At 39.5% G+C, this 72,089-nt stretch overlaps 1 protein-coding gene across 4 annotated transcripts; it reads right to left on the bottom strand.

Moving 5' to 3' along the window:
• Positions 1-4,913: 4,913 nt before the first annotated feature.
• LOC131234766 (growth-regulating factor 3) lies at positions 4,914-25,743 on the bottom strand. 4 transcript variants are annotated; one of them, XM_058231716.1, is made up of 5 exons: positions 25,575-25,743; positions 24,719-24,935; positions 24,426-24,629; positions 7,486-7,798; positions 4,914-5,909 (listed from the first exon to the last, which is right to left on the bottom strand). In XM_058231716.1, the coding sequence occupies exons 2-5, from the start codon at positions 24,732-24,734 to the stop codon at positions 5,441-5,443; spliced, it is 1,002 nt and encodes a 333-aa protein (XP_058087699.1). In that variant the 5' UTR covers positions 24,735-24,935; positions 25,575-25,743; the 3' UTR covers positions 4,914-5,440. The 4 variants fall into 4 exon arrangements, with proteins under 4 accessions (XP_058087699.1, XP_058087697.1, XP_058087696.1 ...); XM_058231714.1 differs by having other exon boundaries at positions 24,719-24,932; positions 25,561-25,743; XM_058231713.1 differs by having other exon boundaries at positions 25,561-25,743.
• Between the last annotated feature and the right edge of the window lie 46,346 nt (positions 25,744-72,089).

The raw sequence follows: 72,089 nt of genomic DNA on the forward strand, positions 1-72,089 counted from the left end.
CTCACCGTGTTGATGTTTTGGACGGTTTAGATGGTCAAATCGATCACGATTTTGACCACCGAACGGCCGTGAAGATCCGGCTTTCCTGGACGCTGTTATATGCGTAATGTATGCGGAAATCGGACGTTTGTGTTAACGGTGGGGCCATAATTATATTATTTTTACAGAATCAGTTCCGTCCATCTGATTATTGAGGTCTATTTATCCCATGATCCAAAATATAAATTGGATCCAAGTCTTTAGTGGGCCACACCATCAACCGATGTAGATATGGCTACATGTCGCTGTGAGCTTGTTCTTATGCATGGATAGTTGGTAATGATGATATTTTGACCTAAATTTTCTCCTAATCTCTCTGACCGTATCGGATCATCCGTCCGGATGATCGTGGTGGGCCACCACAACTCCCAGCGTGCGCGTAGACGAAGAAGAGTTCGAATTCGAGCTGGATTTGAAAAAGGTCGGGTCAGCGACCTTTGACAGGATTTTCGGATCCAGTACGGAGTGCGTGGACATGGGCTGTGCACATGCACGTCCCCGGGTGGAGTCTATCACGATGTTCGTGAGAAATCCGCTCCGTTTATCCTCCCTCTCATCCAATTTAAGGGTTTGATACTAAATTTGAAGCATATCCAGAGATCAGGTGGGCCTCAGATTGATGATTTATGGGTTGATCTGTCTATTGGACCACTTTCACAGGGATCTAAGCGCTGAATGTCAACGTATACGGTTAATTTAGGGTCCTCCAGCCAGATATAGAGTTTCGAGCCAAACGGATGATGGGAACCCTAGATCTTACATTCTGGACGATTTTCAAGCCTCTTTAGCATGAATTGCTTGATTTTCTCAGATCTCTGGCACGTAAATTCTTCGATCTCGGTCCCCTGGGGTTCATCCCTTACCTTGGTGACTTCTGAGCATTAAATCCATGCTTTTAGTACCCTTTTTCAGTCCAGGCTCCTAAATTCACCGTACAACACAAACATGATTAAAATAGGGCGTTAAATAGTATCATGTTCGTAAAATCAGGTAATAACTAGGGTCTAATATGCAATATTTAACCCTCAATAGATACATTTGTAAACGAGTTCATGTGCTTCAGGAGATTGTATCATTCCTTCGTCCGTAGCCCAAAAACTTATTTCTTCATAAACAACTTATTTGTGACGGACTTCGTCATGTATAGATCTTATAGTTCCTTCCACATCTTCCAAGGAGATTCCTCATTTAGAACGTTGTATATGAATTCATCTGATAGACAGACGGATGGTGCTCACATCCTTCTTCCTGAGTTTGCTCCAATCATCATCCGATATCTTCTCCGATTTATTCTCCAACAATGTCTTGCTCAACCCTCATAATACTAGAATATCCTTAACTTTTCGTTGCCACAAACTAAAATTACCCTTCCCATCGAGTTTTTGTATATTAAACTTCAATCCTAACATCTTCGTTGAATTCCTAAACGTCCTTAAGCCTAATGTTCTGATACCACTTTATTGAAAGTCGGAGCCCTCAACAAACAGATCAACTCTAGGTATTAGAAATTAGTATTTAATACTTTCATTAATATGTGCACTTTGCAGAAGCACGTTCAAGAATATAGAACAATCGAATAAAGCAGAATAACCAAACAATAAAGCAAGCAACCACAAAATGCAAGATATTACGTGGAAAACCCTTACGGGAAAACCACAACACAAAGTGACAAAAATTGACTATAATCAAAGCCTTAGAGATTACACCACTTACCTTCTTCAATTACAAACGAAACCTGGATCTCTCATTATGATTCACACTTAGAAAAATCCTAGCCCCTTGAGAAAATCCTTTCTTAAGCCCTTAAAAGTGTTTAGAACCATCCCACTTCTTAAAAACCATTGCCCTTAGAGAGAAAACACTCGTATTAACAAGCCATAATTGTGATCGGACTAACATACCCCGATTTGCGCTAATTTACATAATATGTTCGGTTGGACCAGATGTAACCTTGGGTCAGACCTGTTGGGGTGTAAAAGAGAAATAACCAAAGTACCAAAGAAATAAACTTAGGAAGAAAGACAAAAAGAAAAAAAAGGAGAGACGGAGAAGAACCTGCCAACGAAGCAGCAAATAATACCCTCGCGGCCACGTGGCTATGCCAATGCCAAGTGCTACAATAGCTCAACCACATAGAGACCTCACGTGGTGCATAGAGTTGGGCATGGGACGACTCGACCCGTCTGACTCATCCAAACCCGACTCAATCCGAACCGAGTGGGTGAGTCGATCCGAACCAACTAGACTTCATCCAATCCAAACTCAAACCGAGTTGAGATTGGGTCACCCAGTAACTCGACTCGACCCGAAATCCAACTCGGTACTGACTCGACTCGTACACACACACACACACACACACACAACTCAGATCATTTTAGATCTGAGATATTGTGTAGTTGATGGAAAGGTTGCAATTTTGGCAAATGCAAGTTGGTTTTGAGTTGTGATTTCAACCCGTGGATACTCGCTACACCCGACCTGACTTGGTGCCTACTCAACCCGACTCAAAACTTGTGACCGAGTCAAACTCGGTCCGGATTAGTCCATGCCAGACTCAGACTCGGATCTGGTCAGGCATGTTGGAGTCGGTACTGAGTCGAGTCGAGTTCGGGTCAGGTCTATTTCAAAACCGGAGTCAGGTTAGCCCTAACTTGGTTCGACTCGATGCCCAGCTCTAGTGGTGCAGAGATAGGCTCGTCGTCGCCAAAACTGATGTGCATGACACTGCGCCACCTAACGAACAAGGGATGCAAGACTCGCCACGTGGCACTACTCCATTCGCTAACAACACCACCTCTCGGCTATAAATACCTCACTTTGCTACTCAAAAAGGACTCTTGGATTCAACCTTTAGCCAATGGGCAATTAAAAATAATTTTTTTTTCTGAAAATTGACAAGGACTTAACAAATCAGTAGATCAGCCCTCATACATGCTTGATTTCATGTTTGGAGTGCAACATTGCAAGCAATTTGAGAGAAATTGGAGAAATTTTGAAATTTTCCCAAATTTCCCCAAATCGGACCTACGTTCAAATTTCAAGATTAGAATGTATGTGATGATCATTTCATCAAGTATGTCTAAATACTTCGAAATTCGTCTCAATTTACAACTGGTTGAAGGAGATTTTCAAAAAAAAAAATAGAGAACATGAAGAACTAATGGATATCGAAATCAAAGCTCCAACTCCATGATTTTTCACGCAAAACATGAAGAACCAATAGATTTATAACCATTTGGCACTGATTTAACATAAAAAAAATTTTTTTTTAAAGGATCAGAAATTGAAAATGCTCACCGGATCAAACATGTGGGATATATTGGCACTATCTGTGCATTTTGTGTGGCACAGGTGGGATACAAGATATATCATGGGAAATGTCGGCCAATATTGTTGATATCTGAAACATTGGGCCCAGGCAGCCCCTATCTTAAAAGATATAGTTCCCTTACAGACATGGTCTCTTGCCTTTTAATCAAGTGTTATCTACAAAATGTAATTAACGGCTCGGGCTAAACCACAGCCTGGAATGTACAAAACATGGAATCTTTGGAATAAAATGCCTCCCTTACACCATGCCTTTATATATTTGTTCATGTTATTCGTGAATGCTTGTGAATTCCCCTTTTGCCAGATAAATCAAACACACAGAAAACATATGATTTTTACGTTCTACTAAGACTGAACCAAACCGACTACACTTTTCAGTCGAATCGAAAACATACAAATCTTCACAGCATGCAACTGAATTCACCTAATTTTTGGTGGAACCAAAAATGGCCTTAGTCGAAACAGGACTTCTCTGCGTAGCAGATTGGCAGAATCCAAGACATCCTGGAGTATAAGCCCATCTTCTTGAAAAAGCTTTGCTAACATAAACCCATTTATACGATTGAACAGCACGCACGCCTGATGAGGATAGCTGAGAAACAAAAACTCTTTGAACAGTCTCCTCAACCTTGGAATAATCAGAGTTGAAACACTTAGATCTGAGATTTTTTGTTCCTTATCTTTTCTTTCCTTTTTCTGCCTCCCATCTATGGTGAGGCTCGTCGTACCAATGGCTGAAGCCCCAACGCCAACATCTTCGGATACACCCCCACTGGGGGAGAAATATAATCCCCTGCAACCTGTTTGGAGGGGGGTTGAATCCTGACCTTTTTTACACTTCTCATGTAGAAAGGATCAGAGCAAAAATGCATTGAATGGGCACTACTTTCTATTCATTTGGTCTAATATCTGCTCTTATTGAGCTTTGTTGGTTTTGCGACAAGGCTGCCAGTGTAGTTTGGTTGAGGTTAATGAATCCATCACAGTTCATTTTGGTGAGCCTTGTATGGACCATCTATAAAAAGTACACCAAAATGTCAAACCTGTCTGCCGTTTTGAGGACTTCAGTACATGGAACAGGAAGGAAGACATGCTGTCAACAGTAAATGGTTCACATTCAAGGGAGAAAAACCCACAAAAAAACAGATGGCTAGGATTGATTCATCAGCCTTGGGTCCATTCCAGTCTCTCTAAGATGTGGAAAAACCAAAAGCTGTCCAATGCCTAGAGGAAACATACCTCTTCAATAATCATGCATTCATGGGTTAATGGTGATTGGTGATCCAGGGCATCCATAAGACAGCCCCATGGATGGACTATGGCCCAAAAATCTCCTCGATGAGGCAATCCTAACCTTCCGATTAGTAGTGTTAGTAAAATGGTTAAGAAACACAAACCAACATCCACATGCAATTGAAGAACACTGATTGTCCATCCATGATTGGGGCCCATCCGATCAACAGCATCAGTCACTGATCCATGGACCCCACCTGTCCAAACCCACAAAAAGGAAAAGCAGAGAAAGGTGGACCAAAAACACAAAAGATAGAATTCCACGCAGATTAGAATAAAAAACAAATCACCACAAATACAAAAGGTCAGAACCCCATTTTACAAAAGACGAGAGGATGAAAATCAGTAAACTTGCCAAACAAAGCAAGAAAAACCACAACAAACGTTCTCGGGTCAAGACTATTATCAGCCTCTTTCGCCATTCCTTTGATGGTGGCGACTAATCCAACCATACAAGTGGCACAAATGCACATCAACATGGACCATCCATTTCATGGGCCCCCTTTTGGGTGGAACATGTCATGAAATCACACTGATTGAATGATCCTTAACAATGCTATCAGCATGAAACTGACAAGTTAATGTTAGATAGTTAAGCTCATCCGATCAGTGTGAATTTTGGGCTACAATACATCCATGATAGGGCCCGCGATATGGACAGTCTGGATTGATGTACATGCAAGCCACACTTACGGTCGACGAATCACTGTCATTTGAGAAATGGCTGACAACACGAATACTGAGCCAAAGTTCTTGAGACTCGAACACAATCAGCAATTCAGGTGCAAATGCTACTGGTCTCAGATATGGAACCATATGGCTTATGCAAGACGCTCGTCGGAGAAGCAGTAGTTGAAGTTGATGAACGGAGCGCCTCTGCGAGTGGGCCCCCCATCGAGGCCTCCTGGTGGGGCCCCCACCTGGCCCAATTCGTACGTCGGTCCCCAGCATTGCTGCTGGCCACGCCCAACTCATTGTCGCCCGTTGATAGCTTCAAGGAGAAATCCGAGGATGCAGAAGATGGATTTCTTGGCATTGAAATAGAGAGGTGAGTGGAAGACATCGCTGAGCTGGCATTGCTGCTGGCAGTGCTGGGATCTTGCTGTGATCTTGGCCAGTCATCGAAGAAATGCCTGAGGACTCGGCCATCGGATTTGCTGCCCCCACTGGACTCTTCACCAGAAATGTCATGCTGGTTGAATTGTTGGTGGTGGGACCCATTTTCTGCTTTGCTGCCATCCGAGGATCTACAGAAAGAAATGGCAAAGAAACAGCATAGTTTTCTGAGAACTGCACAAGATTCACCATAGAAAACAGCAGCAATTCACCGTCCACAGCACATGTGACAATGTGGTACGTGTATATGAGATCCAGGCCATTCAACAGATAGGGCCTGCCATGGACATCTCCTGGCTTGAAAAAATCAGGCCAGCCAACTCAATAGTGTGGATGACATGACACGCTTACGTAAACATGGACTGTCGATTCTTTTCAACCGTCCAATTTTCACACGTGCGGCCCGATTGATGAGTGGATCAGCCTGATCTTTGGGCAGGATATGCTCCCCCTCGACTACCCATCGTTAGTAACGAACTGCTCATCGCCATCAAAGAGTTACTCATTTCCACAACCTAACCACCAGCATTGCAAGGAGCTTTGCTAAGCTCACATGCTTAATGCAGAACATCTACAGGCCACTGCATATGTTAGCATGTCAAGTGGGCACCAGATCCAAGCCATTCATCAAGTGGATCCCACCTTTTAGATGCTCTAGCCCTAGAATAAGGGTAGTATACTTATCATATGGGCCCCAGTTTACGAAACAAATGGACGGCTACTTGGTTCAAAGGTTTGTTAGCCAACCTGATTAGGATGAGGCAGAATCATGTCTGGCCAATATGCATACCTCTGCAGAAATCCAATGAGACCTTCACGCAGTGTGGCCGACATGATGAGTTGACCACATTGATTCTAGGGCAAGATCATCTATACAGCCAGACCGACCTGATGGGTGGTTTGGGTCTTGCATCCATGTGCCGCACTGGCACATAGGTGGGTGGGCTCACACACCTGTGGGTTTGGCAAACCTCCACTCAATGTAACAAAGGCAGCAAAAACCAATGTTGATATAATGAAAAAGGAAAACAGTAAGACCACGTTACTTAAAAAATAAAAATAATTTTGTTTTTAGAAGGCAAAATGTAAAACCACGTTTGGGTGGACAACTGAATGGAATTGAGAACATTAAAGCTTACCTGAGGAAAGGAAAAAAACAAGCATAAACCGATCATCTACAACCAATAGAGCACCAGAACTCAAGATGCCATGCCATCTTTCCCACCAACATGCTACACGTGTAGGACATCCAATACCATGAAAACAGCGGGCCCTACCATGACTATTATCTGACAAAAATCAGGCTGGAGTGCTCATTGGAAGGGCCACACCATTGGAATCAATGGACAACCAACATACATGTGTGGCTCACCTAGTGAATGGATCAGCCTGATTATCAAGAAGGGAAATCATCGTGGTGGGGCCTACCATTTCCATCGTATGGATGCCCTACAAAAGTGGCTATGCTAGTAGCAAAGATGGTACAGCACCACAAACGGTGATGATCGGCTCTCAAAACAATAACAAAGTTTCCTAGCATTTGTAACAAGTAACCCTCAAATTTCAATTGCATTTCAGCTTTTATTTAGGTGAAAGAGATCATTGTAGGGCATCATATATTCGTAAGTAATCAATGAGCAAGCGAGCGAGAGAGAGAGAGAGAGAGAGAGAGAGAGAGAGAGAGAGAGATTTGGATGGGATCAAGACCTTTGGTTGAGATATAGGAGATCATTTGAAGAAGGCGATGGGCCTGAAAGAGTGAAATGGGCCTCTTTAGCTGCTTCCATTGATGGTGCAGACGGGATGGTGTTGTCTTTTAAGCCACTGCTTGCAGCAGTGTGCAGAGTGGGGATTTCCACAGGCTTTCTTGAACGGTTCCGGCCTCGGTGCATGTGGCGCTCGCAGTACTTCTGTCCACTCACCACATCCCTTGAGCACCTCCATTTCTTCCCGTCGGTTCTCCTACATCTCCCTGGCTCTGAGTCCACGACGGTTCTCCCCCAATACCCTGTCTGCAACACTGAGAAGACACATCGGAGATCATAAAGAGAGACCAAACTATAAGATGCATGTATGCAACACTGTCAGCAAGCCAGGCTACATACTACTGTACATGTCACATACACGTATGTCAAAACAGACTGCACAGATCATGAACCCTGTCACGGATTGAGGCTTATCCCAAAATCAGATCAATTGGACAATCTGATTTAGCCCATATCATTTGGACCATTAACTTTTTGTAGACAACCATCTGATGGTCAGCAATGGATGGTTAGGATCATTTGATCATTGTAATCTTCAGGCTATGTTCTGTCCATGATGGGCTCCAAAGCTTGCAATCAGAATTGACATATAGACCACCCATACATAACGGTGGCCAATGGATATTACTGAGAAGAAAACAACATACACCAAGACAAATAGAGCAGGAGAAAAGACATGGGTGGCAGACACATGTACATGATTCATACATTAATCTGGCAGCCCTAAGCTACCATGTATACCCCAAAAAACATTCCGATGGGACAATCCCAACCAGCAAATTGGTGGACTTCTAAATATATCAAATGGGCAGTTAAAAGAGAAGTCTGGCCAGTGGTCTATATTCAATACACAAAAGTCCCCCATTTTGATAACCAAGACCATCCAATCAGTGTGGTTTTCTGAGTTGCCCCATCCATGGCAGGATCAACCAGATAACGGTCCAGATCCCCTACTTGGGAGCCATATTCCGGTGAGCGAACAACTCTTTTCAGCAAGAGCATTGGGTACACGAGAACCACCTACGATTGGGAAAAAAGATACCGAAAGGCAAAAAAGGAAAATAAAGAAGTAAATGAATATGCAAAGCAAATAGATGCACTTATCTACAACTCAATTTAGAAATAATGCCTTCTCACATCACATTCAATGAAAAATTAAAACAAGAACAAAACACTAATCTTCCAAAAACAAAAGAACAAAACACTAATAAAGCTTATGCAAATTCAGTCTTGATTTTCTTTGGGAAAATATTTGAATCGCAACACCAAAATTTCCACAATTTTCTATTTATTTGTGGAGACTATTACATCCTTAATTGTGACATACTGATAACGCCTAAATATTGCATATTTATCCTATCAATTGCATTAGCTTTTCTGGCATTTTAAGTGTTAAATTGATTTAATTATATATGTTTTCTTCATATAAGATGATTTTGGACCTAAAGATGAATATACGCTTAAAAGAATGAATTAAAGCTCAAAAGAATGATTGATGAAGAATTGGAGATTTGAAGGATATTAATAAAGAATTCAAGTGCTAAAGATCCAAGAAAAACAAGGACAAAGGATGGAGAAAAAACTGAAAAATCACAAAATCTATCAACAGAAATAACAAACTGTTCGGTCCTACTTGAGGTTGGTTGGGTCTGACCGAATATGCACAAAGCAGTCCAGCAAGAAATTTTGATTTTCAGAAATAATTCGGCTCAACACTTAGGTCCGACCGAAGCCATGTTCGTTCCGACCGAAGGAGAGTTCGGTCCAACCGAAGGGAGACAGAGACTTTAGATCTATTTTGGTGAAATTCAGTTGCAACTGAAAGAAATTAGGTGCAACTGAAGGAATGTTCGGCTGCAACCGAAGGCTGTCATTGGTGCGACTGAAGCGTAACATAATTGCGTAAAATTGAAGTCGGTTTTAAGTCAGTGTGGACTTTCCCTATTTAAGGGGATGTTCTTAGCTATTTTAAACACGAATTAGGGATTGGGAGAAAGACCTGGGGGTAGTGGAGCTTACATAGAGTCTTCATTCTTCTTCAATCCCTCAAATCTAGTTTTTCTTTTGTTTTTCTTGTAAGATGTTAGCCATTTTAAGCTAATCTCTTAGTTAAGGCTTAGGGATGAAGCTTGTAGTTAATTACAATATTTAGCTTATTTGATTCAATAACAATGGTTTGAATGATTATAGCAGATTGAAATATATTTAGATTTACTTTAAAGTCTTTGAGTTGTTTATTTCTGGATTTGTTATGCGCTATAGGTACAATGAATGCTTTGATTTAACAATTATTTAGCATGAATTAGAGAATGATTCAATCTATATAATTGATTGATCTATTGTCGCCTAAGGGCGCTTTAGATGCTTTCGATTCCCTGCGATTGAGAGCAAGTGCCTCATAAGAGAATCGTTCAATTAAAAACATATTCTTATTAGTGTTTATGATCGGTTTAATAGAATTATCTTCTGATTAGATAGGATGGGACTTCGATTCCAATTGAGTTATATATTGAATCAATGATTAGGATATTGTGATTGCTATGAGTGGATTCATGGATCCTTAAGTCTATTATTGTTTTAAAACCCAGACAAACATTTACTGTCAGATTAGTTCTAAGTTGTGTTATCCATTCCCTGAGGATTCGACCTCAGTCTCACCGAATTATTATTGCATTGCAGCCCTACACTTGGGGTTGTCAACCCTCAGGTTCAATCGCATACCATAAGCCGTTAATTATATCTCTTGAAGAAAACCTCGATTAACAAGGAAAACCAAAAAATCTATCCTACATGAAATGTGCAGTATGTGCACTATGGAAGTGATTGTGCAGCTTTGGAGCATTAAAGTTACGCAGTAGATGAAGATCTTCTAGCTTTCCATGCATCGAATATATTAGAGAGGGGGTTGAAGGATCGTGGAGAGCACCACACTGCTATCACAAGAGAAAGGAATGCAGCCTAGTGGGAAAGATAGTAAGGCCCCGACTAAGGTCATCTAGTTCATGAGTAATCTTTTTGTTGTAGTTCCAGTTGAACCTATCTCAAGGGACTATCGTAGTTTGGTTCATATTTAAAGCAAGTTGAATGCTTAGATGGGACTACACTATGAAGATAAGGACAGTCAAAGATCGTGATTGATTCATGTGCGGGTCCTACAGGTTGAGTAGGATTGAAAGAAGAGCACCAAAAGTTCATTAAATGGGAAACTCATGGTAAAAGCACTGGTTGGTGATGTTGCATATCCTGTGATGGGCCTCAGGAGGACAACAATGTTCTGAACACGGTATCCTTTGAACAGGGTGACTCTATTGCACAACACATTAGTGCATGCAAGAGAGAGAATGCCATGGCATTCATAGTGTCATAGTTTATACATCAATCTCTACATGATGGGCACAACATACGGTTAGACAAGTCGCTAGGTGTAAATTGCAATTTGGATGCCCATGTGTGGGACAAAAGCACCATCATTTGCACATGACTGCTCTTCAGAGCCATGCACAACTTCTACAAAACAATAGCTGAATGCGGGTAGTGTTTGAAGTATCGGTATCACACTCTTGGGGATATGAAAACATCTGGAAATTGACAATAAGGCTGTATTACTAAGTGATCACTATAAAGATCTTGTGAGAATCTAGCTGACCCTTTAATAATACAGTTCCTGCAAGCTACACACAAATAAGAGAGATAGTGCGGACTAATCATAGGAAGGAATTGAAAGGACAAAAATACCTTTGGGAGAAATCAAAGCATACCTCTCTTTGTATTATTATTGCAGGGATAAAATTGTCCAAATGTTACTCATGGCAACTGGCTTTTTGCGGGTGAAATCTAAACCTTATGTTGGACACCAGCCACATTTTCCAGCTTCAAAATACACCTAACTTCATTTAAAATGTCTTCCCATGACATTTCAATATTCAAAATTCTACACCATAGGGAAACTAATTGCAAGGGTAAAATTGACCAAGCTTTGCTCGTTCCAACCTTATTTGATCGCGGATATTTTGCATTTTACTCCCCATGGAATCCTCTCACATCACTTCCAACAACCACCAAGCATATAATCGTCAGACGTGGGCGGGGCATATAAGAGCAATGTAAAACTCTATTGTGCAAAGATAAACCACTCCCTCATGTATTGTCATTTCAAGGAATGATAAATATTCAGCTTCGTTTTTTTCCCAAATTTCGTGCAAGTGCCACACTATTTAGTGCAATTATTTGCCCCGATCTTGCCATTTTGTTAGCCATCAAGTGTCAAATAGCCAATCCGATGTAATCATGTGTGCCGTATCACCGAGAAGTAAGGACTGCGAGGTGACTAACTGCCACACCAAACAATTAAGTTCTACAAGGGTAACTAAGTGCCCATCCCATGTGATCATGGTATACAAACAAGCATCGTAATCATATTACAAATCATATTCATCAAGCATGAAAACGTGCATCCCGAACAAGAAAACAAAGATACCGATTATTGCCAAATGAAATGTTTTCAATACATGCCAAGATTTCTATTACAATTTACAAATGATAAATTGTGCATCCTGAACAAGAAAACAATGAAAAGGGCTGGCTACTACAAGCATTTGTTGCATAAGGCCCTCATTTCAACTTCCAGTTGCCTTACTTTAGCATCTGCTTGCTCCCAAGCAGCCCAGGTCAGTGTTGGAAAGCATTGCTTCTGCAGAAGCTACCTCCTTGGCCGTCGCTTCTTCCTCAACCTTTGCCACCTAAAGCATCTTCAAGATCATGAACCTTGGCCTCCACGGCCACATGAAGTTTCATGTCTTCTACCACTCAACTAAATGAAAGACATGTTGATACCTATTCTATGTTTGCGCGCTCATGGCTTTATGGGCAGCTTCAAGCATTGGCAACCTAGTGAGGACACCTCCAACTAGGGGTGTACACGAACTGAGCTAGCTTGGTTAGCTCACTCGACTCGACTCGACTCGAAAAAGCTCGATTCGACTCAGTTCGAAGCGGAGTTCGAGCCGAGTCGAGCTGATTTTTTTAGCTCAAAAATGAGTTCGAGCTAGCCCCAGCTCGACTAGACTCGAATCAAATCCAACTCGGATCGAACCAGTTCGGTGACTCGGTTACTTTGATATTGATGTTGCTCACCAAGTGTTTGATGAAATGACTCAACGAAGTGTGGCTGGTGGCAAGGAAGGTATGTACATGAAATAAATACCCTTTTTTCTTGGTTTTTATGTTGCTTAGAAGGTGTTTGATAAAATACCTTGAAAACCATTGTTGTTATTTCCTATACAGTGGGATTTTGAAGGTGTAGTTCAGGTGTTTTTGGAAATGCTACACGACAAACTCAACTTGATCTTGGCTTGAACTTGGCTTGAACTAGTCCGAGCTGTTGACCGAACCGAGCTGAGCTGGCCAATCAGGCTCGAGGACCGAGCAGATTTCGAGCTGAGGTCAGCTAGTGGCCGATCCGAGTCGAGCTGAGGCCAGCTCGACTCGGTTCGACTCAATGTACACCCCTACCTCCAACCTCCACCTTCTAAAGCTCAATCACCACCCTCGCGAAGCTGGTGATGGCTTCGTTTAGTTCCAACAAATCTGCCCCAAGGTGACCGTTGACTTCAACATTCGATCCTACTTCAAACGTAGGTCTCCCCACAACGTGACATCTCCAAAAGAAAGCCACATCATAGTAGCCTTGGGAACCCTCTACAGGAATCTCCTGATTAAATGAAAGCTTCAGAAGGAGAGAAGCTTACTACAAGCTTGGCACAGGGTGCGCTTGTCACCTCCTCACCTCTCCATTCCGACGGTAGCCCTGATGCAAGAACCATCTGCTACACCAACCTGTTTCCTTGTGACCTCCGCCTTCGATGTTGAAGCTTACACTAGCTCCCAGGTAGCCAAGGGAACCAATGACTTCAACCATCTTTAGGACCTTACTACCCTTTCGAGGAGTATTAGGCAATGGCTCAGTATGCTACATTGTTGCTGCCTAGTCTCAGCACCTTGTTTCTGAGTCACATCATCCTTGGCCCATTCTTTAACACTTTGCCCACAAGTCTTGTTGTCTCAGCTTCTTTACTCGGACGGCTCTCCTTGTACTGTCAGAGATTATAAATCTTCGTATGCCTTGCACTTCTCTAAGACAAATGATGAAGACATCATAACACCATTTAGGGTCTACCAGAGGAGGGCCCGTGTGGGCCCAGTGGCCTATTTTGAAGACCCTACAGTAAGAAGATGCATGTGGGTTGTATTCTTGAGGAGTCTGGAGTGTTGGATTGAGTGTTCGCATCGATCAGACTGTTGGATCGCGCACCATTGGCCACGAATAATTTAGGATAGTTTAGATTTTATTTATTTATTATTTATTATTAGAAGAAGAAGAACTTTGTGCTTTCTCTTCTTAATGTGATTTGAAGAATACTTCATCTGATTTGGAGCTTAGGTGTGGTGTGATTCCATTCCCCATTCAATGGAGGTGCGAGGCTTCCCATCTATCATCTTTCTTCTCTCTTCCTTTCTATCCAAAAGAGATATTTTCTCAAAATTTCATCTTTCTTCTTCCCTTCCCATCCAAACCATCATTTTTTTCAACTTTTCAAGTTGATCACTAGGGACCAGAACTCCACGAAACCACAGATGACTTCCATATTCCATTCAAAACATTGACTCGTCGCCTAAATTGCATCGAACAAACCAATGACCTTGAGAATGCCCCTGTACCACTCAGCCTAATGCATCAGTCTCCGTGTCATCAGTTTTATATGCACCCAAGTTTCCATTTAGCCTTTTATTTGTATGTAAACTAACAAGGTCCTTGAATTGTTCCATATCCTTCTTTCCTTCTTATTGTGTTTAAGGACCTGAAGATGGGCAGGACGATTGGTGGAGATCATGAGAGAAATGGTTTGTATTACTTGGAGAGAGAATAAGTAGATGTGGCAATGTTTCCTTCATATTCAGCAATTCAATGTCATCATCATTTGAGACATCCATCTCTCAAAAATCTACAGACTCTCATCCCATCTCTTCCCAAGATGTCAAAGTTGGAGTCTGGGGCATACAAGCTTAGTGGACATCATAGAGTTCATTTTCCGTCTAAAATTGATTCAAGAAGTATGTTCCATTTAAATTGGTCCATAGTGATGTGTGGGGACCGGCTTGTGTCCCAAGTTTGTTAGGTTTTAGATACTTTTTTCTCTTTATTGATGATTACTCTAGGATGACGTGATTATATCTAATAAAGCATAGGTCAGAAGTCTATCATGTATTTCAAAAATTTTATAATGAAATAAAGAATCAATTTGGTGCAAAATTGGGCATATTTAGGTCAAATAATGCCTTGGAATTTGTTTCTAAGGATTTTCAAACATAATTACAAAGTCAGGGCATTATCTACCAGACCTCTTGTACTTATACACCCCAACAAAATAGGGTGGTTGAACACAAGAATAGACATCTGGTGGAAGTGACTCGAGCCTTGTTGCTATGAATGAATGTTCCACAAATCTTCTGAGGTGATGCAGTTATTACTACATGTCTATAAACACTCCACCTCGGGCCGATAAACTTTATTGAACAAAAACCCCAATCCATACCCTTAACCCAATGCCAAATCCCGATCCATAACCTTAACCCTCAGCCAAACCCGAACCCTAGAAACCCTAAAATCCAATTAACCCAGTCACAATAACCAAACAGAACCCTAAAACTGGTTCCAAACCCCAACTTTAGGAAAAACCTAAACTATAGAGTCAACTCACCCAATCAGCCCAAATAGCCTACCCAATCAACTGACCTTGTCGAACTAAGTCCATAAACCCATTTTGGCCCAAGCCCATTCCAAAGCCCAATTCGGGAGGAAGGGAAGACAGCAAAGCAACTTCAGAGGACCAAAACTATTCACATGTACAAAAGGAACCTCCCTCCGAAGCTAAACCAAAAAGGATGAGCGACACCCAGGGTATCGCTCGCTACGTGGCACTGGCCGTACTTTGGCCAGCTACCTACTCGTGTGTTATTGTCCTCCCTGCCTATTTCATGCATGTGCAAAACTTGGCAATTACTCTGATGCCCCTCCCTTAAGGCAAAATTACAACTTATGCCACCCAAACCAATACATGAGATCTTGCCACATGGCAATCTCAAATCTCAACCATCCAAACCCCTCAAGCCTTGTAGGAATTACCAGAAAATTGGGCTGGAGGGCTATTAATACCTCACTTCCCTTCACATTTCAAGTATCCCTCAATCCACAATAATCCAATAGCATCCACAATCAAGCACCCTTACCAATCCAGAAGCACCCTAACCCCCTTAGCCATCCCACACCAAGGAGAGTGAGGGTGAGGAAGAGAGCCTAGCCCAAGTCCAGCCCTAACACTGGCCTCTTGAGTCAACCCAAGTTCAATCCACGCCACTCGATACAATCCTTGCGACACTATCGTCCATCCAACTGTTTTCAACCAAGCTTCATCTAGCCATAGTATTTGCATATCGCAATATTCATCTCATCATTCAACACACTTTACACCAAATTGGCTCGAAAGTATAATATGAGGCTTGCCGATTTAATTGGATCTTGCCCAACAGAAAACCTGTCAATTACTTCACATTTTGTCACAGGCATTGCATACATTCATATATACGAGAACCGAATCCTCACCCTCGAGAACAATCAGATCCTGTGAAGTAGAGACCATACATCTGTATATGTAGGATGGGTGCTTAACACATTCCTTCTCTGTAACCGCAGTCCCTTACTGAGAAATCTCTGATCATAGAACCAAAGAGTCATCTTAAGGCAGGAAATCTTTGGATCCCTACCCTAAAGTTTCTATAGGGTCTAACCAACTGTAGAAACGAAAAAATTGGCTAGTGGCGACTCTGGTCAAACATAACCAATCAATCACAATGCAAAGCCCTCAAAAGAGGCAACCCGTGGAGAAAGCGGCCTTGAGTCGATTCCGGCCCGGGATCCCAGCGTCCACAATGTTATTTGATCAATAGGATGCCTTCATCAGTTTTAGAAGGCAAAACACCATTTTTTATGTTGTTTTTTGATCAATCACCTTTTCTTATTTCTCCAAAAGTGTTTGAATGTACTTGCTTTGCTCATATATTTGGATCAAGTCAAGATAAACTCTACCTCATTCAGCTAAGTATATTTTTCTAAGATATTCACATACACAAAAGGATTAACGATGTTGTTCCTCAACTCTTAAGAAGCATTTTGTGATTGTTGATGTAACATTCTTTAAAGATGTTTCGTTCTACGTTAAAGATGATTGTATTATCGACGCCAAATCTATGGAAGCTCCCTTGCCAAAGGTATTTCCTTCAGAATTTGATGTTGAGATACCTTCGTCACCTCAAAAAGATTTCACATAGACTTATTATAGAAAAAAGGAGAAAAGACCAAGCATTACAGACAATTCATCTTCAATCCACACAGTCAGCTACTGCTCTTACTGAGGTTCTCAGTTCTTCTGAGTCTCCTGAGGTTGCAAATGATCTTCATATTGCAGTCTTGAAAGGTAAACGTTCTTGTGTTACTCATCCTATTTCCAACTTTGTCATTTTTACCCATCTCTCCACAAATTATCATAAGTTTTGCCCCTACCTTGTCTGTTGTATCTATTCCTAAGTCGGTCCAGGAAGCATTGTCCAATGAAAATTGGAAATGAGCTATGGATGAAGAGATGAAAGCCATGTGCTCTAATAATACTTGGAAGTTGACTGATCTTCCTACAAGTAAGACTCCAATCAAGTGTAGATGGGTGTACGCAATTAAGTTCCTACCAGATGGGTCAATTGATCGTTATAAAGCCAAGCTGGTTGCTAAGGGATATACTCAGATTTATGGGTAGATTATGTGGATACATTTTCCCTAATGGCTAAGCTTAATTATGTTCTGGTGGTTATATCACTCGATGCGAATCATGATTGGCTTCTCTTTCAGTTGGGATGTGAAGAATGCATTTTTGCATGGAGACCTACATGAAAGACCCTGGAGGCATCTCTTCAAACTTAGTTTCAAATCAAAGATCTTGGTCTTCGTAGATATTTTCTGGGCATTGAAGTGACAAGATCGAAAGTTGGAATAAATCTATGTCAAAGAAAATATACTTGTGACCTATTAAAAGAGATAGGGATGTTGGAAGCCAAACCGGTTGGTACTCCAATGGACCCTTATCTCAAACTAAAAGCTGAAGAAGGAGAATTGTTAGAAGACCCTGGTATGTACAGGAGACTTGTTGGAAAACTCATCTATTTGACTATCACCAGGCCTAATATTGCCCTTTCAGTTAGTGTGGTGAGTCAGTTTATGCAAAGTTCGAGGACACCACACCTAGCAACAATTATGAAGAGTTATGAGGATCCTCTAGTATTTGAAATGTTTCCCTAGCAATGTTGTAAAATCGCATAAGCCATTAGCTTGGGTTGATCACTTATTCCATCGCATAATCACATAAACGATCAATCAGGTTGATGATTTTATTTTTCTTTTTTGAAAATTTTAAAAAATAATAATAATAATTAAAAATGGTTAAAAAAATAGAAGAAAAATATTCTAAAAAATTTAAAAAAAAACTATGAATAATTACTACAAGTGATTGGGTTGGGTTTATTTACCTATTTCATTGTGGTTCGACTATTAAGCCATCTATATGTTGAGTTATATTATATATAACAATACGAATTTAAATAATCAACAAGTTACACTAAGAAAGAATTAATTATTGAAAACAACAAATATAACAATTGTATTGATAACTTGAATCTTGATGGGTTGATGCACGCAATACAAGTTGGAACTTACAACTTACTACGATCTACAAGAAACTTGATTGTTGGCCATAGAGCTGAACACGAGTCGAGCTAGCTCGAGAAACTCGCTCGAATCGACTCAGTTGAGCTCAATCTGACTCGACTTGCAATATGGTTCAGGTCAGGCCGAGCGCCAAAAAAATTGAGTCAAGTTCGAGCTTGGTCAGGCTTGAATCAACCCGACTCGAAACAAAGCTCGAACCCGACTCAAACTTGACTCGCTCAAAAGTAAAATGTAAAAACCCTAAACCCAACCCTATCTGGCTACCCTTCACTTTCCCTCTTTTCTTTTTCGTTTTACCCTATTCGAGCACGAGCAAGCGGCAGACTGGTAGACCTCACCACCCGACGAGCCGAGCGGACTGATGAGAGCAACCCCACCTCTCCCTCTACTCTCTACTCTCCTTCAATCCTTCAAGCCAGATAACATTTCTGATTTTTTTTCTTTGCATGATACAATCGAGTTGGGTTAGGGTTTGGGTTGTCGGGTGGGGTCAGCATCAGGTTGAGTCAAGGTTTGGGTTGGGTTGCGTCGGGTTGTGTCAGCGTCTGGTTTGGGTTAGGTTATGGTTGGGTTGCGTCGGGTAGGGTCAGCGTCGAGTTGGGTCAGGGTTTGGGTTGGGTCAACGTCGGGTTGGGTCAAGGTTTGGGTTGGGCTAGGGTCGGGTTGGGTCATGGTTGGGTTGTGTTGGGTTGGGTCAGGGTCAAGTTGGGTCAGGGTTGGGTTGCGTCGGGTTGGGGCAGTGTCGGGTTGGGTTACTTATTGATTTGTGTTTTATTAAAGTAATTTACTTCGATATGATTCTTGATTACTTAATAGTTGAATTTGAATTCTTGATTACGTGAGAAATACTAAACTTGTGTAGACTTGAATTTAATTCTAATTTACTTCAAGTAATTAATTTTTGTTTTATTAAAGTAATTTACTTGGATATGATTCTTGATTACTTGAATTTGAATTCTTGATTACTTGAGAAACTCTAAACTTGTGTAGACTTGTGTTTGATTACTTGAATTTGATTTATGCTTAATTCAAGTATTCAACTACAAATCATATATTAAATATATGCTTTATAGTTGTATACTTCAATTAAACACATATCAATTAGTTTTAGAGCGACTGCACTTGACACTTAACACACTTGGTAGATGAATTTAATAATCTACTTATCCGTTTAAGAATTCATATATAATAAATTGTATTCTAATCAATTATTGGTTTGATATTCTTTATATATATGAATTCTTAAATTGTCCAAGTTGGACAGTTTGGTAATTGGATTCGGACCGAGTCGAGCAGGTTTTTAGAGCTCGAAAAAATTTCAAATCGAGTTCGAGCTTGCCGGAGCTCGACTCGACTCGGAACAAATCAACTCGGTGACTCGATTATTTTGATATTGATGCTGCTCGACAAGTGTTTGATGAAATAACTCAATGAAGTGTTGTTTCAGGTGCATACATTCTTCGAGGGATCGGTTGGTGCCGAGGAAGGAATGGATATGAAAAAAAAAAAAACCTTTACATTATAAGACTGCCCTCATATATTGATTTTGATGCAGCTCGCCGAGTGTTTGATGAAATATCTATAAAGTGTTGTTTTGCATTCTATGAGAAATTGAAGATGCACTCTATATGTTTGAGAAAATGTCGCACAGGCTCGAACTCAGCTCGAACTAGCCCGAGCTACTGACTGAACCAAGTTAAGCTAGCCAGTCAAGCTCGAGGACCGAGCTGAGCCAAGTTCGAGCTAGGGTTAGCTACTGGCCAACCCAAGCCGAGATGTGCCAAGCTCGACTTGGTTCGACTCATGTACAACTCTAGATATAAGGCCCATCTAGTTGTGAAAGGTACAGCATTGACTATAAGGAGACTTCCACTAGTGGCAATGACAAACTCTATACGAGTTCTCTTATCTATGGGTGTAAATTTGACATAGCCACTTTATTGGTTGGATGTGAAGAATGCCTTTCTTCACGGTGATCCGAAGGTATACATGAGGATACCTCCAAGATTTCAGTATCCTAATACCCAAGGAATGGTTTGCGAGCTGAAGAAGTCCTTATATGGTCTCAAACAGTCACCCGGAGCCTGGTTTAAGAACTTCACTAATGCATTAAAAAGGGTTGGCTACTCACAAAGTCAAGCATATCATACTTTATTCATTAGGCGATCCAAGGGGAAGACAGCGGCTCTCATTGTTTATGTAGATGATATGGTGTAACTAGGGATGAGGAGATTCTGAAACCCAAGAGACAAATGAGTTTAAGATTAAGGATCCAAGCAAACTAAAGTATTTTCTTGGGATAGAGGTGGCATGTTCAAAGCGGGGCATCTTCATCCCTCAAAGAAAGTACATCCTAGACCTTCTAAAAGAAACAAATAACCTTGAAGCAAAGCCAACAGATACTCTAATTGAACAAAATTAAAGATTGAATGATGAGAATGGTCAACAATTAATTAATGCAAGGCAATTTCAGAATCTCTTACTTGGCCAGATATTGCTAATGTAGTGAGTGTTGTTAGTCAGTTCATGCATACTCCAAAGACTACACACTTATAGGCAGCTCATCAGATTCTTAGATATCTGAAATCATCTCCTAGAAGAGGAATTTTGTTAGCTAGACAAGGTCACCTAAGGGTCAAAGCTTGTACCGATGCAGATTGGACAGGTTAAGTTACTGATAGGCGTTCAACTTCTGGGTATTGTTCCTTAGTTGAGGAGAACTTAGTCACTTGGAGGAGTAATAAACAGTCTGTTGTGGTTAGATCTAGTGCAAAAACAAAATTCATATCCATAGTTCACAGTGCATGTGAGCTATTATGGCTTAGGTCTCTGTTTTAAAAGTTGGGATACAACGCTCCAAGACCAATGAGTCTATACTATGACAATAAGGCTGCCAAAAGTGTTGCTCATAATCCTGTCCAGCATGACTGCACTAAGCACATAGAGGTGGATTGATATTTCATACAGGAGAAGCTACGGACTGGATGAATTTGTACTGCTTACATTTCTACACAACTTCAGTTGGCAAACATTCTTACTAAAGGAGTTTGCAAAGCTAGATTGCCAGAAAATTTTAACCAAGTTAGGAATGGATAAATATTTTTGCACCAACTTGAGGTGAGTGTTGATTGTTGAGAAGTATGGGTATTTTGGGTATATTTGGTGAAGTTAGTACATATACATGTATATGAGGGGGAATATCCTTGTAGTTAGGGGTACTTCTGTCTTTCTCTTACGATTAGACACTAATAAAATAAGGGGGAGAATCATGAGAGAGTATTCGTGTTCTCACCTCCTTATTCTCCTCTTTTTCTTTCTTTCTTCTTCTTGTTCTTTCATTCTTTCATAGGTTTTAATCTTTCAACTCCCACAATGACCATTTGGGATGTTTGATTGAACTCCTAGTGGTCCCGCACTAACTATCAAGGCAATTCATGTTGACCCCTGTTTTATCCAACAGAATAACTACGTGTTGTTTCTATCTGAGATCTTCTTAACACATTCAAGCAATGCAGACATGCTGCTAGATTTTTTGAGCTTCTTGAGCTATACAGGACATGAACATTAAGGCCATCAGGTTCTTGAAGTGCTAGAATAACTGAGCCTAATCGTTGATCTAGACACTCTGAAGGGCAAGGACCATGGATTAGGATTTATTGCATTAGCTATTGTATAGCATGTGACAAACTAGTTTTCTCGGTTTTGACCTTGTAATCAAGCCTTCAAGAAACTCAAGCTTAACTCAAAGTAGCACATATAACAAAGGCCCCGTTTGACGTGCATCATACCACTATACGAATAGTGTTGCCTGGATAAAATTATTTAGTTAGGATTGAAGTTATGGTAATAAAATAGAAGTTACCATGAGAATGGATATATTGTGTTTAGAAAAAATGATAAAATACATGTGAGGGGTGAGTTCGATTGTTACGTCATGCTCCTTCCGTAGTTGACTCAGCAATCTGGATGGTCTAGATATTCTGAAAACCGTCACACATGTACAAATTTCCCAATGCATGTGTATCAACGACGATAGTCTACCAGATTTCTTTAGTCCCCTTCCCTTTTCAAAAAGTCAGACAGACAGCCAAAGTTATCGCAAGTGTGACGAAGGGTTGGGGGGTGTGCCTACCCACGAAGGTGGGGTTAACAGCCTATTTACATAAGATCCACACCATCCATCAGATGCAACAACCCATGTTTTGCCATGATCTCAAAAATTAAACCTATTCAAAACTAACATGGACTAAACACGATTAATGACAGGCATCCCTAGTTCAATTGTTTCCTATGGTGTGGCCCTCATAAGTCTTCAAATGGGCTTGATTTTTAACATTTGGGATAAACAAGAGGCTGCGCACCTGTTGGATGGTTTGGATCTGATCCAGCTTTCCTCCCTCCACGCAACCATGCAATACATGCTCTCTCTTTTATCAAAATAGTTGGATTTTGGTTTTTTCTAGGAATCCAACTATTTGCATAACATGGGAATTAACACTAATAAATAAATTTAAAAAAATATAGTGAATACCATTATTTTGATACCTACATTACCAGCATACCGAATTTAAGCACCAAACGCGAGATTTTCTATCATATAACACTATATATTTATACTAAAAGATATGAGACACCCAATTGGGCCTAAGCTCTTATTTACAATGTAAGTATTGTAAGATCCTGCCAATTGGATGGTTTGCCAATCCAAAGATTCTAGACATTTGGAATTATCCATCAATGATGCAGACCGTCGATCAGATGAACAGACTGATGCCGTTAAGATCTTCTTTGGAATATCCTATCCTTTCACCATTGAACTATTTTCAGTTGATGTGAACTGTCACTATTATTCCTCCTTAACCATCTATTTGTAGGCCGTTGAGCAAAGGGATTAGAGTTTTTCATCTGGATTTCTAGGCATCACAGTGGGGCCAACAAATCAATGGCTTGGATCACCAAACCATGGTCCCAAATGTAGCAAATCTGACTGCAATTTCTGCTGCATATGCTACCATGTCATCAAACCACTTCAATTGACTTTCTAATATATGATGCAGCAAAAACACCAAGTAAAAATGAAAGAAGTGAAACAAAAATAAATAAATAGAATAAAATAAAACATCCAAAATGCATATGGAATAAGCTAAAGGAGTGCCCCACCATGATGGGCACCTAGATAAAAAATATATATATCAAGCCAATCCAATCATCAAGTGGGACCCACCCTAGAAACAGGGCACAACTGCCCAAAACCCCCCATATTCAAGTGGTATTTGTGTGGTATGTGTATCATCCAAACCATCCAATCCAATCATCAGGTGGGACCAGCACTAAGAACAGGCACAACCGCCGCCCTAGAAGCAGGCAAGAACCGCCCAAAAACTCCCCATAATCAAGTGGGGTCTGTGTGGTATGTGCATCAATCCAAACCGTCCAAAAGGCGTGTCCCACCAAGAAAATCCAAAGTGCCAAAAATCAAGTCTATCAAATCATCCAGTAGGCAGTTTCAGCGGTGGTCCATTGGTTTCTATGGAGTGGCCCACCCAATGATTGGCTTGGCCTGATTTTTGGGGTGCCTGATCTTCATATGGGGCAAACCTGTTGGACGGGTTGGATGTGATACACACAAGACGTGGGCCGCACAATGGAGTTGACCACGTGTATATGCTCACCTGGCGCAGAAATCAGGCCAATCCAACCATCAGGGGGCCACGCGTGATTTTGGAGGTGTTTGGACGGTTCTCCATTGTTTTCTATTGTGTGGCCCACCTAATAATTGGTTTGGCCTGATTTTTGCGCTGGGTGATCTTCATGGAAGGGCAATTCTGTTGGACGGGTTGGATGTCATACACACAGATGGAGCGGACCCTACAACATCAACAGGACAAAAAATTATATAATTCCAGATAATTACAAAAATCCATCCAACCCATCAACAGTAACAACATAAAAAATCAAATTAAAAAAATTAAAAAAAAAAAAAGATAAAGAATCCCATTCAAAAGAGAGAGAGAGAGAGAGAGAGAGAGAGAGAGAGAGAGAGAGAGACTCACTAGGTGGTGGGTAATGGTGATACTGCGGATGAAGAGGAAGATTGTGATGGTGATGATAGAAAGCAGGTGAATTGAGCAGACTCTTCCTAACTAGCAGAACAAGATCCAAAGGAACAGAAGCCCCAGCTAACATATACTTGAAAATCAATGCCTGCAGCTCCAGTTCCTGCCACTGAGCTAAGCTGAAAAACCCACCTCCCATCCCTTCAAATTTTCATAAACAAACACATCCCATCAAAGGAAATAAATCAAACACCTTAAAAGCTGCAGGTTAAAAAAGCGAAGATATTTACTGGGAAATCTTGTCATGGTTGGATCTGGAAATGGAGAAAGACTGCTGCTGTTCTTGCTGCTGTTTGGCTGTTGTACAGACAATGAAAGACCACCACCAACAGCAGCAGTAGTAGTAGCAGGCTCAAATGGCTGGTTTTGGCCATGGAAGAGGAGCTTCGGAATCTTTGCAGAAGGTGACTGATCTGGTTGGGGATGTGGGTTTCTCCATTGCTGCTGCTGCATGTAATCCATAGAGGAAACCAAAAAATCTAATGAGATAGATTTGAAATGGGTGTCTTTTCTTCAGATTCTTGATTTTATTAGCCTTTTTTTTTTTTTTTGTGGGGGTGGCGACTTTTGGGGTTGATGGGTGGGGGTCTTTTAGCAATTCTTGGGGACTGGTTTCTGAATGATCTAAAACATATTTGAAATAGCTTGTCTTTATATTCTTGACATTTCCCCCCTCTTTTTGGTTATGTTGGCCCTTTTGGGTTTGTGTGTCGCGGTTTCTAGAAGTGGGCTGTCTTTAGAATCTTGATATTTCTCTCTTTTTTTGGGTGTGTTGGCCCTTTTGGTTTTGGTGGGTGGGGGGTGTTCTAGCAAGTTTTTAAGGTGGTTTTGGGGTGATATTAGAGAGATCTGAAATGGGCGATCTTTAGAAAATCTTCCCCTCTTTTTTGAGTGTTTTGGACCTTTTTGGGGTCATGGGATGGGGTGTTTTAGCAATTCGGGGGTCTTATTTTGTTGGTTTTCTGTTATATGGAAGCCTGCAGGTTTTGTATTTGGGACAATGGCGAGAAAAGACAGTAGAAGCTAAGAGATTGTAAAAAGATATCTCAGATAAAAAGGAAGAGAGAGAGACAGTAGTAGTAGTACTGCTTTCTGTCATCCTACGCTGCTACTGCTGTTTTGCACCAGGAAGGGAAACGTGGAAAGGTTGGTAGTCCTCGGACTACTGAAGTTGACACTGTAGCCGTCCCCAAGTTGGGGTGGACCACCTATTACCGACGGACGCGGATCGACTGGTCACCCCTGCACCAGCCAGCTAGCCAGTGAAAGGAAGAGGATGGGCTAGTGTACCTCACACCAGCTATATAGCTGCCGCATGTACGTGTCGTGCGAAGACGAGCACTGACGAGCTCCAAGTTGTACGAACGGCTCAGATGAGATCAAAGTTACAGCACCGTACGGTGGTGTTTTTATCATATCTACGCCATTTATATATTTCTAGATATCAGTTTAGAGCATTATCCCGAAAAAAAAAAATCATATCAAAAAAACTCAACTGGACTACACCACAAATAACCGCGGAGATGGTGATTTTCACCCTTAAAAAATTCGTACAGCCTACGTAACGTTTACTTTCCATCCGATCCGTTCGCAAGGTCAAAGGACATAAATGAAGAGAAAAAATTTCATATTTACCCAAAGCTTTTGTGTCTGTAAAAAGGGTTTCAATGGCAGACGTTCAATCCCTCGTTACTTTTTTTACAGTGTGGTTCACTTGATACTTAGATTTGTGTTATTTTTTGTCTCAAGCCCTAAGATAGGCTTGTCAAATAAATGGACAGGTTGGATATAACACATTACTCGTGACCAGACCCATGGTATTTGCTGAGGTCGATGCAGCAGCTTTCTAAGCAGTGTGAGGTGCACTAGCCACTCCGCTCCCCCAGTGAAAAGGCACCGTGAGCCCCTTTGTGATATATGTGTTTTATCCGCTGCATCTAAATGCTCAATTAGACAACACTACATGAAAGTGTTAGGATTGGCAATGAAAACTCCTTGAGATCACCAGCCACTTAGCCAGTGAAAAGGCTTTGTGAGCCCACGTGGCAATTTATGCATTTTGCGTCCACTGAGCCAGTCAAAAGGCTTTGTGAGCCCACGTGGCAATTTATGCATTTCACGGTCTTTGTTTTTTCCAAATCATTCTAGGGCCAATACACCTGGAGTTGGGCACAATCCAATCCGATCCGACCGATCTGGCTTGTTTCGATTGATTGGACCCGGTTTAATTCGAATCGAAGGTCAGGATCGGTTTGAATCGAGTAGGTCCACTCAAATCCAACTGTACATCAGATTGAGTTCGGATCAGTAGTCAATTTGGATCAATCCAATCTTATTGGATTCGATCCGGACCGATCTAATTTGATCCGGTCGAGTACCTACAGTCAAATGTTATAGTCGTGGCATGCATTTTATTATTATTATTATTGTTGTTGTTGGGTTAGCGACTGTTATAGATGTGGCATGCATTTTATTATTATTATTATTGTTGTTGTTGGGTTAGCTTGTTAGTACACACACTCCATGTTAGCCACCCCCACTAGGGATCGATACCAAGACCTCAAGTGTTGAAATAAGGTATCTCCACTCAGTCTGCCAGTTGAGCAAGTGGCATGCATTAAACTCTAAGTTAAAAAGTTAAAATAGAGCAGTGAGGGAAGGTTTAGGGTTTAGGTGCCGTGAAGGAAGGTTGGTGACGTGAGGGAAGTGGGTGGCGTATTGATGAAGCCTGCAGGCATGCAGCCAACTATCGTCAAATCGAAATCGGATTGCGAGTTACTCAGGACAATCTTATCGTACTGAGTAAAATCAGTTGAGCCCACCCTGAATATATGTGGTTTATCCACACTGTCCATCCGTTTTCCCAGCTCATTTAAAGGGTTGAGCCCAAAGTTGAAGCTTATCCAAATTTGGAGTGGATCATACCACATGAAATAATGGGAATAATGATTTCCATCGTTGAAACCTTTTTAGGCCCCACGATGATGTCTATTTGTCATCCAACCTGTAAATAAGATCGCAAAGGCATGTATAAAGGGAAAAAACAAATATAAGCTTGATCCAAAAATTCTATGACCCCTGAGAATTTTTCAATGGTATAAGTTCAATTCACATTGTTTCATGTGGTGTGGTCCATTTGAGCTTTAGATATATTTAATTTTTGGTCACATGTCATAAACTTATATGATAAAATGGATGGACAGAGTGGATAAAATACACGGATAATGGTGTACCCCAAAGAGTTTACTCATATACTTACACGGTACAATCCGCTTCCCTTAAAACCTGGTTCACGGAAATGTGACTTGTACTCCACTTCTCACTGCTCCGCCCTAATCGGCCACTCCCTATCAAGTAGGTCCTTTATCCTGCCCATTTCATGAGGAGTTTTTCCATATTTTTTTTATTTTTTTAAATTAAAAAAAACAAAAAAACAGAAGATGCAATTTGACACCCGATCCAACTCGGTTTCCCTGACCAAGTCAGACTCAGTTCGGTTCAGACTAGCAGTGCATCGAATCAGATCGAGTCAACCTACTCGGACTCGGTCCCGAATCGGATCGAGTTCAGGCCAGTTACTTAAAAATTTGAATCGAGTCAAGTTGGACCCAATCCGATCCGACTTGACTCGATGCCCACCTCTGATCTCACCATGGATTCGAGGGGATTTCAAATCGCTTGGCTTTTTGACACCATAAAAAGTAATTAGGGTATTTAAAAAGAGGGGTTTGGAACCACTATGAAAGCTTGGATTACATCTAAAATTTTTCCAAGAGTTGCATGTGTAAAACATGTGTCACTAGAATTTTAATTTATTAGACACATGACCCACTAATGATACCCAAAATAATTAGATTATCAATTGCATCAATATAATTACTTTAGGGGTCGTTTGGCACCGTGGATTGGAAGGGGTTTCAAATCCCCTTAGTTGTTCGGCAGCATAAAGTAACTAGGGGTTTCAAATCTAGGGGGTTTGCAATCCACGGTGAGAGCTTCGATTATACCTAAAATCATTTCAATAGTTGCAGGTGTAACATGTGTGTCACTGTGCATTATCATTCTATTGGGCACATGGCCCACTAATGATGATTAGCACCGTCCAAACATTGTCCATATTAATCAACGATTAAAAATCATTGGTTAGTCACTCAAACATGATCTTGTGCTTGCGGTCCATCCGAGACTTGGAATTTCATCATTTTCAGGCAAAGCATATATTTCAGTAGGCTTATCACAACCATAGTGTTAAAAATTATATATCTCACTAATTAGGGATATTAAAATTGATTTAGTAATTAAATTCAAACCCCTATAAATATACCATGCACAGGTATTTTTGAATTAAAGTTGATTCACACTCCAGGGTGCCGAACACATTGGGAGGATTAGGGGTTTCCAATCTAGGGGGGTTCCCAATCCACTCTCCAAAATAGGCCCTTAATACGATGATCAGCGCCATCCAAACATTGTCCATGTAAATCAACAATTAAAAATTGTTGGTTAGGTGATCTTCTGCTTGAGGCCCATTCGAGACTTGGAAATTCATCAATTTCAGGCAAAGTATATATTTCAATAGGCTTATTACAACCATTGTGTCAAATATTACATACATTCACTAATTAGAAATATTAAAGTTGATTTAGTAATTAAATTCAAACCCCTATAAATCTATTATGTATAGCTACTTTTAGATTAAATTTGGTTCCAAATCAAGGGTGCCAAACACAATAAGAGGATTTCAAATCCAAGGGTTTCAATCTAGGTGTTACGAATCCACGCTCCCAAATAGGCCCTAAAGTTGATCCAAAAGCTCTAGTGAACCACACCACATAAAACAATAGGATTGAATGATGCCCATTAAAGGAGTTCAATCTTTATTATCCAGTGTAGTCTTTATTTATTTATTTATTTGATATCCTCAAAATGAACTGTAGAAATGGATAGACATAATGGATAAAACACATACATCATCATGGGCCTACAACTTCTCAGTAAAGATGGGTCTTTCCTTAGGGCCTGTTTGTTTCTTCAAAGCCAGTGTAAATACACTGGAAATAGGTAATTATTACGGTATACCGTATTTGAAAATTCATAGGGTTTTGTGCCATTGAAACTAATTCAAAAGAGATAATTTTAATTTTTGAATAGTACGGTAATGTATATGATATATCCGTTCCGTCCATCTATTTTACTACAATATTTTGAAGCCTAAGACAAAAAATGATGCAGATACAACACTTAGGTGGCCCACACCAAAAGAAACATTGGCCCCACAAAGTTTTTAACGGTAAGTATTCGATTCCCTTTTTCGTATGGTGTGGTCCACTTGAGTTTTGAATATACCTCATTTACTCATACTATAAACTCAAATGGCATAATGGATGAATGTTGTGGATAAATGAAATGTATCACAGTGGGACCCATATATATTTTATAATGTTTTAGTTACTGTGTCAAAAAAGTAAGTGGCCAAATTAAGTATGTTGTAAATACACAGGGAAATAATTATTATTCTTTTACCTGCTATTTACCCATGCACTGGAAAATCAAAGGGGCACTTATGGCAAAGATGGTCGGTCGTGACTCTTGAGCAAAGCAGGAAATACACGTGAATTTATCATTGTCGTCTCTTTTATAGTTCATCTATTCATAATCGGACGGCTGGGTTCTTACTTGTCGGATTATACCTTTCTCACATACCATTCGTCGTCTGACCTGCCTCTAGACAGTTCTGATCATCCGTACACATGGCCCGACCCTGCTGACTTTGCATTTAGCTTTAAGCGGTTAGAAACTTTGATGCTCTGGAAAACGGTGATGGTGATGCGCAGGCACTTAAAATATGCATAATTGGAAGAAAACCAAGTTAAATTAAAGTTTCCAAATCATGGTTCCCACCTCAACTGACCAGCTAAATATTAAGCTAATGGGCATTCATTGGACAGTTAAAAATAAAAAATATCAGGTGGTCTTTTTCTACAAACAAGAATCTACGGATGGGATGGTTGATGCACTACAACCAAAGCAAGAGTAAGGATCCTTTCAAAGCTTGTTCCACCACGATGTGTGTTTTCTTTTTTCGTCCTAGTTTCCTTGAGCTCTTATTGTTGAAAAATTCTCAGAGGAATGGAAGTTTTCAATCAAACATATGCCCTCGGAAGGTTTTTATAGTGGATATCATTATTTCCATTGTTTATATATATATATATATATATATAGAGGCATGCTCACCTACGCACCTACGCACGTGCGCACCTTTGTACACGTGTCATGGGTGTCGAATCCGAACAGTCCATAAGATGCGGAATCCCATGAAACCTTAGGGGGTGAATTTTCACCCTGATCTAAGATTCTGGTGGGTCATAGAAAAGAGAAATTCAAATCAAGGGAAGAAACTGTTTGCATTTTTCATGGCCCAAGGAAGTTTTAGATCAAAGTAAAAATTCGTACTAGAAGGTTTCAAGAGGTTCTACTTCATGTGGACCGTTCAGATTTACGAGATTCATCAGATATGATGAGTTCTTAAAAAAGTTTGTATGTAGTACGTCCCAACTAGTTCGTAGGTGAGCGTTTCCGTGTGTGTGTGTGTGTGTGTGTGTGTGTGTGTGTGTGTGTGTGTGTAATGTGGTCTACTTGAGCTTTAGATTTGTCTCATTTTTGAGTTCATTTCCTAAAACCAATTAAAAAATATTTGGATGGCATAGATAAAACACATACATTATGGTGGAGACCACAGAAAATCCACAACAGGCTATAGTCAAAGTGTATGACATTTGTATGATTTAGGAGTAATATCAACCATGGTGTCCACGTTAAGCTAGACCAACAAATGACTCCACATTTCATATAGAGAACCGGTCACCTAAATTTCAGCCATAAAACCCAGCGGTAGATGGTGATTTTTCCCTTTTTCTCTTATTAGAAGAAACTAGCTCACTTGCCATTTTAAATTTCTTCATAATAGGATGGGGATTGTGTGGTGAGGAGCTCACTACACTATACCGTATTGTGGATTCTTTATGAATCCATTGTAATGTATGTGCTTTATTCATGTTGCCAATTTGTTTTTCCAACTCATTTTTGGGCATGAGCCCAAAATTGAAGCATATCCAAAGCTCAAGTGGACCACACCAAATGAAATATTAGAAATTGAATGTCTGCTGTCGAAAACTTCTCAAGGGCCATATGAGGTTTGGATCAAGCTGATATTTATGTTTGGCCTTTATCAACGCACATGCGACAAATAAACATCACTGTAGGCCTCAGGAAGGTTTTAATTGTAAAGGTTATCATCCCCACCGTTTTGCGTGATGTGGTCTACTTCTACTTCAGCTTTGGATATGCTTCAAATTTGGGCTCATGCCCTAAAATGAGATAGAAAAACAGCCCTAAAATGAGCCGAAAAAATAGACGGGTAGCATGGATAAAACATAATCCACATCCTTCAAAAAATTATCATTGACATTCTAGGAAACTGTAAGTTAGAAAAAGATAAAAAGACTTAAGTTTTGAAATCTTGCTTGAATTTTTAGCAATGAAAAAGTATTAGATAAAACAGTTGTCACATGTGTAGCTAGGGGTGCACATGATTCGGTTCCGGTTTCGAAACTGGAATCGAATAGTTAAGGAGATAGATGAATTGGTCACTGTCAGCTGTTGATATGGACCATTCATGTGAAGGAGGCCACCTTTAGTTCTCATCCCTTTTGAAACCGGATCCGAACCGTGTGCACCCCTATGTGTAGCATATCGAGTCCGTGCCAAAGATGGGCTCCACCTTAATAATCACCTAATGCCAAAAGTAAGTTGATTTACCTGTCAGGGTGGGCCACACCGGTGCACTAAGTCGTACCATTAGCTATTAAATGATTTCGGCACTGTCCCACTAAATGAGTGGATTTGTCCTATTTTCATACATGATTGGACCAACCTTTTATACGGTTGTATTTGATCATTTTAAAAATAAAAATGGCCTCCTAACCTGATAGTTTGAGTTTTAAATGATTAGCATGGTTCTAAAACGAGAAACAATGGTGTATAAAAATTTCTTTCTTTCTTCTTGATGAGTGGAATATCTAATACGTGCAAAAGGGGGGCGAATCTGTTATAAGAAAATCATACTCAACTACTTATTGAGTGGGACACTAAGGGCCCATTTGGATTGTTGATGGTCAAATATTGCATAATAGATCTCAATTATTACTTAATTTTGCGAACATAATACTGTTTAACCTCCTATTTTAATCATGTTTGAGATGCAAGGTGAATTTATGAGCCTGGACTGAAAATGATGCTAAAGGCATGGATTTAACGCTTAAGAATCACCAAGGCAAAGGATAGACTCCAGGAGATCGAGATCGAAGAATTTACATGCCGATATTCAAGAAAATCAAGTGGTTGGGTCCAAAGGGGCCTGAAAGTCATTCTGAATGCAAGATCATAAGGTTTCCATCATCTATTTGGCTCAAAAATTTATATGTGGCCTGAGGACCCTAAATTAACCATATACGTTGAATTCCAGCCTTTGGATCCCAATGAAAGTAGCTCGACGGTCAGATTAGCTTATGAATCATCGACCTGGGGCCCACCTGATATATGGATATGCTTCAAATGTAGTCTCAACCCCTTATATGAGGTGAAAAAAGGATGAACGAAGAGGATTTCCCCAAATACATCTCAGTGCGTCCCATCTAGGAGGGCACATGCGCACCATGCATGACCTCTCGAGGTGCACCGAGTCAGTGAAGTCGGACAACAGATTGTTGACCGACTCAAATTGGAAATCTTTATTTCCATCCGCGAAACGTGAAACAGGGGGTGCAGATGAAATTCAGTGAGCCATCATCATGGTTCAAACGCCCAATCCGAGCCATCCATCATGCATACGGGATCGATCTGGTCAAACTCATGTTGACCTTGTGCACTCATGCATCCACACATGCTGGTTTCAACAGTCATAAAAAAGACTATTTTGCTTCGTCCAAACCTGTTGCAGCGTGATTTCTTTCGTGGGTCACACCGAATCTGATCCAAAACTATCCCTTCCTAACTGAAATTTCATTACAAATCTAATGGACGAAATAGATTTCACTTTTGATGCTGATCAGGGGCCCACCAAGCAACGCAGCAAAGGATCAGGCCCTGTTTTTGCGTCTGGACGCTATTGGAGTTTTTCGGACGTTGTACGACCATGGTTATGATCGGTTGGCCAATCTGAACCATTCAGACGGTGCCCAGGCCAAAAACGACCCTGTCTATGGAAAGAATCCGGAGCTGAGACGATCTTCCGTCTCGAAAAGCAATCCAAAACGCACCAAGTTATGCGGTTCCGCTGCGCATCAAACCGTCTGCTATTTACGTTTCTTACGCACAGCCTCCTTACGCGCTGCTGTGTAGAGTCGGTTGTCCTGTCTAGCCGATCTCTCTGCCTACAAAAGAAAGAGAAGAGAGAGTTGGTATCCTGGGACCGTGGACAAGAGAGAGAGAGAGAGAGAGAGAGAGAGAGAGAGAGCTTGGACGGCTTAGCATTCTGTTTATGCTTTCTTTTAGAGATTTTTGGCTGAGCATGATCATGTCAGGCTAAAACCTCTTAGCTAGGGCTAAGAGGTGAAGCTTGTGGCATGATGGGTAGATTTCTATAGCTACGATTCATGTTTATGAACTGACTTTGATTCTAGTTTGATTATAAGGAATTACTTTAGTTTTTAATGGTTTGTTGTGACTTTAATTACAATAGATCTACAATGGCTTTGAGTATTTCCTTTTCATTATTTTGATTGTAAAGTTAGAAAATCCTGTTGTTCACCATTGCCCCTTGGATATGGTTGGATGATGGAATCCTTCCTAACATTCATACATCTTTCAAATTGGTTGTGGATTGGTTTAATTCTGTTATTTACTTTGTCTCATAAGCATGGTTTTGTGATGGAATCCATTCTAATTCTTCTACCTCTCATCTCTTGAAAACTAGATCAAAAGAAGTTCAGGTATGGTTTTTAATGATATATCTTCCAACTGGATAAAGATGAGACTCTAAATCTAATTGAGTTCATGACTCAAGCGTAGATCTCCTTGATCTTTACAAGTGGATCCTTGACACCCTAGTTTCCCACCTTTGAATTTTACAAGTTTTAATCTAATATTTCACCATTATTTCTCATAATTTTCTCTGGTTTAGATTACATCTTTGCCTAGTTCTAGTTCAAGTTACTTTCAGATTACGTACAAGGTTCAGTCCCTGTGGATTTGACCTCGGTCTTGCCGAGATTATTACTACATCACAACCCTATACTTGGGGTGTGGACATGGATATTACCAAATAAGTTATTTTTTCTACTTACAGTAGTAGATAAGTGATGCAGGGATGGACATGATGAGGTCAATCACCATCTTCCTCAAGGGGATAATTATTCCGAATCCGCGAAGCTTATCTGGACTCTTCATAGATATTCCTCGAATGCAAAAGGGAAAATAGAAAAATAAAAATAAATTCTAAGAAATTTAAAAATTAATTAATTGATAATAAAAATGAATTTACATTCCTTTAAATAGTGATATCAAACCTAGGAAGAAGTTTCATAATCAAACTCCAACTCAAACTCCCTAAAATTTGCAACTTACTATAAATAGTAAACTTACTATTTTTAGACAGTCATGATTTCTACTAGACGGTTTTCGGCCAAAAATAGTAAGTGTCCAATTTTACCTAACCACATTATTCTCTTAAATTTTCTAAGCCCTTTTCATGTTGGGCACGACTCCCAAACCTCGAACTAAAACTTACTATAAATAGAAAAAATGAAATTAAAAAGGACTTTCGACTGTCGATATGATGGAATCTTGCAAATTCGGCATGGGTAACTTGGCATAGCAAGGTTGGGTGGATAAAATAGCTTCTCCTACCCCAATATCATATATGGTACATTGAATAACTCATTTTGGTTTGCGAGATATGCATATTTTAGGGTTTCGACGGTCATGATCACTTTCACCTCCAATCAGGCCTTCTCTAGTCCATCTTGGACATGAAAGTGTCCGCAACCCGCTTTGCATCAGTCCCCTCCACTTTAAAAGAACTCGTTCTTGAGTTCTCATCTTGCTTCAGTTCGCAATGCTCGATCAGGTCTGCGATGTTGAAAGTACGTAAGATCTCCATGTCATTCGAAAGATTAACAACGTAAGTGTTGTCATTGATCTTTCTGAGGATCAATACGATACAATATTCTTATTCTTCAAATTATTATAGGTCCTAATAAAAAATCTCTCCTTGTGTGGATGGACCATAACATGGTCACCCACCTTGAACACTTTTTGTCGCTGATGCATGTCGGCTTGCTCTTTGTATTTGTCGTTCAAGGTATGCAACTTAGCTTGCACATCCACATGAATGCCCACAATTCATTCCACCATATGTTCTGCTGCAATAGTCATGCCCGGGAGCTTAAGGAAAGGGACCAAGTCAAGTGTGTGGCGAGAGATTCGACCATAAACAATTTAGAATAGGAACTTCCTTGTTGAGTGGTTCACTATATTGTTGAATGTAAACTTCGCTTGAGACAATGTTAAATCCAACTGCTTTAGCTTTTCACCTGAAATACATTAAAGAAGGTTTCCCAACGTGCAATTCATAACTTCAGTCTACCCATCGGTCTGTGGGTGGTAGGCACTACTGAACCGAAGTTATGTATCAAACTGACTCCACAAAGTTCACCAGAAACGGCTAATGAATTTTGTATCACGGTCTGAAGTAATGGTCTTGGGAACCCCATGTAGCTGCACAACCTCTCTAAAGAATAGATTCGCCATGTGTGTTGCATCAATAGTCTTCTTACTAGGATAAAGTGCACCATCTTTGAGAAACGATCTACCACCACAAACACTGAATCCATGCTGCGTTGCGTTTGTGGGAGACTAAGCACGAAGTTCATAGATAAGTTCTCCTAAGAGCCATCGGGCACATGTAACAGGATGTAGAGTTGTCAAAATCCAAGATTTCTCGATTCATGATCGATTAATAGGAGGATTGATTGAGGGCCTTCGAGCTGGCTTGATCGATTGACTGCATTGATCGATAATCCCCTATATATTGATTTTTAAATTAAGATAATGGGATTAATTAGACCATAATACATGTAATCTCTTGGATCTAATTGCTAGCTAGTAAACTAATAAGTAGGTGTCATCTTGAATTAATTAAGGTGGGCCCCACTAAATGGAATATTTGGAGTAAATCCGTGATTGTTTAAACTATTTTAATAGGGATTCAGATTCTAGATTTAAACTATTCAATTGATCAACGAATTTAGCTCTACCAAGAACAGGTGAGTGAATCCCAACATGTATCATATTTGTATGATTAAGATAGATGTTGTTATTACTATAGTTGTTAGGATTGCTATAAATGTTATGTTGTTGTGTTATCATGCTAAGTTAATTCTTAATGTATAAATTTATGGTATGGATAATTATTATCAGGAATTGAATATGTGGACATGTAAATCATTTCAATCATGAATTCACTATTTTCTCTTGTATTGAGAGATGTATATAATGATTGCGTATGTCGATGCATAAGCATTGAGCATGCATTATATGCATCCTAGTGCTCCTATGTTGATTCCTAGAGAGCCACTCTAGATGACCAAATGCACACCTCGTGACTGGGTTTCTAGGGGATCTCCTTCAAGGATTTTCTAGTAGATTTGTCGTTGGATACTTATATTTAGTGGAAGCCTACTTAATGAGTAGATGCGAGCCTTGCCCATGCCTACCTATGGTAGAAACCTGTTAGGTGTAGATGCGAGTTGACGGATATCCAATACAAGCAATTGGACAATCATCCCACTTGACATGCATTTTATGACATTCTCTACATACATACTTATATTGGCATACATGTATATAATTGGACGTTGCTTTTACTATCTTACTTGTGTTATATATGAATCATGATGGGTTCACGCACTAGCCTAGCCAACTAGCATTGTGGAATGACAATCATACATATTTAATGAGATAGGGAATCTAAATTAAGTGTCAAAAAATGAGACCTGGTTGGTGGATGAATCACAAGACAAATGTCCATATCTAGAGGAGGATGAATTTGTTACACTGAATTGATGAATTGTTTATCTAATTTATTGTTTAGGAGATTTCATTTCTTCATGATAAATATTGATAGTTAGGCATTAATTTATTATTCATTTTATGAACATGTTATATTGAGCAATATTTAACATTATATATGAATAAAGTCCCAAATGGGTGGACGTAGTTAAGTTTTAGATTTATTTTGGTGGTTGAGAATGTGATAATTGTGGTAATGAAAAGTATACAATCGAATGGATGTTTGAATATAAATTCCGTGTGAACCTATAGTGCATTAAATTATGCCTCCAAACAACTATATTGTTTCGATTAGAAACATGTATTAGAGATTGGAACATCTATGTTCAATAATAACAAAGGAAATTCAATTAAAGAATAATCATAATCGTTTTATTTTATTAATATGAATTCTTATTACATTCCTCATATTATCCTTGGTTCTAAAACAAAATACATTTAATTAATGTAATTGAAAGTAATTTATTAGAAGATTTTGGCAGCATTTCATCTTATAGAGAATTTATCGCAACGATAGAATAGTTGTGGGGGTTCAGAACCTTTGCTTCATGCCGGTATGTGTGAGTTGCATAATCCATGATGAATGTGTGAAAGTCATGTAGCATATAGGTCATTTGGGACCTCTTTTGCGCAGTCGTGCAATGAGCTAGCTCCTTGCTCCCTGCATCTTCTTTCTCCCCTTCTCCCGTGCTTCGATCCATGGGATACCTAGACTCTGAACCTCTTGATCCTGAAAGCTTCTAAATATTTCTCTTTTTGATCTCTCTGATCCGTCTCTCTCTGATCCTCAAATGAGAGGGAGAGGGGTATTTATAAGCCTTCATACATGAGAAACCTTAGATCCGCACAAATTGCGCAGTCACATAACATATATCTATTGCACGATTGCTTAATCAATTCTCTTATGTGACCTGATCGGGCTTGCTCTCTACTAGCTTCCCAGCATGCTGTCTTAAATTGCACAGTCGTGCAATCTATATCTATTGTGCGGTTGTGCAAAACAACCATCTTGTGCAAATATCAATTTTTTGTGGTCCAACATATATGATGAGTGGTATAATGTACACTAGGTGTACAAATCATGGGCATAACTTGAGTATGAGGGTGTACACTCTATATCTAAATTGCGGGGCATGACTAACAAATTGTTCTTAGCCATTCATCAATGGCCCTGACTCAAACCAGCCTAAAAACCAAGCCTTAATTTAGACCAACCCTTGGACCAAGTTTAACGGCCTAAACCCTAGCCCTATAATGTTGGGCTACCAAGGTTGCACCATCCACCAACCTACTGTCATCCTAAGCATGTTTGGTACATGGACTAAATGGTATAGAATTGCATTAGATGGAATTAACACCATTGTTGTACAATGATTGCACGTCTTGAAATATCACGGTATTTTAATCGCCCGATGCCGCATTTGGGATCAAATTCTTCATTTAGGAAAAACATGGTATTAAGTGAAGTTTGTGTTTTGTGGACCATGCAATTGCAATCAATGGATCAAATTTCACAACTATTGTTGACCACCTGTACACACACAACTTAAATGTAAAGGGTGCATAAGGAAGGATGAAATGGGTAAAACACATGCATTAACATGGGCCTGCAGATGTAATGGATTTTGAAATCCACCTGAAATCTTATAATATCTACTATTTGCACTGGATGATATGATACTGAGATTGTTCCAATCCTCCTCATTATTTCCAAATGTAGGATGAAATTTACACAGGACCATATGCAATTCCATACCACGTAATCCCACCTAATACCATGCACTAAACATATGCTAAGGTTGGGATTCCATCCCTAGAGTTTGGTTTCTCTATAACTATTGGATAATAAGCTTGTTTTAAAATTTTGTGTGGCCTCACCGAGATGTAAAGACGACATCTGTTGTACCCTATTTTTTAGCGTTTCAGGAAAAACCAATAGGGAGGTGACATGTGGCATTTCATAAGAGATAGGAGGTGTATGAAAAGATTTTCTGAGATATTTAGAGCACTTTTTGTAGATTTATAGCTGACATATATTTAATGTTACACATCATCAGGTGATCGACAAAGTAGCACGACCAAGACATCTAGAAGCAGAATGCAGTCGAAGAGCAAACCATGACCGAGGGGCATAGAGCTTGGTTGAGGAAAGATGAACAATCAGAATGAAAAATATAATAAGAGAAGGGTCTAGATGGCAATGCCTTAGTTGTCATAACCATCCTATTTGAAGAATAACTACAGAAGAAGAAATCTATAAATAATAGGAATATTAGTAGAGGAAAACAATACAACTAAATCCAACAAACAAATCAAATCTTTTAATTTATCTTAGCTTGGTCTATCTTGGGAGTAGTGATAATCCAGTAACGGTAATTTCCTAGTTGTAATTCAAGTTTATGCTCGTACATTGGACCTGATCTATATCCAATATCAGCAGTTCTTTCAAGAGAGACATTTCTTGTATTCGCTCCTAGTGATCGATTGTGAGTTTTTCCTTTTGTTTGATTGTATAGGTATATTGAAAAGTTCTTTCTTATGAAAGACAAGGCGCAACCCATCTTTGGAAGAAGAATCCCATCCTCCGATTATCACCTGATTATTATAGATATTCTATGAGTGGCTGAGTAGAAGACTGATCTCCTCAAATTCGGTTATATACTATTAAGTTAGACATATTTGCCTACTTTGGCAATTGGGGTCAAAGTTGATCGGTTTAAATCAAGCCGCTATATCGATTCTGGCTGTTGAGACTCGAATATTGCATATTTATCCTCTCATAAGCATTAGTTTTCCATTTATTTAAATGCTTAATCAATCTAATTAGATATGTTTTCTACATGCGAGGTGATTTTAGATTTAAAGTTGAATACGTGCTTAAAATATATTATTTAAAGCCTGAAAAGGAATACAAGATAAAGAATTGAAGATTTCAATGCCACATAAGAAGACTTGAAGTACTAAAGGATGAAATAAATCAAGTGAAAATGGAAGAAAATTGAAGATTCAAAGTAAAGTTAAAAACTGAAGAAATACAGAGACTGTCCAATTGACAAACTTCTGATTATAGTTCAATGTCATCGAGATATGAATCGAGGAATTCCAAAATTTTCAAATTGGTTGTTGGATTGTTCCTTTGATACCATTAAAGATCACTTCGATCCTATTGAACAGCTTTGGGATTTTGAAAGTCACTTGCTGGACGAAATTTTGTTTTCTACTTGATCCATCGAGTGGATCTTCGATGTCATCGACAAACACTCAATAGGTCTTAATCCTATTGAAGCACCTATCGAAGAAGGCAGTGATTACGTAAGTTTTGCGTAATTTTTAAGTTGGGGCGAAAGTTCAAGCCTCCTATGTATATAAGGAGTGGGTTTAGATGTTTTTAGGTATCTTCTAGGGTTGAGAGAGAGAGAGAGAGAGAGAGAGAGAGAGAGAGAGAAGGCTCGGGTGGAGCGCCGATAATGTCCTTCCACTTCAATTTTCTTCTGGGTTCTAATAGATCGTTTATATTTTTCAGAGTTAGATATATATGTTTAGCTAATCTCTTAGCTAAGGCTAAAGGGTGAAACTTTCTAATTAGTTACAATGTTTTAGTTTATTGATTCATACTTTTGAAATTTCATGATGATATATTAATTAAATTTGGTTTGAATTTATTTTAAAGATTTGAGTTGTTTATTTCTTAATTCGTAATGAACTTAGGTTACAATGGATGTTTTGATTTGATAATTGATTAACATGATTAGAGAGGGAATCAATTTGTAAAGTTTCTTGATCTATTGTAGACTTTGGGCACAATAGATGGTTGAATTCTCTACGATTGATGTCTAAGTGCTTCGTGAGAGAAACGTTTAATTAAAATCATACCTTACTGGATGTTTTGTGAATGGATTAATTGTTTGATCTTCTGATTAGAACGGATTAGAATATTATTTTAGTTGAGTTATATAAGATAAATCAATGAATTAACATTGTGATTGCTAGAAGTGAATCCCTAGTTTCTTAGTATTTCTTAATTATTGTTTTTAGCCATACCTTTTTCATTGGATTCCTTATATTTTAACTTTACTTTACACTAGTTATTGTTGTGTTTCACATTTATTGTGGATCGACCTCGGTCTCACCGAGTTATTAATACATCACAGCCCTACTCTTGGGGTTGTCAACCATTGGTTTCGATCATTGGCATAACCCGCACACATTGCAAGTGATAGAAAACATACCGAGTGCCAACAACATCTACTCTATTTTATTTTATTTTTATTTTTACACACGTAATCATATCCCATGCACTCACACCACAATGAGATTTCATCACAATGGGTACTCGAACCATACCATTGAGGCGAGTAAGGACTTTACATGTACATTTGTGCATCATTCACCAAATCATGGTACATGTCACAAGTAATAGTTACAAATCAAACACCACCGTTAAAACACTCTAGGCTATGTATGCACCCACTAGTGTTATTGAGTCCACCGGGATGCTCTCAAACAGGATGGATGTACCCTTAAAAATCAGCTCAATTCAAAACTCAAGTGGGTTGCACCATGCAATTTTATAGATTTCCTTAAAAATCAGGTCAATCCAAAAGTCAAGTAGACTGCATGATGCAGTTCTATAGATATTAGGCATAGTTTTATATAGCCCACTTGAGTTTTGGATCAACCTTATTTCTGAATTCCAAACACAATGGCTGAAGTAGATCTGATGTGTCTATCATGACCAGGCCAACACATAAAAGTGTTGAATAAGCTTATTTTATAGTACGTGGAGAGGAACAGAAGGAATCCGTTCTTAAGAGACCCCTCCTGATCGAAGGCCTATAGGCCCACAATTCATGATGTATGTGTTTTATCCCTACTGCAAATGTATTTTTCCGTCTCATTTTAGGGCATCATCCTAAAAATGAGGCAAATCAAGAGCTCAAGTTGACTACACCACAAGACACAGTGGGATTGAATGCCAACTAGTGAAAACTTCTTGTGGGCTATGAAAGTTTGGATTAAGATGATTTTAATATTTTCCCTTAAAGCTTCATCTAAGTTTATGTGACTTTATGATATAAACATCATGATGGTGTCCAGAAAGGTTTCAAAGGTGGCCATAACTATCCTATTATTTTATGTGATGTTGTCCACTTGAGCTTTGGATCTGCCTCAGTTTTAGTTTTAGGCTCATAGCTTAAAATGAGCTCCCACCATGAATGAATGGCACGAATAAAATCCATTCATCATGGTGGGCCCATGGAACTTTTCTAGCATTGAGAGGGGTAACTACCGAATCTGAGTTTAGAGGAACCAGTCTTTTTTTCTTTTTTAAAAAAAAACCATTCAAATAACCTCCACAAACCTAACTAAGCCGATGTCTGAAGTCGTTGGCCAAAACAAACAACATGGCCAAGTCGAGCCAACCCATGGATGTGGGGCTTCTTTAAAGAATACAAAGAGAATCGAAATGTGGATTCTCATCGTGCCTCAACAGTCAGCGCTTAAGTTAGCTGTATGGTCTTTGCTATGCTCCTTACAACTATTTGCATGTGACTTTTTTTTTATATTTACGAAATGGTCATTCTTCACCTTTGTTTTGTAAAATTCATAAGATGTTACGTAATTATTACGAAATTTTAGATTTTTAAAACTATTTTTATTTAAGCTATCTCATTAACCTAAGTTATTATAGTTAATGTACCTTAAACAGTAGTTACATTAAGTAGGTTAATTTTTTTTGTAAATGACTAGACTATCCTGAAAGGACGAGCTATACATGTCGTAGAGGGGAGTTGAATAGGACAATGTCAAATATTTTGATATAATGCAGAATAATAAATCAATGGAATATAATTTTACAAAGTATTGAATTCTTGATATCAAATAGTTCGTAGGACAACCTTACACCTAAAAGATTTAGGTAGGACAACCTTATGTCATGACGTCTTTGAAATCAAAATATCAAACTAATGCAAGAAATAAGTAAATCACAATAACAACACAAATAATAATATCCAATCACCACAATGTATAAAGGAGTTATAGTGGTTCGGTGCCTCAATGCAACCTACTCCACTCCCAAAATTACTACCCTCGCAATTTTGACTTTAACTATTTTAAGGTTTTCTAGGTTCACCTTAACAACTTATACAGTTATTGCGATTTCCACGGGCTATCACAATCAAACCCACTTTGTGATTTTACGGGATCACTACAAACAAACTTGCTGAGATTTCCAGGCTATCTCAGAAAAATTCAAATTGAAATAATTTAAAAGACAATACTTATCTTCAATTTAGCGAGTCGAAGTCATAGCTGTAGCTTGAATGCAGCGATCTTCTTTTTGGGATTTTGATGAAGTTATTGTATGAGTTCAACCTAAAAAGACATAAAGGGATCTAATAGGTTTTTAATGAAATGAATGAAACCTTATTGCTGCAGATTCGATTCTCTCTTTTCCAGAGTAGAGTATGGATTACTTTATCAAAAATAGTTTAATCTAACTTTGAGAAGGAGAATGGAATAAGCTAATAAAAATATAAATTACAACACAAATAGCTTAAGAAGGCTTGAAGGATTTCTCTTTACAACATAATATGAAACTATGAATTTTCGTGGTTTAAAGAGTAAGAGAAAGCCTCTATTTATAACCAAGGATTTGTATAGTTCGGCTGGCCGAACTTCATAGATTACGTTCTAATCGGAACTCGAAAATCACGAGATAAAATCTTTCAAAACTTCGGCTAGACTAAGTCCATGTTCGGCTAGCCGAACCTGCCGTAAAAAGATCTTTTTAGATCTGTCTTTTGACCAAATATTGTAGAGTTGACCCAACTGGTTAGGTTGGACGAACCGGACTTCAGGCTGGCCTAACTTGAGTGTATTTAACATAAAATATGATTCTAATTATGCATGAATGAAATACACTTAACCTATGGTCAAACTAGGTTTATACTACCTGTAGGTTGACTCATACGAAGTGTTCTGAACTACGAATCAAGAATAGTCTTACTTTGAGATGTTGAGTCTTCTTTCCAAATGCTTGATCGAGTTGATAGCTTGTCTTCAGTCAAGCTTGTGATCAAAACCGGACTACGAAATTTGACAAAGTAAAATGTGCTTTAAGTATAAGCACTTATAATCTCCCCCGTTGTTAAATTCGTGACAAAACTCACTTAAGCAATAATATAACTTAGCACAACATATTACAACACTCAAACAACACAAATCTTTTGAGTCAACACTATTAATCTTGTTACTTTCCTTGAGATCATGCATCTGCATCGCTTCACCTGAGCACTTAGTCATATCTGGAAAAATATAGTTCATAAAGTGTATACAAATGTGTGTGTGCTCATAAACGTGAGAGAAATGATGATCTCATGTCCATATCACAAAAATATAATATATTTCTCCCCCTTTTTGTCAGAAGTTGACAAAGGAAGAAGCAATTAATGAAGCACAAAAGGAAATAGTAAAAAGGAGCAAATGACATAAGGATTAAGTTGCATCAAGTAAGCATAGCATAGTATCATATCCAGATGTAAGTCATCAAGAGTAAAAATATATCTTAAGTTATTACAGACCAAGAGTATTTAAAATGAATCAGTCAGAACTAGAGGAGGATTGTGCTAGCATGTCAGGGTCATTAATCCTCAGACACTTGTTGAAATAATGAAAGTACCTTTTCTTGTACTTCATCTATTGTTTTTGAGTCTAAAGTAATGTTTCTTGAGAAACATGTAGGTCATACACCTTCTCTAAATTATCCAACCTCTCTGAGAACTAGGAGGGCTGGAAGTCAAAGTCATTGGTATCATCAGATTCTTCCAAATCTTCAAAGATATCATCCATATTGACATCTTCTTCAAGAACAACATCCTGATCTCCTTGCTGCTCAGGCCTTAATTCAAGTTGCATCATGTTGAGATTAGCATTACCAAATGGGAGCACAGACTCTGGTGCTTCACTTGCAGGGATTTGAACATTATAGTGCAATGCAATGCAAGTCATGAGATATGCAAAAGGAATAGATCCATGACGAGGATGAAGATGGTACTGGATGATCTGATAGGTGATCAAAGATGGAAGATAGATACGGATACCAGAAATCACTGAATGAAGGATTCGCATTATATAGGGAGTAAGATTTGTCTTATTCCCACCATGAGGATAAACCTTCGAAGTGAAAATACGATGCAGAACACGGTATTTTGGAAGAAGATTATAGGTGGGGAGTGAGTTACGGTTACGCCAGGTTGCATTAAAACCGTATAACTCCCTAGTGAAAGACTCTCTTTCCGTTTGGTACATATCTTTAAAGATTGGTGGAATAGAGATTCCCTCTTCTGCCATATCAATATCTAAGATTAATGAATGATAGAGGGGTTAATAGTAACTGAGTCTTCCATCAACTGAATGGAAAATGTTAATTATTCTGAAGACGTGGTATTTATAGATGCATACAACCCTCTTGCAATAGACCGATATGTTGCACCACCCCACTCAAAAATCTTATCCCATCCTACTGCGGATAGAATTTCTACCAGACCAAATTGGGCAATATGATTTGTATTAATGGTGCACTCAATCACAATATTATGGGTACAAAAATCCTGCATATTTTCTAGATAATTTTCTTGCAAATGGATAGAGCGCACAACCCGATTAGCGGATTAAGAGGAAGAACCGGTTTAAGGCCTCGCACCGTACACTTAGAGTGAGATGTCATGATGGAAAATGACTAGATTTTGTAAAAGAAATATCAACAAATGGAAGGAAAATATCTAGATCAAATTTCTACCAAAAACCCAACAAAATAAGGTTCATATTTAAGAAAGATTTTAAATCTACAATAATGCATAATAAGGAACTTAAAAGTAGAAGGAAACTCAAAAATATTCACTTACAAGGACACTAGAGTGATGGGTTGGTCGAAGGAATCCACGAGCTGACTAAAAAAAGATGAGAATGAAATGAGAGTTTTAAAAAATAATTTGCTCAATAAAACCCAATTGTGCACGGTTTGGCTAGCCTGAGCACGTCCTCGGCTGGCCAAATCGGGCAGTCAACTCAGGGTTGGCCGAAAAAATAAAATAAAATAAAATTATTTTTAAAAAATGACATGAATAAACATTATTCTATTAAAGCAAAAATGTAAAACAACAAATTGCAATGTAGAATAATTAATTACGAAACAATGCATAAACCAAGATCATTTTTTAAATTAAAGAATTTGACACTATCAAGAGGTTTTGTCAGAATGTCTGCAAGCTGTTTTTCAGTATTAATATATTCAAGTATAACACACTTGCTTTCAACTAATTCTCTGATATAGTGATATCGAATATTAATGTGCTTAATGCGAGAATGTTGAATAAGATTTTTGGATATATTTATTGCACTGGTATTATCATAATATAAATATATTGTTTCTTGATCAATACCCTAGTCCGCTAACATCCTTTTCATCTACATTAATTGCGTGCATGCATTTCCTGACGCAATATATTCATCTTTAGTAGTGGATAATGATACCGAGTTTTGCTTCTTGCTCATCAAAGAGACAATATAATTTTCAATGTAAAAGCATCCACCACTTGTGGATTTTCTATCATCCACATTACTTGCCCAATCAACATCAGTATATCTAGCAATTAGTAAAGATTTATCATGAGGATACCATAAACCCAAATTAACAGTACTGACAACATATCTAATTATTCTTTTTACTACAGCCACTTGAGATTCTTTAGGGTTAGATTGATATTTGGCTCATACGCCTATACTAAAAGAGATATCAGGCCTGTTAGTTGTTAAATATAAGAGACTACCATTCATACTACGGTAGAGATGATGATCAATGCTTTTACCTATGTCATCTTTAGGTTATTTGAGTGTTGTAGCCATAGGAGTAGCAAAGTTTTTACCATTCTCAAGCCAAAATTTCTTAACTAAGTTTATCACATACTTGGATTGAGATATGAAAATTCCATCAGGTTGTTTCAATTGAAGTCCAAGAAAATATTTCAGTTCTCCCACTATGCTCATCTCAAATTCTGATTTCATAGACTCTGCAAACTTAGAAGAAAGGTTAGCATTTGTTGATCCATAAATAATATCATCTACATATATGTGAACAATCAACAGCTCTTTATTAATTCTTTTGATGAATAAAGTTTTATCAACACTACCCATTTTAAAATTGAAGAAATTTTGTTAATTTTTCATACCAGGCTCTAGGAGCTTGTTTTAATCCATACAGGGCCTTTTTAAAATGATATACATTGTTAGGAAGTTTAGGATTTTTGAAACCTTTAGGTTGTTCTACATAAACTTCTTCATTTAAATCACCATTTAAGAAGGCACTTTTAACATCCATTTGATAAACTTTAAAGTTTTTATGACATGTAATGGAGATAAATAGTCTGATAGATTCAAGACGAGCAACTGGTACAAAAGTTTCATCATAGTTGACTCCTTCAATTTGGGTGTACCCTTGTACAACTAATCTTGCTTTGTTTCTTAAGATATTCCCAAATTCATCAAATTTATTTTTAAATATCTATTTAGTTCCAATCACATGTTTTTTCAGATGGTCTAGGCACTAGATACCAAACATCATTCCTGAAAAATTGGTTTAGTTAATCTTACATAGCTAAAATCTAATTTCTATCAGCTAAGGCTTTATTTACATTTGATGGTTTTATCTGGGAAGTGAAGCATAAATGATTACAAATGTTTTCAACTTTTCTAGTTTGAACACCAGTGTGAGGGTTATCGAGAATTTGATTAGTCGAATGGTCTTTGACTAGTCTATTCTTAGTTGTATCTGATTTTGATGAAGGTGCTGATTAATTGAATATAATAACGTTATCATCATGTTTATTAGCTTGAGCGATAGTTTGATAATCAATTATGACATTTATAGATTCTTGTATCACTCTGGTCCTTTTATTTAGGACACAATATGCTCTATTATTTAGAGCATACTCTAGATGTCACGCCCCAAACCTGAAAATCGGATTCACAGGAATCCTGATCGCCGAATCCAGTGCTGACAGCCTCTATAGTACCCCATTCTCAGCTCCTAGTGTCCATACGCCAGATTCCGATTCTGGGAATATATAAGGAGGAATTTTTTTTTATTTTTTTATTTTTTTACATTTAACTCACAATAAGCATAACCATAAGATTACCCAATTCACAAGGCAACATCATCATCACATATCCACTAATATAACCACTTAAGTACAATGCTGAAAAATGAAATACATAAATCGAAAATCAAGCTCCAGAGGATCGCTGCATGCTCCAAGCTCAACTCTGCTACAACCTAACATCATTTGCACGCATCTATCGTGCATAAGCTTATAGAAAGCTTAGAGGGTGGTGTAAGTGTGTGCACAAGGTAAGTGTCAAGTATTCAATACAATGTCATTATCATACAAACTGGAAATACTGGTAATCCGTAAATCGTACAATATCGGAATAAGCAGAGATACTAGCAAGATCATGAATTATTTGAGTAAGAAGAAATACTGACAAGAGCAGGAATTATCAGAGTAAATAGAAATACTAACAAGATCATAGATCATACGATAACAGAGTAAACGGAAATATGGACAAGTCCATGAGCCAATCAATATCAGAATACGCAATAATAACAGCTATGCAAATGAGGAGTCATAAAGAGCCAAATATCAAATGTCGAGAATGCAATGTAATGTATGATTCCTTATGTGTTCACAAATACGTCAGCCATATTTAAATCATATAAATGCAGAAACATAGTAACCCAAAATGTTGTATGCTGCGGATGTAATGTAATATGTAGTGCGAATGGAATGTTTATGCTGGAGTGTGAAGTCGGGATGGTAGTACGTAGTATCACAGGCTATGGGGTCCATCACAAGGGACTTCTATCCAAACCAGTCCTATACCTAAATTTCGATAGTTAGACTCAATGTGGTAAACTCCCGATCTCAGGTTAGTCGCGCCCCCCAACTGAAATCCTGGCCATTGCGAAGGCACATGTAACAACTAGTTGCGCACCACCAACCCGAGTGGATAGTGAATGAATAAATGCATAAATGAGTATGCAACTCCTGCTCACTAAATCCACATATCAGTACAATTCATCTCTGAGATCATCACTGGGGTTTAGTACACTCCAAATGGCACTGCCGCTCTCCTAGCCGCACAGTCCAAGTGAGCATAAGAAACCTCATTATCTGCCTGACCAATAGTCTGCCAATACCTATCCGGCACGTTGATAGCGGACCCATTCATGAGCTGGTCAAACTCAGCCTAGTATTGCCCCTACCCTCGGGCGGGTAAGGCCACACCCCCTCCCAACCGACCACGACACAGTGGGAGACGCGGCCTCCTGGTATTCGGTACTCGGGCGCTCATGTATCCACTCGGTCTCGACGTTGGGGTGTCTCCTGGCCACGAAGGTTTAGGAATTTTCACCCAGGGACATCTATAGCGCCCGTATGCTAGAACCAAATATTTTCGGTATCCCATTTAGTCATCCACGATATGCCTGTGGAGGTTACGACCTTAATGTCGTTAGGGCGTATAGTAATCATAATGCGAGATGCATGAGTCATACAATCCAGTTATGCATCAATCCTACGCATACCACGTGCTCATGTGAGATAACCTCCGCCTATCAGGGAGTCTCCTAACAACATGCTCAATGACATATGCAATGATCAACCACATCTCATAACAAACATGCAGATGATGCGTATGGGTATGTATCATGATGCTATGCTGTCACATACTCATAACTGGTATCAACAACCGGCATCGACAATCGACCTTGACAATGTGGACATTTAACCAACATTGCCCCTAAGGAATGACCCGCATAGAGCCAAACATATAATAGGCCCACGGCCTCACACAAAGGCCTGATATATAACACAGTGGGCCTTACTCAAGGGACACATATACACAACAGGTGGGCCCTGCTTATGGGCCTCAAATACATGACATGTGGGCCCTACATGTGGGTCTCGAATACATCGAATAGGCCATGCATCATGGGCCATGAATACATCACAATGGGCCTTTCTCATGGGCCTAACATATATCATAATGGGCTCCATCACTTGACCCTCAAATGCATCACAATGGGCTCATCATATAGACCTCATATACATCACATTGGGCCTTAGACACAGGCTGAATACACATCACGCTGGGTCGCATATACATCACATTGGGCCCTGACAATCGGAATCGGCAATCGGTCACGACACATCATAATCGGTAATCGGCCTTGATCGATAATCGGTAATCGGCCACGACAATCGGAATCGGTTGATAATCGGCCTCGATCAATAATCGGCAATCGGCCATGAAAAATCAGAATCGATAATCGACCTCAATCGATAATCGGCAATCGGCCACGATAAATCAGAATCGGTAATCGACCTCGATCAATAATTGGCAAACAGCCACGACAAATCAGAATCGGTAATCGGCCTCGATTGATAATCGGCAAACGGTCATGACAAATCAGAATCAGTAATCGGTCTCGATCGATAATCGGCAAACGGCCACGACAAATCAGAATCAGTAATCGGTCTCGATCGATAATCGGCAAATGGCCACGACAAATCAGAATCGGTAATCGGCCTCGATCAATAATCGACAAACGACCATAACAAACTAGAATCGGTAATTGGTCTCGATCGATAATCAGCAAATGGCCACGACAAATTAGAATCGATAATTAACCTTGATCGATAATCAGCAATCAGCCACGACAAATCAGAATTGATAATCGACCTTGATTGATAATCGGCAATCGGCCATGACAAATCAGAATCAGTAATTTGCCTCAATCGATAATTGGCAAATGGCCACGACAAATCAGAATCGGTAATCGGTCTCGATCGATAATCAGCAAACGGCCATGACAAATCAAAATCGGTAATTGGTCTTGATCGATAATGAGCAAACAGTCACGACAAATCAGAATCGATTATTGACCTCAATCGATAATCAGCAATCAGCCACGACAATCAGAATCGACCTATACAATCGGCCTCGTCAATCGGACTCGGCCTCGAATACATCACATTGGGCCTCACCCATGGGCCTCATATTCAAACAGGTGGGTCTTATCACATGAGCCTCAAATACAAGGTAGATGAGCCCTATCACATGGGTCTCAAATTCAGAATAGGTGAGCCTGCACCTTCGAAATGGGCCCACTAAATGATCGACATGGATGAACAACACATATAACAATGGGCCGCACGTCCAGCGGACTAAACGGCATGGTTATATCACATACATCAAGATGGGCCCATTGCATCTCAAGGTGGGCCTAATGGGGCAGCCCATAACCCAAGAAATTAGGTGGACAGATTGCCTATAATGCATACCTCAAGGTGGGCTGTTGCACCACTAAAATGGGCCTAATGGGCAGCCTATAATCCAGGAAAAATGGATAGGCAGCCTGGATATACAACGAATTCATCCAGGTGGACCACTGTCCTGGGTGTTGCGAGTATCCAGCACATGGATCATGGTGGCCCTATGTCCCACGGGCTGCACAGATGTACATCACGGTGTGGTCCACATCCAGCTGAACCGCATGACAAGGATGAAATACATGCAGCATTGTGGCCCACGTCCAGCCCAACTGGACAGATGGCTGGATGTACAATCATACATCAAGGTGGGCCGCGTACGGACAATGTGTAAATAAAGTTCACATATCAAGGTGGGCCACACGAAGATGGAAGGCATGACATACCACACATCATTAAGGTAAGGGCCCACACATCCCAAAATGGGTAGACAGCGTGGATGTAAAACAATGTGGGGTCCACCTGCCCACACGTGTGGGATGGCCCCTCATCCCAAAACAGATGGACGGATGGAAAAAAAAACATACATCATGGTGGAAACCCACCGTCCTTGCACTGGACGGTGAGGATACAACCCTTAAATCATGGTGTGGTCCACGGATGATGTGGATAGAACACTTACATCGGGTGGGACCCATGCCCATGCATGGGCGGGGTGGATTAAAACCCATATATCATGGTGCGTGCCACACCAGCAGATGGATGGCCTGGAGAAAATCAAGGTGGGCCCCACAGAACTTGGTGACGTCAACTGCTGGTGGGACCCATTGAGCTTGCTGCGTTAAAGCAACAGCTGCAACTGCTGGTACAACACCAAGTGGATGGACGGGATGTAACACATACGTTTGGGTGTGCCCCACCGTCCAGATCTACTGGACAGTGAGGATCAGCACATACATCACAGTTTGGCCCACCGTCCAGCCATCTGAATGGTGGGGATTGCAAAACAGGTGGGTAGCGTGGAGTAAAATAGATGGACACGTTGATACAACGCATGCATCACGTGGAGTCCACACACACGTGGGTCCCACGGCTGCTGTAGCAGCAGGGTAAAACACATATATCATGAGTGGGGCCACAGAACGGGTGACGTCACTTCCTGCCCCCATGTCAGTGCTTGCTGACTTATACAGCTGTTGTAGATACGGTGGGTCCCACGTGGCAGTGGCCCACCAAAATATAACTTTAATATATTATATTATATTATATAATATATTATATATAAATATATAATATAATATATTATAATATAAACATACGACGTAAAAGCTCCCAGCGTCTGGAGAGTCTGGACTTTGGGTGATCGCATCCAATAGGGTGGGTCCACGGGGTGGCCCACCACCGTTTGGATCAAGTTAACATTTGTATTTTCTCTTCTATCCAGGCCTGTCCAAGTGCACACACAGGTGGCGTGCCACGGGATGTCAGTGAGATGGCCCCCCAAATGGGACAGCGTGGATAAGATCATAGTGGGCCACATATCAAAAAGGGAGATATATATATATATATATATATAGAGGAGGGGACCCGCCACTATGGGCTCCTCTATACAATGCATACATCAAGTAGGTCCCACCACAAGTGGGCCCTCAAATACTCAAAATCAAATCATAAATCACCCACCTTTGATCGTCTTGGACTCCTTCCATCAACACATTCTATAGCTCCAAAGAATGCATTTTAACGGTTAAGATTGATTTTTGAGGGTGGGATTGGGTGGTAGGAAGGTGGGCCACACCTAGCTTCTCTCCCATGGAGAGCTTGAATGTCCACTCCCATGGGAGTTGCTTGGGATGGAGTGAAAAAATGAGAGAGAGGAGTGGTGATGGATGGGGTGATGGGATGAGGGAACATGGTGCTTGTTGATTTTTGGGTGAAAAAGGAATGGGTGTCATGCCTTGTTGGTAAAAAAGGGATGGCTAGGTAAGGTTGTGTACTTAGACTTTGATTGATGGATTGATGTGACGTTTAGGGTAGATATTCTCTTAGAAATTGCAACGCGTGGTGTTTTCCTCAAACTAAACGCGGGCCCACATCTCCTGGCCAGGGTACCGCATCAGCATGCAAGACGCGGCATCGGAACCGCGGCGACGGCGCGATCATATTGATATAAGTCTCAGGTCAAGCCGACGCAAATATACGGGACACATCTTAGAGTCACGCGCAAACGTCAATAACCAATCGCGGGTCACCGAAATTCGACCGGGATGACCCTGGAAGCCTACAGAACAGTACGTGCTAGGATACGGGTCTTACATTAGAAAAATACCTTCATTACTTTTTGCTTTAAATTTTTTTAGATGTTCCTTATCTCGTAAAATGAAGCTTTTGCTTCCGAAAGTATGAAAATATTTTACTGATGATTTTATGTTAGACCAGAATTCATAAGCCATTTTAATTAAACTTGCTCTCACATATACTCGATTAATAATATAACAAGCAGTGTTGACAACTTCAACCCATAAATTTTTTACTAATTTTTTACTATTAAGCATAACAGTCCCCATTTCTTGTAGAACTCTAATTTTCCTCTCAGCTATACCATTCTGTTGAGGAGTTTTAGGAGCAGAAAATTCATGAAATAATCCATGGTTATCATAAAACTTATCGAAATTGCTATTTTGAAATTCTGTTTCATGATCACTTCTTATCTTTTTCACAGACAGTTCTTTTTTTGTCTGGATGCGTTTAAATAATTTTTTGACTTCATCAAAAGCATCTAATTTTTCTCTTAAGAAGGCTACCCATGAATATCTAGCGTTGTAACATCCTGGATTTTTACAAACTTGGAGTTGGAAGTCCTAAGGCAATGGGTCTATCATAACACCTTATCGACTTAGGAGCGAGCGATTAAACTTAGCGACGTTAAAGGACCCTAGGATCAAGCCATCCAGCTAATCTAAACACTGAAGTCTTAGCCTAGGGTTTAGCTATAGAAGTGACCCCTCTTTGCTCACATGAATCACATAGAAGCTCCATGGGCTTCACCTAGGACCATTCCTACTTCACTTATACCCCATTTCTAGTCTGTTATACCCTTTTCACTCTAAGTCATCACCCCATTCTCTTCCCAACCTCTCAAAACTCAATCCCAAAGTCTCAAATCCCCCTTTCAACCCATCTCCTTTGAAAATTTCACATTCTACCACCCTATTCTTCAAATATTTCTAGGTACTTTCATATTAGACACAAATCCTAAAGTTTAAATGATAAAGAATAATAATTAAACTAAAATTTAATATAAATAGTAAATATATAAATAAAATATGCTTTTTGACCATTAACCTTTTGGAATCTCACAAAATAACTAGGTTATTTGGATAGCTTAGCTTCTCATACCCCAAAATCATATATTGCACGTCGAATAACTCATTCTAATTTGCAAGATACACTCGTTTCAAAAACTAAGTAGCAGAACCACCACCAGGACCACCAGACGGCCGCGGCGGCCTAGCCCGGTCCGTGGCGCACCGCCGGTGCACCGAATTTCGGTGGACCCTCGTTGAAATTTTCTATGTTTTCAAGCTGACTTCAAAAAGTCATATCTCCCTCAATATAATTCTGATTTAGGTAATTCAAAAGCCAGATTGAAGCTTTATAAGTCTAGTTTCATATAAAAATAAGTGAAAAATAAAATAAAATTTTTTATATAGTTAAATCTAGGTTGATGTGACAACTGTCCAAAAATTAGTAGTTCGGACAGCTCCTACTTCCAGAATTTTTAGAATTTTGCTAGAAGACGAAATCTAATGAAATTTGGTGGAGATAAATTAGGCTTGATGATAAACAACTAAAAAAATAATTAAAATAATATATTAATTAAAAGTGTCAAAAAAATATAGAACTACCCGAGGACCGTATCCTGTAGTATAATTTAGGCGAAATTTAGTTAAGTACTAAACTAAATAATCGGTGGATTTAGCTTGGACCACCATCTTCACAAATAGCAAGACCTAAAACCATTAATACTACTGACGCAATGTCCCTTAAAGACCTAGGAGAAATTCCAAGAGCCTGTTGCTCTCGGGAGTACATTGAAACTCCGTATCGGACCTAGACCGCACGTTGAGAGTCCAATGACCGTGAAATTATAAGATTATGTTCGTCCTACTGGGCTTGACGACTATCGTGGGAATCGGGTCTAGATAGTATCTAAAAATGCACAACTTGAGCCCTGAGTGAAGTGTGTGAGAAACGCGAATATCTTTAGAAAATGTATTGAAACTTAAGTGAATTGGGCCATTTGCTCATGCACGAAATTGGAGATTTTAAACCGTCAGTTTCTGACCTAACTTCACCCATAGAAAAATAAAATTTCCCTGCACATATCCGTATACTTGTGGCCCCGATCGAGCAAGTTTGACCGTTGATCTGACACGGGTCTTCCATGGTTGATCGGCCTATCCAATCGCACCAAAATCACATCCTAGCATAGATCCATCATCAGGGAACTTACCCTATGACGTATGTGAGTTGTGGACCTCCCTATGGGCCCCGTTTGTCAAAAACAGTCACCCTTTGGATAGAAACCAAGTATACCATGGCCCTAGGGCCATTTGCATCACAACTGGGCCTATAAATAGCCCTTAAACCACCCCACCCCTCTCTCGTACGAATTTCTCAAACCCTAGGAGAGAGGAGAGAAAAGAAGAAAGAGAGGAGAGAGATTTTGGGAGATCGTTGCTGGGATTCTCTCCCACAACTCCACACACTGAATCGCCTTCCTATTTTGCTGCACAATCATTTTCGTTACGATTTGGGTAAGAAATCCTAACCATAATCTTGATTTAGAGATCTAAATAGAGTAATTGATGAAATCGCTAACCTATTTCATTGTTTAGGTGTCCGACGTTCTGTTTTCGGGAACTTAGTATTTGAACCTCGTCCGAAATGAGTATTCCGACGAAAGGTGTGGACTATAAACATTTAGGTTATTGTTTTCAATGCTTTCAATGTTAGTAATAATTTATGTCTGACTTGATTGCTGCCATATTGTCTTAGATACGTTGTTGTCATTGTAATATACATGTGTGAACTATGTAGTACAAAATACGCGTCTCATGTGTTTGTTGAAATGTTTGTATGAACATGTAAATATGATTTGTGTTTGCTATGACTACTAAACTAGGATTAATTGTTGTTATATGCATGCTGCCATCTCTGTGTAAGGATTTGCTAAAATATATGTTATAACTGACCTAGTCTACGTATTTGGTGAAGTGCAGTATAAGTGTTTGATGAATTGTCTGAATGAGAATTTGTTGATGATTTGTATGTATTACGAGTGTTAAGATAGGATCCTTTCTTGCCTTATACGTATGTATAGTTTCTTTCATGAAATCATATTCACCTCTATACAAATGATTGATAAAATGCTAGTATGTGGTAACATGATCAAGGTGTTTGATGAAATGCTCAAATGAGGATTTCACTTGGATTGTTTGTTAAATGCTGAATTGATTATCACATGTATTTAATTGCTACATCTGAGTAAGACTGGGGTTACAACCTAGCCCAAGCAATCGATAACAGTTCCCGTTTAGGTAGACGAATTAGTCTTACCACATTGGGTAATTCGACGAATCTGGGTTGCATGACGACTATCGATAGTGGTTAGGCCACGCGGAGTGTTTATGTTACGCCCCAAACCTGGAAATCGAATTCATAGGAATCCCGATCCCCGAATCCGGTGCCGACAGCCTCCGTAGTACCCCATTCTCGGCTCTTAGCATCCATATGCTAGATTCCGATCCTAGGATCCTACAAGGAGGAATTTTTTTTCAATGTACATTTAACTCATAATAAGCATAATCACAAGTATACCCAAATTACAAAGACAACATCATCATCACAAATCCACTAATATAAACATTTGAGTATAATACTGAAAGGGAAATACATAAATTGAAAGTCAAGCTCCAGAAGACTGCTACACGCTCCAAGCTCAACACTGCGACAACCTATCCTCATTTGCACGCATCTATCGTGCATAAGCTTATAGAAAGCTTAGAGGGTGGTGTAAGTGTGTGAACAAGGTAAGTGCCAAGTATTCAATACAATGTCATCATCATATAATACCAAAAATACTGGTAATCCATAAATCGTACATTATCGGAATAAGCAGAAAGACTGACATGATCATGAATTATCAGAGTAAGCAGAAATACTGACAAGAGCAGAAATTATCAGAGTAAACAGATGTACTGACAAGATTATAAATCATATGATAACAGAGTAAGTGAAAATACGGACAATTCCATGAGTCAATCAATATCAGAATACACAATATAGAATAGCTATGCAAATGAGGAGTCATAAAGAGCCAGATATCAGATTCCGAGGATGAGATGCAATATGCAATTCCTGATGAGTCCACGAATAGCATTAGCTGTATCTAGACCATATAATACAGAAACGCAGTAACCCAAAATGTCATATGTCATGGATGTAATGCAATATACGGTGCGAATGGAATGACCATGTTGGAGTGTGAAGTCGGGATGATAGTACGTAATATCGCAGGCTACGGGGTCCACTACAAAGGACTCTTATCCAAACTAGTCCCATACCTAAATTTGGATAGTCAGACTCAACGTGGTAAACTCCTGATCTCAGGTTAGTCGCGCGCCTAACCGAAATCTTGGCCATGCAAAGGTACCCATAACAAATAGTTGCGCACTACCAGCCGAGTGGATAGTGAATGAATGATTGAATGAGTATGCAACTCCTGCTAAATAAGTCCACATATCAGTACGATTCATCTCTGGGATCATCACTGGGGTTTAGTACACTCCAAATGGCACTGCCGCTCTCCTAGCCACACAGTCCAAGTGAGCGTAAGAAACCTCACTATCCGCCTGACCAATAGTCTGCCAATACCTATTCAACATGTCGACAGCAGACCCATTCACGAGCTGGTCAAACTCATCCTAGTAATGCCCCTACGCTCAGGCGAGTAAGGCCACACCCCCTCCCAACTAACCACGACATAGTGGGAGACGCGGCCTCTTGGTATTCGGCACTCGGGCGCTCATGTATCCACTCAGTCTCGACGTTGGGGTGTCCTCTGGTACCAAGAAGGTTTAAGAATTTTCACTCAGGGCCATCTATGACAGCTCGATGCTAGAACAAATTTTTGGTGTCCCGTCTGGCCATCCACGATATGCCTGGGGAGGCTACGACCTTGATGTCGCTAAGGCGTACAGTAATCATAATGCAAGGTGCATGAGTCATACAATCCAGTCATGCATCAATCCTACATATACCGTGCGCTTATGCGAGATAACCTCCACCTATCAGGGAGTCTCATAACAACATATTCAATGACATATGCAATGATCAACTACATCTCATAACAAACATGTAGATGATGCGTGTGGGCATATATCATGATGATATGCTGTCACATACTCATAATCAATATCAATAACTGATATCAACAATCGGTCTCGATAATGTGGACATTTAACCAACATTGTCCCCAAGGAATAGCTCACATAGAGCCTAACATATAGTGGACTCATGGCCTCACACAAGGGCTAAATATACAATACCATGGCCTCACTCAAGTGCTGAATACGCATTACAACGAGCCTCAAATATGAGCCGAATGCATATCACAATGGGCCTCAACTACGGGTCATATATACATCATATAGGTCTCGATAATCGACCTTGGCAATCGAAATCGGCCTCAACCATTGGAATCGACACTCAGAATCGATCTCGATACTTGGTACCGATAATCAACATCGATGATCAGCACTGACGATTAGCATCGATAATCGGCACCGACAACCAGCATATATAAGCAAGGCGGGGTTCATAAATGGACAACCAATCAACCATTATGTAAAGATCTGCTCTTGGCCGTAGTTATATCAAATCCGATAGCACGGAGCCATCCGCCTAAGGTGAATGGGGCCCACTTATTTGGGTTAACCCACAAAGAGAATAGCATAAGAAGGCCTAAGGAAAGGTCATAATGAGGACATCTAACCATCATTGCCCATCAATGTGGACATCTAACCAACATTGCTCCTAAGGAGTGACCTACATAAGGCCAAACATATTGTAGGCCCATGACCTAACATATAATCATGATGGGCCTCATTTACATCACATCGGCCTCGTCATGTGGGCCAACATATATCACTTTGGGCCTCATATAAGGGCTACATACACATCACTATGGGCTGCATCACATGGTCCTATTACACACCACGGTGGGCCACATCTCCTGGGCCTAATACACGTCACGGTGGGCTGCATCTCATGGGCCTAATACACATCATGATGGCCGTATCGCATGGGCCTTGAATACAGCACAATGACCCACGACATATGGGCCGAAAATACATCTCAGTAGGCCGCAACACATGGGTCTCATATACATTAAATGGGCCGCACTATATGGGCCTCATATACATCAAATGGGTTGCATCACATGGTCTGCACCAATGGGCCAATATACATCAAGTGTGACACATCATATGGACCTAGAATACAACTCAATGGACGACGCCAAAAAGGGCCACAAATACATAACAGACGGACCCTGCACATGGGTCTAATATTCATAACAGGTGGGCTTTGCACATGGGCCTCATCATATCAAGTTGGACCGCATCAATGGGCCGCACTAATGGGTATCATAAAACAACAAGTGGGCCTCAAATATACAATAAGTGGGCCTCAAATATACATTACAGGTGGGTCCTATCACATGGTCGGGCGGTGTGGATGAATCACATCTATCAAGGTGGGACTAGTAGAAGGACGACGTGGACATAAAATACATATATCATGGTGGAGTCCTCATCACCGTCCAAACACGTCCAGCACCGTTTAGATCATTTAGATGGTGTGGATGAACAAATACATCATGGTGGTCCTTGCACAGCAGCACAACAGATAGACAGTTGGGTGTGCACCTACATCAATACAAGGTGGGCCCCACACGCTACTGATGTGGGTCAAATATTGCATATTAGATCCCAATTATTACCTAATTTTACGTACATGATGTTGTTTAACGCCCTGCTTTAATCATGTTTGTGATGCAAGGTGTATTTAGGAGCATGGACTACAAAAGGGTGCTAAAAGCATGGATTTAACGCTCATAATTCACCAAGGCAAGGGACGGACCCCAAGGGACAGACCCTAGGGTACCAAGATCGATGGATTTACACACCAGTGATTCAAAAATTTTGAGAAATTGAAGCTCAAGTGGCCTAAAAGTCAGCCAGAATGCTTGATCACAGGGTTTTCACCATCTGTTCAGCTTGAAACTTTAAATATAGCCCGATGACCACAAATTAGCCGTACACGTCAAAATTCATCCCTTGGATTAGTGTATGAGTGACCCAATGGGCAAGATCAGATAATAACAATTAAGAAAGTATCTTGGACATCCTTGGGTGATCGGGACCCAAACTGAACCAATGGAACGAGCACGAAAAACGGTGGATATTCGTCGAATTTCACTTCTTTTGGATGGTGCAGTAGGGAGGAACGAACGACAGACTATTCTAGAAGGGAGAGTGGCAAATTTGTAAATAAGCAAAATTCCATATGCATGCACGTAAAGGATAACAGAGGGTTGCTTCAACGGTGGGTAGTGCCTCATCACAGGTGGATAGTGTGGCCCACATAGAGTTCAGATTTACTTCATACTTTGACCCATGGGCTTACACATTACTGAGAAAATGATGAATGGAGTAGATCCCCGAGAATATCATTAAAAGTGGGCCCCACCTATTTAATTTTTTTTTAAACAAAGCATCCAAACAGTTCCCTTTTGGCACAAAACGTCTAGTGACGGACGTGCTTACTACTAGGTTTTAACAATGGGCCCATCATCACTTTTCATGATCTGGATTGTCCAAGGTGTCTCATGGGGCGGCAGCAACCCATGCCTAGGTGGCAAAATTGTAAAAGATCGCAAAGATTGGTTTTGAGTTGTTCAAACTAGGACGGACGGATGCTACCATGGTGGGGTCCACGTCTAATGGGTGGTCGATTTAGATATAAAATATATACATTTATTGGGTGGCCCATTACAGCACCGTCCTAATCAGTTTAGCACCATCCAGATATGTCTGGACGGTGAAGGATATAACACATGCTTCATTAGGGTCCACCATCCTGAGGGACGATTTGGATAATACACCTGCGTTAGGTGGGACCACATCTAGTGGATGGACGGTTATGATATAACAATACCTCGTGGTGAGGCCCACGTGTTAACGTCCGAGCACAGCAGCACCTTGCTACTGCTCATCCATCAGATGGACGGTCTGGACATAACATATACGTTATGGTGTGGGTCCCACCATAACGTTTAGTTTCCATCCCATCCGTTGATAGGGTCACACAGACCTTGATAAAGGTGAAAAAATAAATATCATAAGCATCCAAAACTTCTTGGACCCAAAAAAAAGGTTTCAAGGGTAGGGGTTCAACCCCTGCTCCTTTGAAATGTGGACCACTTGAGTCCCATGCATGGCTAATTTTTAGGGCGACCCACTAATTAAAGGGGACCCATCAGGTGCATGGTGTGGATGTTCAACACACATCATGGTGGGGTCTGTAGTGGGGCCTACCATCCCACCTACATCTAGCAGTGGACGCTACAGCGTCCTCTGGACCCTGGACGTCAGCAGAAGGAAGCCTCACACAAACATATTTTTATAAATTTTGGTTTTTCTAAGGTTTTTTCTAGGTGGGGCCCGCATCAGAAGAATCCACCCTACCCATTAGATTTTACAGCCCATAACAGATCAAACAAGCCCAATATTGAGCATATTTCGGTGTATAGAAACATCAGGGTAGATTCCAGCGGTAACAACATTATTTTCTATGTTATGGCCTGCCAGATAGTCGGATTGCCTTCATCTTTCGGCTCAATGCCTAAAATGATCCGAGGAATGGAATGGACGGTGTGGATTAAATCCATACATCAAGGTGGGGCCTGCATAAGTGGCCCACCTAAAAATCTCAAATAAAGCTGATATTTTTTTTTGTTTTGTTTTTCATGTGCAGACGCTTGTCTGTTTAAGCTTCATTGAAGCACATCCAGCGTCCAGAGACGCTGGACGGACGACGTGAATTATCTCATCAACGCGGGTCCCACATGGACGGCCCACTTGATTTGGATCAATCCAATATTTGTGTTTTCTTCTCACCATATGGTAGGGCCCACATGGCTTGCACGGCCATAGGGTTCATTTGATGGACGGTTTGGATACCACATACAATCATTAAATGGGCCACAAATAAAGGAAGGAGAGAGAGAAACACCCACCTCAAGATCTTCCCCTCTTCCGCCAATGCATGCTAGAACCCCAATGGACGGACTTCAACGGTTGAGATAGATCATGGATGGCGGAGATGAGAGTTAGGAAGGTGGGCCACACTAGCTTCTCCCCTTGGAAGCCATGGATGTGGGTTGCTTGGAGAGAGATGGAGTTTGAAAAATGAGAGAGAGAGAGAGAGATGAGAGAGAGAGGTGTCAGAGAAGTGATGGGAAAGAGGATGGTGAGGTGATGGGAAAGTTGACTTTTGAGATTGCTTTTGTACTTGGGAATGGGGAGAGTAATGGGTTGAATGATGGGTGTACTTTTGACAAGTGAGGTGATTGATGTGATGGATTCTCTCGGGATTTACAACGCATGGCATTTTCCTCAAACTAAATGCGGACCCATATCTCCTGGCCAGGGTACCGCATCGACGTGTAAGACGTGGTATTAGAACCGCGGCAACGGCACGATCGCATTGGTACAAGTCTCGAGTTGAGCCAACTCAGATATACGGGACACATCTCAGGGTCACACGCAAACACCGATAACCAATCGCGGGTCGCCGAAATTCGACCGGGATGACCGCGGAAGCCTACGGAACAGTACGGGCTAGGATATGGGTCTTACAGCTTATGCATTCCATGTCAATTAAGTCAGCGTGTGCTTGTACTAATCGAGCCTGCCTAATAAATTGATTGGCCTATTATGTGTTTACTATGTATGGACACTACTGCTTGAATTTAAGGTACCCCTTTCAATGTAAAGGCCCACTTTAACCATGGTACCAAGATCTGCCAAGACTCATGAGCCAGATATGGTGGTATGGGACACCATATTCGAGCTGTCGGCCTACGCCGAGGTGATCAGCCACCCCGTAGTGACCAGTGAGCAAACTCAGACTCATGAGCCAAGCATGGTGGTATGAGACACCGTGTTCGAGTTGTCAGCTTACGCCGAGGTGATTAGCTACCTCATAGTGACCGTGAGTATAAACTTATGAACTTGCCTATCGACTGCTTTCTATTGGGAGTGATGACCCCACAACTTGCCTATCGTATGTGCTTGATTAGGAGTAACGAACCTAGATGGATTCTTGGTTTGAGTTAATGATATAAAAGGAGGTACCCTAGCTTCCCAAATCTACTGTATGAATAAACTTAATTAATTCCTAGGCTAACATAACCATGCATTGCACTGCATTAGTTAGGATAGGATGTGCTTTAAAGGCGTGGAAGTCGCACATGAGCTAGTGTTGTTATATGCGATATGGTGTGAGCATTATTTGTTGAGGGAGCTTTTGATATGAGAGCATGCATCATTACTTGCAATCCATTCTTGCATTAACAAGAGTAGCTAGGAAGTGATTGTTATATTGCTTTATTATTACTACTTGATTGACTTGATAACATGTTAACCTTTGCCTTATAATACCACTGAGTTGACCACTCATTCCCACCCTGGGACAGTATTTTAAAATACTAACTAGACTCTGGTTTAGATGCAGGTGACGATGAAGTCTATGCAATGGAGTAAGACTTTATGGATGAGGAGGAAGAGTTCTCCTACTTTCAGCTCTCGGGCGGGTCTATGTAGACCTCGTGCCGATGCGCAGGGACTACAGAGATATTTGGCTTAGTTGGACACATCTACTTTCCAGTATTTTATTATTTTGAAACAATACATGTATATATTAAACCCGGTTACGTAATCATACTCTGAAGGTTTGTGAAACTCCCACATGCTTAAATTAATGGTTCAGACTTCCGCTTGGTTAATTTAATTATATCTGGAGTATGATATGCTATTTTGGTATAATCTTATTTATACTTAATTCATATGGACAAATCCCAAACATCATCATCCATATTGCATAAGTGATGTGCTGGATCTCGGGAGTAGAGCTTTGCTCGACCCTCGAAATTCAGGGCGTTTTAAGTGTAGTCATTAACTACAACTAGAAAGTATTTTTTACCTCCTCTACTCTCTATTCGGGTTGATCCAACAAGGTGCATATAGAGTAATTCGAGGGGTCTAGATGTGGTTAAGGGTTTACCTTCTTGTGATTACTCCTAATTTGTTTACCTATTTGATAGGCACCACATACTTTCTTTTTCAATTTTTTTAACTTAGGTAAGCCTCGAAGATGATCTCACTTACTAAGTTTGTATAGATCTCTAAAGTTCACATGTCTAAGACGTTGATGCCATAACTTAGTTTCGTCTGTTTGGACCATATAACAAGAGTGACTTATGGAACATAATTCATCAATGATATAACAATTTTCAGAGGTTCTTCGAACATTTAGTATTATATAACCTTGATTATTAAGTATTTCATATCCGTGATCAGAAAATTTAACACTATGCTTATTATCACAGATTTGGGATATGCTTAACAAATTATGTTTCAAACCTTCAACATCTAAAACATCTTTAAAAACATGAAGATTGAGAAGTTTTACATTACCTCTTCCGCTAATTTTGCAGTTGCTGCCATCTCCAAATGTTATTGAGCCTTCATCAATGTGATTGATGTCTGAAAGTATCGCCTTATCACCTGTTATATGTCTAGAGCATTCACTGTCTAGATACCATCTTGAATGGCTACTAGCTTTGAAAGCTGTGTGGATAACAAGACACTTATTTTTTGGAACCCATTTCAATTTGGTTTTGGGTTTAGGAGGATCTCTAATAACATGATTAGTTTGAGAGTAAGATTTTTCTTTATTCTTACTTACTCTATTAGTTTTAGAGTTGGATTTCAAGAGCTCTTTAAGTAAGTCCACTATCTTATCCGCAAGAAAAGGATTATAATTTTTCTTTTGAAAGTTGGACTTAGTTTTTGGATAAAAAGGTTTTTAACAAGGTTTTTTCTTTATTTCCTTTGTAGTTTCTTCTTTAAATTTTAAAGATTCACCTTTAACAAATATAAGAGCAGTATTTTTAGGTTTTTCTAAACAATTCTTGATATATCTCAAGCCAGATTTGTTGTTACTTTGACAAGACGCAGATAGTAGCTTTTCAAGTCTCAGGTCACTATGGGTATATATCCAAGTCTCTTTAGAATTTTTTAGAGAAGTAATTTCTAATAGTAAATTTTTATTTTCAGTTTTGAGATCTTCAATTTCAGAATTTTTAGATTGAATTCAAGTTTGGTTTTCTCAAAATAATCAGAAAAATGTGATTTCTTCGAAATAGATTTTTCAAGTTCTAATTTTAAATCTGCAAATTTAGCCTTTTGAATTGTTTATTTTGTTTCAATCTTATAACTTTCTTTATATAAGGCATTATAAGCTACTTGAAGATCTTCTTCATTTTCAACATCACTTTCCAGCATTTCATAATTAGAACTTTCATCTTCATTTGATTAAGTCTTGCTAAGGTCATAAATGCCTTTATATCATTTTCACTTTCTTGATCTGATTTGTCAGTTTCTGAAATGGATTCAGATTCAGATGATTCATCCCATGTGGCGATCATTCCTCTTCTTTTAGATTTATCCTTCTTAGGACATTTTGCAGCTAGATGCCCATATTCAGAACAGTTGAAACATTGAGAGTCTTTAGATTTAGATTTTCAATTTCCTTTTCTTTTGTCAATCGGTTTTTGAAAATCAGATCTATTTTTATTTTTAAAAATCTTATCAAACTTTTTAGCAAGCATAGTCATGTCATCCCGATTTTCTTCATTATCTGAATCTTTTGATTTGGATTTTAAAGATTTTAGGGCTATGGATTTACTTTTGGGAGCTTTGAAAGTCAGCTCATAGGTTTGTAAAGATCCTACTAATTCCTCTACCTTTATTGTATCAGTGTCCCTCAATTCTTGTATAATAGTGACTTTAGAATTGAACTTGTCAGGAAGCGATCGTAGGATTTTTGCACACACTTTGCTTTCAGAGACTTTTTCTCCAAGACCCCACATGGAATTAACAATGTCATTTAGTTTAGTAAAGAAATCCATGAATGATTCGTTCTATTCCATATGAATTTCTTCAAACCTTGTTGTAAGGATTTGAATCTTAGATTTCTTAACAACGTTAGTTCCTTTGTGTGTTATTTCTAGTATATCTCAAGCTTATTTTGCTGTATCACATGAGATAATTCTTTTGAACTCGTCTGGTGATAAAGCACAAGTAATAGCATTAAGTGCTTTTGCATTAGCACTACTTTCACTTTTCTGACCTGGTGTACATAGATTATAAACTTGTACTTTTATGGACTTGGTTTTATTTTCACCCACTACTTCAAACATTGGAGGGACCCATTGGGTCATGGTAGCTTGCCACACACTTTCAACAATAGATTTAAGGAAGATCATTATTCTAGCTTTCCAGTAAGAATAGTTCAAGCCATCAAAGGTCGGTGGCTTGGAAATGGATAGACTATCAAAATTTGACATTCCAATAGCTCTGGATCTAGATATAGGAAATTAATCCCAAAAAGAGCAACCTCGCTCTGATACCATTTGAAAGGACGAGCTATAGATGTCCCGGGGGGGTGGGCGAGTAGGACAATGCCAAATATTTCGATATAATGCGGAATAATAAATCAATAGAATACAATTTTGCAAAGTATTGAATTATTGATATCAAATAGTTCGTAGGACAACCTTACACCTAAAAGATTTAGGTAGGACAACTTTATGTCACGACGTATTTGAAATCAAAATATTAAACTAATGTAAAGAATAAGTAAATTACAATAATAACACAAATAATAATATCTAATCACCACAATGTACGAAAGAGTTATAGTGGTTAGGTGTCTCATTGCAACCTACTCCACTCTCGAAATTACTACCCTCGTAATTTTGGCTTTCACTATTTTAAGGTTTTCTAGGTTCACCTTAACAACCTTATATAGTTATTGCGATTTTCACAGGCTATCACAATCAAACCCGCTTTGTGATTTTATAGGATCATCATAAACAAACTCGCTAAGATTTCTGGGCTATCTTAGAAAAATCCAAACTGAAATAATTTAAAAGATAGTACTTATCTTCGATTTGGCGAGTCGAAGTCGTAGCTGTAGCTTGAATGCAACGATCTTCTTCTTGGGATATTGATGAAGTCGTAGGGTTGAAAGTTAGGTGGGTTCAACCTGACCGACCCGTGATTGACATGACATTGGGTTGGGTGGGTTTAACCTGACCGACCCTTGACTGACATGACATTGGGTTGGGCTTGGGTAGGATGTATTAGGTTTGGTCTTGGGCTTGGGCCGTATAAACACCAACCCGATAAAACTTGGGTTTGGCTCGGGTTGAGGTCTCAGGTTGCCCGACCCAACCCGAACCCGATCAATATATAAGTTCCTTATAAGTTAATTATAATTAAGTGCAGATCGTTTGTGTTAAACGCATAGGAAATCCCAATGCCGTCGAGTTTCATTGGTCCACGTCATTTCCGATGACTCAATCTAACAAGATACACTGGATTTCTCTCTTCCAAATAGATTGCTTGATACACAATACGACTGTAAAGGAGTAATTGTCGTATATTTTAGCTTGTTTGTTTATATAAAAGTATTTTTTTATGATAAATAACTACATATGTAATTAAGAAAATTATAGGTATAAAAAAGAAAATTTGTGTTGAAAATATAGTAGACTAATGTACTAATGAAAATATTAGCATATATCTACCCGACCAACCCGGCCAACCTGACCGAACCCACTTGGGTTGGGCTTGGGTTGAGAATTCCCAACCTGAGGTTGGGTTGAATTGGGTTAGGGTTGAGGCTAGGGTTAAGCACTAACCCAACCCCACCCGCCCGACTTTCAGCCCTATGAAGTCTTTGTATGAGTTCAACCCAAAAAGATATAAAAGGATCTACTAGATTTTCAATGAAATGAATGAAACCCTATTGCTACAGATTCGATTCTTCCTTTTCTCAAAGTAGAGTATAGATTACTCTATCAAAAATAGTTTAATCTAACTCTGAGAAGGAGAATGGAATAAGCTAATAAAAATATGAATTACAACACAAATAGCTTAAGGAGACTTGAAGGATTTCTCTTTACAACACAATATGAAACTATGAATTTTCATGGTTTAAAGAGTAAGAGAAAGCCTCTATTTATAGCTAAGGATCTGTGTAGTTCGGCTAGCCGAACTTCAACTCAAAAATCATGGGATAAAATCTTTCGAAACTTTGGTTGGCCTAAGTCCATGTTCGGCTGGCTGAACCCCAGGCTGGGCTGGCCGAACAGGAGGTTTAGCTGGCTTAACTGGTCCAATATCTAATTTTGTTCCATTGCTGGAAACTTGACCGAAACTACCATAGGCTAGCCGAACCTTAGGTTGGGCTAGTCTATCCTACCGCAAAAAGATCTTTTTAGAGCTGTCTTTTTGACCAAATATTGTAGGGTTGGCCCAACTGGTTAGGTTGGTTGAACCGGACTTCGGGCTGACCTAACTTGAGTGTATTTAATATAAAATATGATTCTAAATATGCATGATTGAAATATACTTAACCTATGGTCAAACTAGATTATTCCACCTGTAAGTTGACTCATACGAAGTGTTCTGTACTACGAATCAAGAATAGTCTTGCTTTAAGATGTTGAGCCTTTTTTTTTTAAATGCTTGATTGAGTTGATAGCTTGTTTTCAGTCGATCTTGTAATTGTAACCGGACTACGAAATTTGACAAAGTAAAATGTGCTTTAAGTATAAGCACTTACATATCCTCATAATGAAAATTTCCTTCTATTATGTAAGTGCCACATAGTTCAAAGGATTGTGAGTTCCACAATTTAATCCATTTGAATTGAGTTATTATGTCATATGCATAAGTAAATAGTGCTTGTGTATAAGCTATCCTAGTCTGTCTGTCCAATGAATGTTTGTGGTGACCACATGTGGTAGCATTATTTTTTTTTCACAATCACCCACCCACACACTCACACACTAGAGTGGGATTTCACCACAATGGATGCTTGAACGATGACCTCGTGTTGAATCTCTTATGAGTCTATGAGGCATGAGTAAGGACCTATTGTTGGATGTGGCACAAATACATTTATATCATATTTGGAACAAAAGAAGGTAAACCGTAAATTAGTCATAGCTTTTGATTTGGGTATCATTAGGAGTATACAAGCTATCAATCTTAACCGTAATATGCCATTCAAGGTGAACCAACCCACAATGTGGGTCATGTCTGTCCATTTCATCACAAAATGCGCGCTTTCAGCTTAAAAATGAAATTTGAATTTTTTTTATTATTTTTAATAATTTCGATTTTTGTAGGATTTCCTTATTTTTAGACTTTTAAATTTTCTTCTTCTTCTCTCTCTCTCTCTCTCTCTCTCTCTCTCTCTTTTTAAATTTTAAGTAATAACTTGTAATCATGCTAGGACTATTCTAGCAAAAGTTTATTTGAAAATTTTATTTTTAGAAATTAGGCTTTAAAAGAGTTTTGCTATAATTATGACTTTTATTAGAGTTAGATTTTTTTTTAAATTTTTTTTGGTAATTACAAATTTTGGTTTTTTTTTTTCTTTATTAATGGTGTAATCGAGACACATACACATTAGACAATTATTGATTAATAAAATTCTAATTTCTTTTTCTTTTAGATTTAAGAAAATACCCTTATGGATTTAAGGATTTAATCAGTTGAGGAAGACAATGATCTATCTCATTATCCGCTCTTCCTTACGTCAGTTCGTATCAAAGTGAGGCTTTTCCTTGCGACGATGGCATTTAATGAAGGTGCGAACAACAACCCCATGGACGGTGCTCCAAGGATCAATTCTACAACGACAACGCTTGAAGCTTTCCAGAGGGAGAATCGGCAAGCTATGCATGGACTGTAGGCATCGATTGACCATTTGATGGATGTTGTAAGATAGATCCACATTCGTAATAATAAGCAATATAAGATTGACAATAGAGCTCATGGTCATCATATTTATGATGAGACACTGGTAGGTAATCTCATGCAACCACTCCATAATAATGAATCACATGCCACCACTTTGATCGTGAGGAAGTTATTGTACACACTGGTTTGATAGAGATAAATTTATAGTGGCACAACATCTTTTGAACAAAGTGCATTGTAAACTAAAAAGTCTTTAATATGATCATCGATGTTAGAAGCAGCAAGAATCTTTTATCGAAAACAATGGTGGAAAAACTGCAATTGAAAACCAAAAAGCACCCCTCTCCATACATGATTGGATTGATAAAGGAGGTTAACAAAATAGATGTAACTGAATGATGTCATATATACTTTTCTATTAGTAAATATTATAAGAATGAAGTAATGTGTGACATAGTCGACATGCAAGCTTGTCACATGTTACTTGATTGAGCATGTGTAGACACCCCACCTACCCCAGGCTGATAAGCTGATTGAGTTTGAATGGATGGTTGGTCAACTAAACTCCAATCCTAAACGCTAACCCTAGAAGCCTAAACCCAAGGAACCCCAATCCTAAACCCTAAACTTAGCCCATTCAACCCAGTCAACCTAATCCAGTAAACATAGTCAAACCAGTCAGCCTAACCCTAAACCCTAGGAACCTAAAACCTTAAAACCTTGAGTCAGCTCGGTGAGTCAACTCACCCGGTCAGCCTACCCAATCCAAAAACCTAGTTAACTCACCTAATTAAGCCCAAAACCAAGCCTAAAACCAAGCACATTTGGAGAAAAATGCAAAACCTAAAAACAACAACCCTCATAGCAGAGACTCCACATGCTTAGAGGAGGCAGCCTTCCAAAGCAAGGAGTCCAAGTGGGGACCAACGACAGTCAGGTTTCTGCTGACC

The sequence above is a fragment of the Magnolia sinica genome, chromosome 19 (genome assembly GCF_029962835.1).
Source record: "Magnolia sinica isolate HGM2019 chromosome 19, MsV1, whole genome shotgun sequence".
NCBI lineage: Eukaryota > Viridiplantae > Streptophyta > Magnoliopsida > Magnoliales > Magnoliaceae > Magnolia > Magnolia sinica.

What these genes read in the sequence shown, in the direction of transcription:
- LOC131234766 (XM_058231713.1), bottom strand. Translation starts at nt 25,587, where the DNA reads ATGACAGAAAGCAGTACTACTACTACT. An exon ending in AAAGCAGTACTACTACTACT is followed by an intron (nt 24,936 to 25,560) that starts GTCTCTCTCTCT and finishes GATTACATGCAG; the next exon opens with CAGCAGCAATGGAGAAACCC. An exon ending in CTCCTATATCTCAACCAAAG is followed by an intron (nt 5,910 to 7,485) that starts GTCTTGATCCCA and finishes TTCTTTCTGTAG; the next exon opens with ATCCTCGGATGGCAGCAAAG.